Here is a 72,089-nt window from a genome sequence, read left to right as displayed (position 1 = left end):
CGCTCGGCCATTCAACTGGGCAACTACAGGAAGAAATAGAGCGTCCAATCAGACGGCTCAGTCACTGTTTTCATCCCGCCCCTTCCTGTCTGACCTAATCCTTTCAAGCACATAACTTAGTCTGAATGTCATATCTCAGTTAACTCCAAGTAAACTACAATTCCATTTTCAACATGCACTTTACTGGACAGATATCACATGATACTTTCAAATAGCCAAATGCATATCAGTATTGTACTGAACATACATATTGCAGTTTATGCAAAGGAGAACAGAAATTGTACGTTTGAAAATGAAATAAAGCAAAGCCATGACCACTTAGAATATCCAATAGCCCAAATCGCCCAGACGAAATGATTCGTTTTGGATCTTCTGGACCTAAGCCATGTTCTTCTATGTTTTTCGCTGGCCTGCGGAGCGGGCAGCAAGGGGTTAACAATTAACAAAAGCTTGTACGCTAGAATGTACTCAGTTATTACTTTCCGTGTAGCGCTACTTCAGATTGTGCTGTTCAAATTATCGTTTCTCTCGTAATCAATTGAAATGGGAGGAAACAGGAAGCTGGGCTGTACGAGTTTCTCTTCTTCTCAATGTTTTAGTGACATTTGTGTCTGGTAGTTTCCTTGGATCCCGTCTGCTCTGCCCAGGTGAACATAGCGCTTCGAGATGTAGAATACACTATTGTCAGTTCGACGAAAACGTTTCCCCCGACATATACGCATGCCTTTTCTACTCAGCTTCTCGATGACTGTGGTGTTATGTGCGAGTGTGTATGTGTGTTTCTTTCTTGTTTGTGTTTGTTGATCGTCTGTGTTTCAGTCTGGAAGGATCGGGAGGGAGACGGCGGACATGGACATCTCCTGCTTTCATGAGAGTCATGAATGTCTCTTGTATAGACGCTGTATATAAATGCTGTATAAAAGAATCCTATCAATGCTTTGAAGCACAAGCACTTACAGTAGTTTGGACTTTAATATATCGGCAATAAAGGTAATCCCTTTCTCTCTCTCTCTTTCTCTCTCTCTGTCCAATGAGGGCTCCGACACAGGTGTCTTTTGAACCAAATAAACAGTCAAATCTCTCACGTGCTTTCTGGGAACTTTCACTGGATGGTTTAATGGGCTTTTTTTATGCACAGGGTTGGTTTTCAGGTAAATGAATTTGAATGATACCGCAAAATAACACAGGGCAAACTTTCTTGGATGGATGCTACAGTCGCAGAAGACCTTGAAAAGCTACGGTAAAAATGTCACGTTTGGGTGCTAGTTCTGGTTTCTTTCTCCACCAAAACTGTTTAAACTGATGTGTTTGTGTCATTTATATGAATTATACAGCCTTTGCTCAAGTTGAAACACTAAACTAAATTATCCTATAATTTCAATATTATACTTTTCAGGGATCCATTCCAAAGTCAATCCAAGGAACAAAGGTTTCCAGAGCCTTTTATGTGGCTGTAAAAGACATAAAATACAAAAGAAATGTAGTTTTATGTAGGGGGAAAAAACAAAGTATGAAAAAAAGTGTTTGTTCTGAATCCTTTTAATTGTGCGGTTTAATTTCCCAATGTTCCATTTTTAATTGAAATATTATGTTTCTCTTATTTAGAAATAGCAGCTTTTAAAAATATCAGTTCTAATTGTGTGTGATCTCAGATAGCATAAACTACCGCAGAAGAAAAAACTGTTTCTGGGTTGACCATAAACAGACTTTATGAAAAATTTAAAAATAGTCATCAGTCTCTCTAAACACAGGGATTAGTTGTTAGGATGTTAGTTAATGGTAGCCTTTGTGGAGATGAAAAAAATATTATATAATTTCCTGATTGGATAATGATAGTCTCTAGCCAATACAGAACATTAATCTAAAAGCACAAAAAGTATCTAGGTAATATACTATTATACGTTAAAGCTGAGATCGTTTTCATACAGCAGAGGTGTTGTAAATGTATTATAACACTAACACACAGGTGTCTTTCCATTCATCAATTTCATAACAAAGCCACCAGATTCTCTCTTGTTTCTCTCTGATGCCCCCTTGTGGGTTATTTTATGCTGCACTATTTTAACTCATATGGGCTTTAATAATTAAAGCCCCTCCTCCAGAACTCTGCGATGTGTGTGTGTGTGTGTGTGTGTGTGTGTGTGTGTGTGTGTGTGTGTGTGTGTGTGTGTGTGTGTGTGTGTGTGTGTGTGTGTGTGTGTGTGTGTGTGTGTGTGTGTGTGTGTGTGTGAGAGAGAGAGAGAGAGAGAGAGAGAGAGAGAGAGAGAGAGAGAGAGAGAGAGAGAGAGGACACAGTATGGGATTGTGTATGTGTAAATATATGAATGTGTGAGTGTGCACGCGGCTGAGAGCTAAGTGTGTGAAAGGTGGTATATTTAACAACTGGCAGTTTAAACCGTGTCTTCTGTCTACTGAGAAAATCTGCGTTTTTTTATCATTTAAAAAAGTAATACAAATGCTCGAAAAGCACATACTAAAAATAAATAAAAATGAAAGCTAATTAAAACTTAATAAATACACTCTAAAAAAAAAGTCTCGTAATCATAAGGGAACCTTTTTTAGTGCTATATAGCACCAATTTTGGTGCTTCAGGGGTTCTTCAGAGGTGCTATATAGCACCTTAGTCAAAGAACCGGTGAAGAACCTCTGAAGAACCGGTGAAGAACCTCTGAAGAACCTCTGAAGAACCACTGAAGCACCAAAAATGGTGCTATATAGCACTAAAAAAGGTTCCCCTATGATTACGAGCCAAGAACTATTTTTGGTGCCATATAGAACCTTTTTTTTTTTAGAGTGTAGGTAGCCTAGTAGCTATGTAAAAATGTTAAAATAACCCTGATAAAAAGTCACATTGTGATATATATATATATACTATGCTCTTCATTTTTGAGAAAAACAATGATAAAACATTTTTTTTTTTACCTAAGCCATAAATGATCTTCACTTATGATATATTTTCAGCATTTCCATTCCATCTTTTGAAGTGCCTGGTTTCATAAGCAAATATTGGCTAGAGACTATCAATATCCAATCAGGAAATTATATAATATATATATATTTATATATATATATATATATATATACATGGCAACAAAAATGGTTCTTCGTTGTAATCATAGAGGAACCACTTTTGGTGCTATATAGCACCATATCTTAACATGTTCTGTATGGTAGCGGTGCTATATAGCACCTTAGAAAAAGAACCGCTGAAGAACCACTGAAGCACCAAAATTGGTGCTATATAGCACTTAAAAAGGTTCCCCTATGATTACGAGCCAAGAACCATTTTTGGTGACATATAGAACCTTTTTTTTAGAGTGTATATATATATATATATATATAAACAAAGTTATGAGGCATATAATCATAATGATCAGACATCTACTGAAAGCAATACAATAAGTAATAATTTATGTTAGATATGGGAATCGTGCATTCCTGTCTCAGTTAGAGCTGATGCATCGACAGAAGTGACGTCATTCTCAGAATGGGACACGTTTATCCCGTAGTAGTAGGCCTACTAGGCACTGGTGAAGCCCTGTGTGAGAGCTTTGATGAGCTCTCTGTCTCACATGCTTCCACAACATGCAAGTGTGTGAACTGTGACATCTTAACTAGCTTGCTGGTATTATATTAAGTGGATGTGCTGAAGTCTTTCTTACCCTCACAGCCTCCCCGTGGCACATGCGCTACCATGTGGGTGAGTGAGTGTGTGTTTGCCAATGTGAGGCTCAGCGCTGAGTCTGTTTGTGGCAGTACTGAGGTGTCTGAGGTGCATTTGTTCACCTCAAGATCACCTAACACTTGACTATTTGTGTCTAAACTGCGACTGAATGCCTCTAGCTAATTAAGAGGAGAGGTGATAGGAGGGATTTCACAAGGTTAACTTATTGTTCAACAGCACCTGACATTTTAGTAACTGCAATTTGCCCCAAACACCCAACCGGTGTGACATAGAGCTAAATTATATAACTTTAAAAACCAAAATTGTGTGTGTAGAGTTATATATACTAACCCTAACCCTTCTGGCCTACTCGCACACACAAAATATATTAATCTATTCTACTTCAGACTGGGTTCATAATGTATATATTATTATGTATTAATAGGCCTATATGTTATATATTATGGTTGGGAACCATTATTCTTCTGCTGCTCCTGTAAATTACAGGGTACCTCAGGACTCTATTTTAGGGCCGTTGCTTTTTTCCTTTTACATGATTCCGCTGGGCTCTATATTTAACCAATATGGCATTTCATATCATAGTTATGCTGATGATACTTAAATAAATAAAAAATGTAAATGCTAAATGATAAAAAGTCAGAAATTGTATTTTTTGGGACGAAAAGCATGTCGTTTACTCCAGTAAAGAGCCTGGGGCCGTTTTCATTCGGTATAAAAAAATCATGGCACTAACACAGGCATAGTTTTTGCTTCTGATCTTAAATTAACATACTCACAGGCGTTTCATATATGTACTCACTTATTTTTATATTTTTTTAACTTTTATTCTTTGTGGATGAAATCATGTACACCACTTTGGTATGCTTTTATCGTTTTGAAAGAGCTTTATAAATAAATGATTCATTGATTGATTGATATTATATATTAATATTTATTAATTAATATTTTAATATATTATTTGTTTATTCAGACCTTTTCAACATTTGAAAATATTATATTGTATTATCCCCTTTTAATGTATTTAAAAGCAAATATACATGAAGCCAAGTATAGATTCAAATGTGTTAAACAAAAGTAAAATGTAAAATCATCAAGACATGCTTTATGCACTTTTCACTAAATGATCACACATTTATCTTTGTTACATTTATATTAATTTGTATACATCTATAAAATGCACATTAGTAATCAGCAGTATGATTACCTACATATATTTTTACTAAAACATTATATATTTATATAGCCTATTATATATCAAATCAGTCCGATTTCATAGAAAATCAGCTTGGAATTGATTTGTTCTAAATGGATAGTTTAAACTTATTAATATAAATGTATCAAACTTACCACCAGTGTTGAGTGTAATGCATTACAAGTAATGTGAGTTATGTAATCAGATTACTTTTTTTTCAAGTAACTTGTAAAGTAATGCATTACTTTTAAATTTACAACAAAATATCTGAGTTACAAATAAGTAACGCAAGTTACTTGACTCACACCTCTCCTGTCCACATGTTGAGAAAAATCATGAGTAAGTGCAGAGGCGTTGTGTGTGCTGTGTGAACATGATGGTTATTGTATTTCAAGACTAAATGTGAGCATGCATTTACTCATCTCACTTGCACAAAAATAGATTAAATATTCCTCAAAATGAACAAAACAGTGAAATGCAAACTCAGAATATTACGCAAACTTGCATTAATTAAATGTTAAATTGTATAAAATGTAAAATAAAATGTAAAATGTATTTAATCTCACTTTATTGACCAATGCATTTGCTGCTGTTCTTTGATGATCCAATTAAACCATACTAATAAGCAAAATGACTTTAGAAAAACATCCCATTTATGTTAAATTTTTTTGTTGTTATTGCTGAAGACTTTCTTCCCCCTTGTCCTACTCTTCTGCGATTCAAAATATCAGGTTTGTTTTTTTGCATTTCCTTGCGTATGAGGCTTATTCGTTTCCCTTTTGGTGTGAAAGGGCCTTTACATTTGCCAAAAATAGAACTTTTTTTTTTTTTTTTTGGTTATTAAAAAACAAACAAGCAAGCCCAGCCCAGCTGAGAAAAAGTAATGCTAAAGTAACGTAACCCATTACTTTCCATAAAAAGTAACTAACGCTATTATATACTTTTTTCGGGAGTAACGCAATATTGCAATGCATTACTTTTAAAAGTATCTTTACCCAACACTGCTTACCAATGCCAAAGTGATTTTTCTTTCCTAACACAAAGAGAAGTATCTTCAAATTAGTCTAAAAACCTCACTGAATCATTGCTAGATTCACAAAATTATTTTTTCCAGACAAACCATCACAAATGTATAGTGAATATTTAATATATAGTGCACTGTAAACGGTTTGAGTAGAGCCAACTCAAACTAAACAAATTAGTTCAATCAAATTCACTTTTATGAGTATCTAAAACTTTATTTTTCTTTTGAGTTCACAAAACTGACACACTAACCTGAATTGTTTAATTGTTTTGAATTGTATGAACTTGTTTCTTTTAATTTAAACAAACTTATATTTATACTGAAACTGGGCTAGGATTTATATTTTCCAGCATGCTTTGCCATAACACTCAGTAAACAGTAAACGCCAAAATTAAGTGCAAAAAATTGTGTGCAAGATTAATGGTAACGTGGATATTTAGTAGTGTTTAATGTTTTGCTATGTTAGTTTAGAAGAGTTTCTGTTAGGTTGGTTTTACCATCATGGTGACAAGTGGAGCATGAGCTTATATAAAGCTGCAGTTCGTAACTTTTTGCGCTCTAGCGGTTAATAAACAGAACTGCATGCGTTTTGCGGAAGAACATTGCAGCCGGAGCTACTTCTCTCTGTTTATGTCAATGGCGAGTCACACAGGGACTGTGCTCCTCCACAGCGGTTCCTACCAGTCTGGCCTGAAATAGTCCCAATATAAACACTTATTATAAGTGTACCATAATGATTCAGGGTAAGACAAAAACACGGGTTGGAAAATTGATTCATGTTGTACATTCTCATTATATAATTTTTGTAAATCTTGAACACAAAAAAAGTTACGGACAGCAGCTTTAAGGACAGATATATACAGTATGTTAAATGTTATGTATTGCCGTACTCATTCATTAAGTGCTATGATATGCTAATGATATCAAAACGTGTTACCAATTAACAAGGTAGCATTTATTGAATTAGCTAACCAAGTTTCTACTACTAAAAATATTTAAGTTGATCATTTTAATTTAAATGTATGAATTACTCAAATATTTGAAGTTAAGAGAAATTGGAATGTATGAGTACAAAATAAAAATCAGCAAGTTCTGCTTACGTAAACTTTGAATTTCTTAAAGGTCCCATGGCATGGGTTTTTTAAATTATTTTATAATGTTTCCTGAGGTGTACTTATATTGTTAGTATTAATTTTACATCACAAAATGTCATAATTTTCTATCCTGATATTAGCCCTCTGGCTTGAATGCTCTGTTTCAAGGGGCGTGTCTGCTGTGAGACTTCAGTGAAAACGCCCACTGTTGTGATTCGCTGACATCTTTGCATTTGAAATGAGTATTGGATTATGTGGTGGAAGGGGCGTGGTTTAGCGGCACTCGTGGACCAGAGGGACGGAGAGCTGGAGAACGAGAAAGTTATATTGTACTGAGTTGTTGAGAGCGCTGTGAGCGCGAGTTTATTTTGTTTGTATCTGAGAGTTCTGAATTAATACGAGTCCAAGTCACGCCGTCCTGTCTTCTTCCTCCTTTTTCTTTGAACTTTGTTACACATGTGGAACCCCTCTCGAATACTTTTACTAAGTTTTTTTTTTACCATTACAGCTGTCGAGATGAACGATTCGTGAAAGTGTTGATTATAGCATTATTTATAGATCTTTTCCCATCACATGAAAGGCTGCAGTGATGAGCATTTAGTACACAGGCAGTCTGTTGATCGCTTGAATGCAGTGATCTTCTCATTGCAACGATATTTCTCTCACAAAATGCTTTCGCCACAACTAACAGCAAACACGACATCGATATGAATACAGTAAGAACTTCGTTGTGCAGCATAACAGCGTCATTCATTATAACGGCAGTTTGGGCAAGTGTGCAGATATACTCGCGTTGTGTGATTGACAAATCCGAACATTATAAAGAGAGTGTTCTTTGATTGCTCTCTGTAATCATTTAAATAACAGATTTGTTTCATGTTACTAACAGAAACGATGTGAAGTTGATCGTTTAACGTTAGTCACTGGCTTGATTCACTGATGCATTTCAGTATTAAACGATTTAGAAAGAAAGTCTGTGTGAACTTGAATGATTAGCTACACATCAGAAATCACTGATCACAGATCAGGCATTAATGAACACTGTTACTCACTGTTTGTCGCAGTGCTGTCGAATCCATATTGTAAAGTCTGTTTGTAAAGCCTGTGCTGACATTGCGAAACGGAATCCATTTTCTCCAAATTCGGCGGGCAAAGCAGAGGAAGGGGAGGTAACCTTTCCCCGTATGACGACATACAGGGAAGATTTCAGATCGGCTGTCTTCTCAAAGGCAGAGAAAGACACCCAGAACTCGGTTTACACCTATTGAAATTTCTAGCCATTTGCGGACCATATATAGGCTAGGGGAACTCGTTAAAAAACCTCATAAAATGATTTCATGCCATGGGACCTTTAACTTAAACATTTGATGTAGCTGATTGCAACTCAATTTTTTTTAGTTTTGCCAATTTATTTGGGTTTACAGTGTGCTGATTGTGACTTCAGTGTTAGATAGCATGACTGGTTAATTGAGCATAATCTCAAAGACATAGTGTGTAGTTAAGGTCTTAACTGTTCATAAAACCGTTAAAAATGAAGCTGACTGACTATCACTGTCTTTTACTGGTTGACCAAGGTTTGTGAACTCACAGTTTTGCTACTCTGGGTTTCACTGTAAACATAAGCCACCCTGCAAAGTTTTACAGAGTTTTCATTTGTTTTCTTTAGTCAGCTTTCTCTGCATTTTTTAAACCAATGTGAATTGTGTGTGGCTAAATCAGTGCATTGCTGACAAAGACATTGCATTGTAATGGGAACCATATGAGGTACTCCTCAGATATAATTAAACGAGTAACATGACTCAGCTCGATAAGCAGCCTGCAAAAAAAATGTTGGTTAACCTGACAGCATTAGGTTTTGCCAGTAAGTCATTTTCAAATGTCAGATCAGGTAGAAATAACACCTTAAGCCAAGAAGAGGAAACCCTGCAAGCTGTTGACAAGATCAGATCATTTTGTTAGGTTCATAATTTGTGGTTTAATTAACTCAGTTGGATTACAATATTATCCTTGTCTACAACCAGAATTGTCTGTCTACAAAGCATCCAGGCCAGGAAAATGGCTGGAAATTACGAACCTTGACTGGAAGTGTCTGGCGCTGTTAGAAACCAAGGCCCAGACGCAGTTGAGGTTGTAGACTTTCCTGTGCGCAGACAGAGGGAATATATCCACTAACGTCATTGTAAACTCATGTAGGTGAGATGAAAATAGGAAATGATTCTCAACAGAAATCCTCAAGGAGACAAATCTCCCAGTAAACACTTAAAAATGGGTCAATGCTGGAGCTGTTCATGGAATTGATGTTGAGAATCTTTCCAGTGATCTTCAGGAGGCTGAGGTTCTCATTTTCCATGTGTGTCTGCATGTGTCCAGACAGGAAAGACAGAGAGAACACAGCTGGACAACAGAATACTTACTGTATTATAGGAAATACTAACGCCATTGCTCAAGTCGGGCTGGCATTAGTCATGCTTAAAGGGTTAGTTCACCCAAAAATGAAAATTAGCCCATTATTTACTCACCCTCAAGCCATCCTAGGTGTATATGACATTCTTCCTTCAGACGAACACAATCAGAGTAATATTAAACCGAGGTCCTGACTCTCTGTGGTCATTAAAAATCCCAGGATGTCCTTCGATAAAGAGTAGGGGTGTAACCCCGGCATCCTGGCCAAATTTGCCCATTGGCCCCTGTCCATCATGGCCTCCTAATCATCCCCATATACCGATTGGCTTCATCATTCTGTCTCCTCTCCACCAATAAGCTGGTGTGTGGTGAGCGTCGCGGCGCAATATGGCTGCCATTGCATCATCCAGGTGGATGCTGCACATTGGTGGTGGTTGAGGAGATTCCCTCCTTCTATGTAAAGCGCTTTGAGTGCAGAGAAAAGCGCTATATAAATGTAACAAATTATTATTATTATTATTATTATTATAATATTAAAAAATGTCCTGGCTCTTCCAAGCTTTATAATGGCAGTGAATGTTGCTCTGTTTTTGAAGTCCATAAAAGTGCATCTATATCCATCATAACTGCTCCACACGGCTCCGGGGGGTTAATAAAGGCCTTCTGAAGCGACACGATGCATTTGTGTAAGGAAAATCTTTAAAAACTTTATAAAGTAAAATGTCTAACTTCCGGCGGACCGTCTTTTGTATTCAACTTACGGAAAAAGTGTAGCGCCAACCGCCTCTCGCAGTTCAAAATGCTTACGCTACGTCTGACGAGCATAACTGGTGTGCAATGTTGTCAGATATAGCGTAAGCATTTTGAACTGCGAGAGGCACTACACTTTTTCCGTAAGGTGAATACAGAAGACGGTATTCCCCAGTACTTAGTTTAACCTGTACAAAGATAATACACACTACACTCTAAAAAATGCTGGATTAAAAATAACCCAAGTTGGGTTGAAAATGGACTAACCCAGCAATTGGGTTGTTTTAAGCAAACATTTAACCCAACCGCTGGGTTAAAACAACCCAATTGCTGGGTTAGTCCATTTTCAACCCAACTTGGGTTATTTTTAACCCAGCATTTTTTAGAGTGTATATAGACATTAAAAATAAATAATAAATGAAAACAACAAAAACTTACACCAAAATTACCAAAACGTAAAAAAAAAAAAAAAAAATACAAATTCAAAGTATTAATAAAAAATATATTATATTATCTCAATGATACTAACATAACAAGATAAACACTTAAAAAACAAAGATAATTACCACCAGTTAACTGAGCATTTAAAGTTTAATAAATTACCTGGCACATAACTGTGACCATAGGGGTGTGTTCGAAATGGCATTCCAGAATGCGGTAAGCAAAATAAAAGTGCTTCTGTGCTTCTGCAGCAGATTTTTTGGAGCATTTTTTACATGGTTTGAGAGCAATTGCAAGTCCTGCATACCTGCATCAGGTACAGCTGCACAGGTTTGCCCTGACCTGCCCCTGCTACATAACTTCATACATGATGTCCAAACATGAGCTCAACTCCATGCTCTTGCCCTGGAGGCCTGACAGATGAGTGGAGAGAGTGAGAGTGGAGCGATGACCTCCAGGGGACATGACAGATGGGGAACAGGTGAAAAGGTTATAGTGCTGTTGACAGGCAGTCAGAAAAATCTAGAGCAATTTAAGACCATTCAACGGCATCTGATCTGTGGCCTAGCAGTTAGCGCACATACTATAACATGCCATGGTGCCCATCTTATCGTATTTATTTATTTTTTAGTAAAATTATGACCATTATGATGACCTACATTTTTATAATTGTTTATAATAATTGTATAATTTTCATTCATTTTGTTCACTTAATTTAATGTATTTAGGCATTGTTTTGAATTAAGACACTGAGTAACCCCTCACCTTTTTTTAAATGATGGCTACATGATTTATGTGTTGAAATTGTATTTAATTTAGTTTATTTTTACTTTGTTTTAAATCAACACACTCAATGAACCCCTAATTTATTTATTTTTATTTTAGTAATGTGATGACCATAGAAGTCAGTTTACAAACTTATTGCAATTCTAATTTATTCATTTAACTTTTTTTGAATTAATTTGACTTTATTAATGTATATTTTATTTTTGGAGTACAAATTCATTGTTTCATCATTCTTTCTTTTTTTTAAGTAAAATGATTACCATGGACCCTACATGATTTTTTATTTATTTGTTTGTTTGTTTGTTTGACTGTAGACAAATATATTGCTATCGTGATTTATTTATTTAATGTTTTATTATGATTTTATATTTTAATTTTGCGTACGTATTCCTTGTTACGCATTACTGTTTTGAATCAACACATTTTTGAATCAATACCATTTTTTTTGGTAGTAAAATGACCATGTAGAGCTTCGTGTCCTGTATGATTTATTAATTTAATATGTATTAATTATAATATATAGAATTGCAATCCTTTCATTTTATTACATTTAATCTAATTTATTATTTTATTTTACATTTGGTGTGCTGATTTTATCTCTATATTCTTTGTTGACTTTACTGTAATCTGACAGTACATAATCTCAGCTCCTCTGATAAAGGCTTACAGAGCCAACCTCTCATATGGTTTTCTGGATTTACTGCATTCCTAAGAGCCAGTGTGTGCTATTAAAGCCAAACTGACCTGCAATCAGCTCCGTCTTTCCTGGATCCCTCGTGAGTTCCAGCCCACCGCTGTGTGCGAGCTGCCCATCACAGAGGTCCATGACTACAGCCAGACAGAAGCCGTCTGGCTTTTATGAGGCTTAAGGTTTAAAAGATGGCACACTGTTTGATGATATACAATCTACCAGCTGTTAAGAATTGGATACACTCTCCGTTCAGATAGACAACACACTTATGTAAGGTTGGTTTGGCCCACTACCGTCTTATTTGGTCAATTTTTCCAAGTCTTATTTACAGCCTAGTAGTCTAATAGCAGACAGCTGTCATTGCAAGTATAGCCAATTTTTTTCTAGGCAATTTTCCAAATAGTTTCGTTAACCTTTGTTTTTATCAAGAATATTTATTTTTTATGAGAAATGCTTAGCATTGGCTATGACGGAACCGGTGGTCGAGGTGTTTGTTGGCTTGTTTGCGGCTCTCACAATAGTTGAATTGTTTTGTGGTATTGTTTGGAAAGGATGGGTTGGAAAAATGTGTGCGTGTGTGTGGCAGCTATACAGGTATATATATTTTGCAAACCCTCCCCAGTGAGTCTTTGCTCCCTTCTTTGTCCCACGAAGGACTACATGTCCCAAACTGCTTTGCTACACCTGAACCTTGTTAGAATCCATATGTATCACGGTGAACAACTGCCGACATCTACACACTAGAACCGCCTGACTTCTGTTTTCTATCAATCTTGGGCGACTAAGGTCTGGCTTGAGTGTCTCTCTCTCTTTTTCTCTCTCTCTCTCTCTTGCTGTCTGCTCTCTCCCTCCCTTACTCTTTCTCTCCAGAGTCCTCGGGCCGCACACAACTCTACCTGAAGTCGTACACAGAGAGAGAAGCAGGAAGGTAAGGATATCTAGCATCTGAAAGCTCATGCTCGCTTTTGTTCTGTCTGGATGAGATTATCAGAAAATCTGCTTGGCAGATTTTTGGGGTGGACTGAAGAAACAGCATGATCCTATTGCGGATATTCGGCTTGGTAATGTTTGAGATGCTTCCAGTTCTATCAAGTACATTTTTGGTCTAATCATTGTATTAAGTTTTTATACATAATTCAATTTGATAATTTATGAATGCATGAGTAGAAAATAATTATGAAGCATGCATGAATTTCTATGTTGTGCTTAAACAGAGAGATTTTGCAGTATTGGATTTAATTTGGCACAACACAAATACTGTGTTGCACAATTCCGTGAAATATTAATTTATTAGCCCATATTACAAAAGTACACTTGCATTATCATTATTCATTTGCAATTCAATATTAATTCAGCATAGCGCTCAAAGACAGAGGAGGCATAGGTATGAAGTAACATTAATGTAACTTGAGATGATCTTGGATCTGTACTTAAGCAATGTGGGTCTAATTTGTGTGGGGAGGAATGTCTGTCTGGGCCTTTTTACGCTCTTGAGGATGAAGTCATCAATTTCCATTAGAAGAATGTCTCTGGATTTTGTTTATGTCTGAGGTCCACAGTAGAAAGTTCTGTTATTCTTACACTTTTTTTTTTCACGTAATATTATATAACCAAAGAAGCCTCTTCTCTTCTCTTCTCTTCTCTTCTCTTCTCTTCTCTTCTCTTCTCTTCTCTTCTCTTCTCTTCTCTTCTCTTCTCTTCTCTTCTCTTCTCTTCTCTTCTCTTCTCTTCTCTTCTCTTCAGGTTCGATTCGTCCGAGTTGTGCAGACATGTTTGCTCTGGGCTCCTTCCTATTGGCAGGGCTGGTATGTCAGAGTTTGGGTCAGTATGAGTACGATGACGAATACTACATGCCCTACTCACAACTGGAGGCAGCATCATCTCCCAATTGTGCCCAGGAGTGCGAATGTCCCCACAGCTTCCCCACAGCTATGTACTGCAACGACCGCAACATGAAATTTGTTCCCATTGTGCCAACTGGAATCAAATACCTCTACCTACAGAACAACGTCATTGAGGAGATCAAGGCCGGCGTGTTCGATAACGTCACCGACCTTCGCTGGCTCGTCCTCGACAACAACAACATCACCAGCGACAAGATCCAGGCTGGTACCCTTGATAAACTGGGCAGCTTGGAGAAGCTCCTCTTCAGTAATAATAAGCTGACCAAACCCCCTGGTCTTAGTTCGAAGTCTCTGGATGAGTTGAAGCTGGTTGGTAACCAGCTAAGCTCGTTCCCTGCTAACACCTTGTCTGGGATGGAAAACCTGACCACCCTTCACCTGTCCAAGAACAAGCTGACTACTGAAAGCATCACAGGTGCCTTCAAAAGCCTGAAGTCCCTCGTTCTGCTGGACGTGAGCGAGAACAAGCTCAAGAAACTGCCCTCGGGAGTTCCAGCTTCGCTTTTGATGCTCTACGCCGACACCAACGACATCGATAGCATCCCTAGTGGCTACCTGGCCAAGCTACCGCTCCTGCAGTACCTGCGTGTCTCCCACAACAAGCTGGTGGACTCTGGAATCCCGGCAGGTGTGTTCAACGTGTCCTCTCTCCTTGAGCTTGACCTGTCTTTCAACAAGCTGAAGACCATTCCAGAGATCAACGAATCGCTTGAGCACCTGTACCTGCAAGCCAACGAGATAAGCAGTAAGTCTTTCTCTGTGTCCGTCTGATCAAGCAACATATTTTGCATGGTTTTTACTCCCTTTCGACTTCTGTTTCTTCAGAGTTTGACCTGACGAATATCTGCAAGTTCAGCTCCCCGGTCAACTACTCTAGACTGAGGACCCTGCGCTTGGATGGAAACAACATCACGCACAGCAGTATGCCAGATGATACAGCTAACTGCCTACGCCAGGCCTCAGAGATCATCTTTGAATAGGGTCACATCCCACCAGTAGTTCATCAAACAAATTAAGGCTGTTGCTCTTATTAGACACGCTGATTGACATCTGCACGTCTTTACTCATGATCCTGGCAACAACATCTGGTAACTTGCACGTTGACGACAATATCTACTCTCTAAAATGTTGATGAACGCATTTGTATGAAAAATGGGCAGCAATAGTCTGGAATCTTGAAAATCTTGCACATAAAATATCAGTCTTGTATGATATTGTATGAAGAGTAGTAGTTGAATTTGACAATATAGTCACATCTAAAGAGAGACATATTTGTGCAAATTGTGAATATCCCAGTGTGCACTCTATAAGAAGTTGCACTGTATGTCATCTAACTGCATCTTAATATTTCCGCATGTTAAACACCTTAATCACTCAAAATTGTAATCATGTTATTAACAAGCCTGCCGGTAAGGAAAATAGATTGTTTAGAGTAAAAGTTATGAAAAATAGCTACTTGTATATAAAATGGCTAAATGCGCAGCAATGTTGAAATCTATCTAGAACTGAAATATATTGCTGGACACTGAGTGAATTTGCTGAGGTTTAGCTAACTGTTACCTAAATTGTACGTTTTTTTTTTTTTATTTAACTGAGGAATTGCAGTGCCAAAATGTTGTATGACTAGCAAACTAGTAGCAGCTTGAATTTCTGAACACTGCCAACATTTATACCATATTCTACTGTATCTGCATGCAGTTCATCTTTAATTTTGTAACTGTAATTGCTTTCACTTCAATGGTAAACAGCATTGCATTTTTGTTGATGTATTCAATACAACATTTCACATCATCACAATGTTAGTCAAATCATTGAACCACAAGATTACAGTAACCTTGGCAGACTATTGTAAAAGTTGTACGTTCCCTGATTCGTTGTTGTTCTGTTTTGTCTTTCAAAAATACCAAAGCAGTTTGTTCATCTTTAATTGAATAAACCAGATTTCTTACATGTGTGGGGGGATATTGATGGAATCAATCTTGATAACAAAGTCACATGTAGAAATAAATATATTAATATTATACACAATATTCTAATAATTTTGCCAAAAACATTTTTAAATTGGGATTGTTGTATTGATCCTGACCTCAACAATGTTTTCAGATATGAACACAAGCTTATTAGTCATTTACGCTACATTTTATCATGGGGAATTCTTTGAAGCATCATCACAGGAAATCTTAAGATATCATGGTCACACTTTAGATCAGGGTTTTGCCTGCTTTTGCCTCAATAAACTCCTAATTACTGCGTATTAATAGTTGATAGGTAGTTTTTAAGTTAAGGTATTGGGTTGGGTAGGATTAGGAGTGTAGAATATGGTCATGCAGAGGCATTACTATGTGCTTAATAAGTAATAAACAGCCAATAACCAAGTAATATGCATGCTAATAAGCAACAATAATAGTGAGAATTGGACCCCTAAACTAAAGTGTTACCGATATTCTAAATCTAGAATCTAAGTCATTAGTATCTTATGATGCATAAACATAAGGGCATCAATTTTGATTTGTCTAAATGTAATTAGGCTTGATTCTAGCCTCTACAGATACTAAACACAAAATAGTTCCCTTTACGCACATGCGAGATACTCAATATTTTATTATTTTTGACTTGGATGTTGATCTTCTAGCTTGACTCATGTGGATTTCCTTTTCTCTGCCCTGCTGTCTGGGATGGAAAGAAACTTCTGGTATGAATCTGTCCTCCATTCTTCTCCTTTCTGGCCAGTCAACCAGACTCATGGATGGACAAAGTTCTATGAGTTTTGTTCTTTTTGAAGCAGAGTCATGATGACAGAACTACTTCTTGTAGGAAACGTGTTCTCTTGATGTCTCTATCTGAAGTATAGGCTGTGAATATAAATATAGTGATTGTAAGATGAAAAGGCTTTGGCATATCCCCTGGCAGTACACAAACATTTAAGTTAATACTGCTTTCGAACATATCAAATCATTCTATTAAGGGCTTTAGTAGGGATTATTGAAGTAGTTTTACGATATATGTTCTATTTTTGTCCATAAATCCCAGACTATGATCAAATTATCGAAAAATTCAGTATACTGAATTTGATGACAAACTTGATGAAGTATGCAGGTGTGTAAATACTACACTCTAAAAAATGCTGGGTTAAAAACAACCCAAGTTGGGTTGAAAATGGACAAACCTAGCGATTGGGTTATTTTAAGCAAACATTTAACCCAACCGCTGGGTTAAAACAACCCAATTGCTGGGTTTGTCCATTTTCAACCCAACTTGGGTTGTTTTTAACCCAGCATTTTTTAGAGTGTACATGGCCAACTACATCTGCTAATGCCATGTTGACATTATCTGTTGACCTGTGATGAAGGCCTAATAAAAAACAATTTACTTCGGTGTTAAACAAGTACAATTTAGCCCTAAGGAACTTGTGCTTAGAACCCTTGTACTTCAAAAGAGCTGCTCAATTTGCAGTTCTACACCAGTTTTGGTCACATGTAGCTGGTATGTTCGCATATTCAGACTGAGGGCTAGTATTTGGGTGAGCTGTAAACATTCATTCCCTTCCTCAGCTCAGGACATACCTTGGATGGATCGAAAAACAGCCCAACATTTGGTCCATTCTTTCCCTTTTCCAACCATCTGCTCCCATCTGTCTCTCCATCCTGAACCACACCTTCATGACAGGCACTTCAAAAGTTGCATTTAACGTAACTACACATCTCTCTGCACAAGTCTGAGCTAGCACTAAAAATGAGTGTTTTATTTAAAACGGTAGAGTTGCAGGCAGACAACCCAGCATTCCAGAGGAATGGAGGGTCTGGGGTGACCATCTGATAGTTATACTGAGAGGCATTGTGGGAGTTCTTTTGTCCATGTGTTAGAAACAGATGATGGATAGGCAGTTCTGGATTTTCGTTTGAAATATCTTTGCAGCAGCCTGAGCATTTAAGTTCACCACAAGCTGATGTTGCAGGACCAACCACAAAAAAACTTTTTATTGCTTTTGTTGTTCCAGATGTTGATGATGAAATGCAGTTTTCTAGTGTCCTCACCCTCAGTCTTTCGAAAACCCATATGACTTTCTTCTGTGGAACATAAAAATAGTTAATTATGCACAAATAAATAATTCAGAATAAGATCAATGAATTTTAAATGTCTTGTAACGTTTGATAGAAGAAAGCAAGTCGAAATGTGAAATTTACATTTTTAGGTGAATTATTCCATAACCGACAGTCAAAGTGCTTTGCAAATATACCTTTGCTAGGGCACCGCAAAGATGATAAAAATGTAATGTTGCTGTGTCATATGTTTTATGTGAATGGGCTTGTCGGCTGTGCAATTGAGGTCTTGCTAGAAACTCACAGCCTGTTATTCAGAGTCTACTGAACACTGGAGAGACTTTGTGGGGGAAGAGACCATTGTGATGTTTCTTAGCTCTCCCTCCTACAGTTGATCTCTTGAGAAAGAGGACACAAGAGTTTCTCGACTGTTGTGTTGCACTGTCATGCTATGTGAGAACATTAAAAAAAACTTGTAAAGTAAACACAGGTTCCCTGATGGTATGAAATCGGTTTATTTGCAACATGTGAAATTGTTGTCAGAGAGTCATAAACTGTGGCTCTGGACAGCTAAATGTATCTTTAAAGTTGGCATACAAGGTAAATTCACCCTGTCTTTTTTCCATATTGTAAGCTATTTTCTGTGAATGTGCGAGATTTCCGAATAACAAAGTACAGTAAATGGTAAACCTATTTCCGCATATAACTATATGTTAAAATAATTACGTAAGAAATGCCAGTTTGCAATATCAAGCAGCATAACGAGTTGATTTGTTTTGTTCAGCTAAAAATAACTGGAAGCAGATGACACAGGAAGCCAGATACATTCAATTTACAAATTGCCGCACCCACTCTTACATTTGAAATACAATAATTTATTCATATATTTTTCAAGCTTGCATTCAGATTTGCCAACATACAATCAATAACCGATGGATAGAACCAAGACTCTGCCTTTTTTCTTCTTCGGTAATCGTGAATTTAAATAAGAATATTGAGAAGCTGCATAATATCTGTAAATTGTGATGGTAAGTCTGGCTTATTTCTGTGAATTGGTTCTTTCAAACAGTTTGTTTAGAGAAATATGTTGAGTCACCAAACCTAAATCAAGTTGTTTTAATGACACATTGGCTTAAGAATTGTTCTCGGCTACATTTCAGCATTGTAAACCTGAGATCTTAAAGACCATTGGTACCAATGGTTTCTACAATGGCTTGCATGCTTTTGGGAAAAGCAGCCCTAAACAGGTAAAGCCGCTTTGTGATTGAATCATTCAGATTGATTTTGTGAAATGGTTGAACCAATTAATTGAAAAGATGTGACTCAAAAGAATTTAATCATGAATTAAACATTGCTGGTGTAAAGAGAAAAATTGCTTTTGTGGAGCTTTTTGGGCATGGCCTAACATCTGGAGATCTGAAAGTGCATGTGTGCTTTGATTGTGTGAGATCTGATGGTACCAAATATTTAAAGACAGAAATCACGAATCATCTTTTATTCCAGACAATAGCATCCTTTCAATAGGACAACATTTTACTTCTTTTTCAATGGGATTTGTGCATTGGTGACTTTAATCAGTGTCCTACCCAAATCAAAGACCTCCTATATTCCACTTTCCTCTTCTCAATCTTGAAATGTCTACAACAGGATCCAGATGTTGAAACAGATGTCGCCTGGTTACTACACACTGCCCTTTCATTCATTGTGAAGATAAGCACAACTCAAAGAGAGAGAGAGAGACCTACTGGGAAATGGTAAGAGTGCTGGATTAACCCTCTAACATCATTGTAATTTCACCAGTTTTTGCATTCCAGCTTAATTCCACCTTTCACAGGTTGGGACGAGTCTCCATCAGTGCAAAATGACAGCCTGATGATGTGCATTGCTCTAGGGCGGCCTAGTTTAATGGGGTAAATGATCCCTCAAAGTTGTCAGTGATGGAGATGAGATATGTCTGTTGAAAACAAAGGGTTAAATGTCTCGAAGCCACCCGCGAGTGTCATATTTGACAAGGGCCCCCACATCCTCCACAGACCCTTACTGCACAAAGAGTAGAGAGTAAGAAAAGAGAAAAAAAATGCTGTGCTAGCAATAAGTACCCAATGCATGCTTGCAGAAAGACAGTTCCACGTGTATTTTTCAAACATTCACACACACCCATATTCAACCTCACCAGCTGATGTCAAAGGTTTGGCCTTGGGGAAGTTACACTGCTAACAATAGTAATCTAATAAGGTTTTCTGATGCATGTCCGGGCCAGAAAGAAAGTGGGAGAAACTGCAGACCGGACTCAAACTTTGAGGAGGAAAAGCAGGCGGACCAAGAGATTGACTACATCCCCAAAACCAGAAAGAGATATTTTGTTTGCCTCCACCTGCGCAAACCAAAATCAGCTCTATGACTGAGATGAGCAGGTAATGTTTTCTTTTTTTTTGTTCTTATATGTGGTGTTGATGCAATAAGGAAGTGGGTGGTGGGTGTAGGGGATTCATGGTTTGTTTGTTATGGAGTATTGAGGTATTTTAAACTCCATTTTGTTATATTTTCCTTATTTTTATGTTTCTCTGCATATGTGCTGCATGATAAATTTCGTATTTTAATTGGGTAACACTTTTTATTTTGATGGTCACCTTTAGACATTCTGATGACTATAAAGATTCACCTACATGTCAACTCACTCTCATTAGAGTATTAGTAGACTGTCTCCTTAATATCTGATAACTCTTAATGTTATGGTCCGCCCTTCTACTGACTATAAGTAACTTTGCAACTACATGTCAACTTATTCTACTAACCCGAACCCTACCCTTAACAGTCTGAACTAATACTCTGACAGTCAGTTGACATGTAGGTGCAATGTTACTTATAGTCAACATAATGTCAAAATAAAATAAAGTAACCTTTAATTTTAACTGAATTTTTTTTACTTTTTTTTTTTAAATTTTATTAGCCATCATCTACAGGCTCATGAACTTGAGTTTTTATATGTATTTCTCATGTAGTGGTATTCGGTGAGTTTGGATTGAAATGGTGTGTGCAATACTAATAAAAAAAAGGGTCAAAAAGTAACCATGATAGTACCTTGGTATTTTTGAAATATGGTATACATCAAAATACTATTGTATGACCATGATAGTACCTTGTGTACCAGCACAGCACAGTATGTTTTTTTAAGTAAAGTCTCAGATTTGGCTTTAGCAAGCAGCAGAGAGGGTGTTACAATGTGCAATTAATTATTTCAACTTTAATTAGCTCTAGATCTTTCTTTTTTTTATATATATATATATAAAGCTTGAGTTAGCTTTTTTAAATATAATTTATATCAAAGAAGTACCAGTGCAGAATTTTGAGACACAATGCCCCAAACAGGAAATTAAATCTATTTGAGAGCATGTGTTTCTTTTTACGTGAAGCATAAATATCCCACAGTTGTCTTGACCATTTTATCATTTCTCAGACATCATTTATTTTTACCATCTATGATGGATTTGACCATTGTTCCAGTATAATATTCTAGTCAATTATTTTACTAAGGATAATAATTAAACACAAAGGTGTTCAAATATTGTTGAACAGTCTCAGATTTCAAAAAGTATCAAGTGAGAAGTCATGAAGATATTCTCAAATATTAGCATTAGCACCATTTACAAATAGCATAAGCACAAAGGAGTTTAGACTGTTTTGATAAGCAATGGATGTGATTACTATCCCTACTCAAGACAGAACAAGACAGACAGTTTCCCTGTGCACATTTAAGGGGTCTTTAAAGCATCGTCTTTCACATCTCAGTTTTGAAAAAGGCTCAAAAATAGGGGTGGAAACTAACATGACTTCATTGGCTGTTGCTCATTGCTTCTCTCGCACGAGTCGAGACAGTGCACCTACCTGAAGACTGGTTGACTAGAAAATCCAGTCTGAAATTTGTAAGCTGTGTCTAGTCTCACAGGTGCAGACACTAAGAGTTGGCACCAGCTATGATCTGGGGCTTTTGTCGCAGACTAGTCGCAAACATGAAAGGGTGACAAGGAATTATCTTGTAATGTGATCTTGGATTCAGAGACTGATAGAGTAGCAAGTTTTAAAAATATCCCTATTGATATTAGATGTATATTGATATTGCAAAGTTTGTCTGCTTGTATTGAAATAAATAGATATCCAACATACAGAGACTTAAACATCCTGCGGCTAGATACAAATCGCTGCCCCGAGAATGACCTCTGTCCTGTATTTTGCAGCCTAACACTCTTAGGGACAGATTACTAACAGCTTGCGCCAGCGCAAACCCTCTTTTGGCGTTAAAAAATACTGTCAAGATTTATTAAAGACACACAGTAAAAAATTTGCGCTGAAAGGGCGTGGACAGGGTTATTTTTGCGGCTGACCTTATTGCATATGCATTTATAGGAGTTTCCATTTCAGAAGCAAAATTTATGGGAGGAGAGTATTTAAATAAATAATGCAAGATCATTTACTAAGGTTTGCGCTAGTCAATTGCTCCATTATTAGGGTGACCAGACGTCCCGTATTTCCCGAAACTGTATTTCAGTTCTATTTTTAGTGTCCTGACTTATTATGAAAAAAAAACAAATAATTTTGTCCCGTATTTCTAACTAACTAAATTGTCTTTGCTAGGTGTTCATATAAAATTGAGTAGCAGTCTTCATTCACGCGCAAATAGCCTTATCAAAGGTAGCCAATCTTGTCATAGTATATTATGAAAATTACCATCCAATCACAATTCGTTATCGATTAACTTGCAGTTAGTAAAGGGAGGATATTAGAGAGTGCGGGGGAGATCAAATAAGACGCGAAGATGTCAACAAAACGCGTGTGTACATTTAACGAGGATCTCCAAAAAGAGTTTATCAAGTTATAATGCGCAGTAAGTTGTGAAAAAAACAACTCAATGTAGTATCGCGCTGAATGACACGCACCAGAAGTGCTCTCTCAGACAACGCACAATCTCGAAATCACTTCTCTTTGGGCCTGAATGGTCAAATACAGACACAGTTGTCAAAGTACCATTATGTGGAGTATCTCACGTAAATACAGTCGGCTATGGCCTAGAGCTACACTATGTAAGTTTTCCGTCCACTAGAGGTCACCTGTTCAAAACAAAGGCGTAGTTTGATGACACCACGTTTGAGCGCAGAATCTTGGGACATGTGGTATTCACCTGACAGCCGGTGGAAAAGAGTCTGGATAGGACTCGGACAGAAATCATGTTCATGGATGCGATTATTAACATTACTGTAGTCTGAAGCAGAGCAGGGGCGAGTGTTGTAGAGCTGAGCAAGGCCGCAGGAGCGATTGAAGAGCGGGACTGTTATTATGGCATAGTCACCGGCGGGACTTTTATTATGACACGGTCGCCGGCGCCACTTCCTCTTTTCCAGTCATGAGTATGAGGTAGCGCAACTCTGTTTATCGTATTAGACACATCTGAATGTGTTGAAAAGGAAGTTATGACGTTCGCTCGGTGGCTGCTATGACACTTGTTCACACTGCAGTGAGAGTACAGCGTTTCTGCAAAATAAAACCGGAAACCGAGGGTAACGCAGATATGACGCAATCAACAGGCGACTCCCTCAAACGCATAGCTCACACGTCCCGGTTCCTTGGTTAAAATAGCAATTTCTCACGATTTACAAATAGTTGGAAACATTTGGGATATTCTAAGTACTCAACTGAACAAAATATATAACACTGGCCTAGTGGTTTTTGGATAGTTTACTGCAAAAATCTTACATAGTTCACCTTTAAGCGAATGTAAAACAGCTGTTTGAAAACTCTGTGTCTCAGTATATTAGATCTAAGCAATGCATCTTAAAGTGATAGTAGCCTAAAATGCCTGTCTGGGAATGCCAAAAAAAGCATGTCTTAAACCTGACGCTAGTTTGCGGAGCTCTTGGTAGATTGCATTGGTCATTACGGAAATTATCCGGCTGTGTCTGTGTTCTTTCATTTGCGCATCGTCAGTAGATCACACACAGAACTTTACACTCCCATTGGCACTTTTTTGGATTTGCGCTCTAACGCTAATTTGCCCTGTTTAGTAAATCTGGCCCTTAGACGTCTTCTGTGTTTAGAGCTCTTTACGTTCCAGTGAATAATAGGTTTTAAATTCTGTAATTGGATTAGGTTGGTGTTTGTACTCTTTGCCCTTTAGACCCCTGGTTCTAACATAGAGCTGCACCATCCTTGACACGAGATGCTGGATAATAGACTATATTACTAATGGTCTCAACTAGAGGAGCCAATTACAGAGGATTACGATGACACAGAAAGGTGTTGTTGTCGTCAGTGGAATTGAGAACAAGTAATCTGCACTTGGCAGTCAAACAATGAGACCATATGTGGCTACCTGTGCCAACTTCAAATCAGCCTCTAAATCCAGACTAGAGCTCCCGTGGGGACAAAAATTTCAGCACATGAGGTTTGGTGAACATGCACATTAAATAACAGACTTTTTTCATTACTGATTTTGCAATTGTAGGCAATAAAGTGGGCCATTTGTCATTTACCAATCAAACTGGGAGTCCTTATGAAGGAAATGGGGATGCCAAAAAAGCATAGATAGATAGATAGATAGATAGATAGATAGATAGATAGATAGATAGATAGATAGATAGATAGATAGATAGATAGATAGATAGATAGATAGATAGATAGATAGATAGATAGATAGATAGATAGATAGATAGATAGACTCTAAAAAAAAAAAGGTTCTATATGGCACCAAAAAATGGTTCTTGGCTCGTAATCATAGGGGAACCTTTTTTAGTGCTACATAGCACCAATTTTGGTGCTTCAGTGGTTCTTCAGCGGTTCTTCAGAGGTTCTTCAGCGGTTCTTCAGAGGTTCTTCAGCGGTTCTTTGACTAAGGTGCTATATAGCACCTCTGAAGAACCGCTGAAGAACCACTGAAGCACCAAAATTGGTGCTATATAGCACTAAAAAAGGTTCCCCTATGATTACGAGCCTTTTTTTTAGAGTGTAGATAGATAGATAGATAGATAGATAGATAGATAGATAGATAGATAGATAGATAGATAGATAGATAGATAGATAGATAGATAGATAGATAGATAGATAGATAGATAGATAGATAGATAGATAGATAGATAGATAGATAGATAGATAGATAGATAGATAGATAGATAGATAGATAGATAGATAGATCCTGCAGTCTGATCGAGACATTTGTTTACTCAAAAGACCGGAGGCAGGTGGTGTTGCGAGGGGCAATGAAGAAAAGGATGAAGGCTCCAACGTAATATTTAGGCCTGTATTAGCCTAATTATAACTGGGCCAAGGCCCATGTCTTCCTTTGACCAACATGCCAGTTTAAGCACTGTCCATCCCCAAAGGATTATGACTCTTGATCTCGAGAGGCTATGATTGGCTAAGGTTGTGTCCAGTGTGTCTGTCTATGAAGGGATCATGAGATACCATTGACACTACAAATAGGGGCAGGAGATGGCAAAATAGTTCAGAGTTGAGACATCTGTACCCACAGCAAGAGATACAGTCAAAGAGTCCCAAGAAGACACAGGTAGGTCTCTAGCATTTGTGCAATCATTCTGTGCAAATATTTTGGGGAGGATATTGTCAGTTTCTTCTACACTATAGTAGAAAACCTCTGTCCTACAGAAATGCATACTATGAGCTATGAGTCATTTCTACATCTGCTTTAATCTTCATGGCTTTGTCTTTATTTTGTCTTGGTTTAACGCAGACGTGTACTGCTTAATTTAGGGCACTACACAGATCAGCTGTTTCTCTGCAAAGCCAGTTTGGAGGTCATGATTTAAAAGTATTTTCTTTCTTTTTAGAGATTTTTACAGGTGAAGCTGGTTCCACCTGACCTGATCACTAGATATCCAGGGCTTCCATTTGATCCCCTCTGGTTTAGTGTGAGAGTGCTGCCCATTGAAAATGATCTCCAGACATTGGAGTTTGCTCAGGACCAAAAATTTAAACCAATTCCAGATGAGAGGGAAAGCTCAGCTATGAATATGTGTTAACATATTATTTCTTGAGCTTTCTCTCTCTCTCTGTTTGCTGTTTCTTTTATCCTTACAGGATCAATTTAAGCCAAGAGAAAAATATGGATGTCAGCAAAGAAACTTCTGAGGGAAAAAACATTATAATTGATTGATTGGGTGGATCAGGGCACATACACATTAGACAAAGCTCAGACGTGCATTTGACTGATACATATTTAAAGGTCTGTTTTAAAGGTGTGAAAAGAGCTGGGTCAATTTAAAACCAAATGGAAATACAACAAATTGAACCACCTTGGTCAATGGATGCCTAATGTTTAGTTGTCCTTATTGCGAAGTGAGGGCCAGGTGTTGTTAAATTGATGTGATTGTTATACCTTGTGGTTTCTAGAAGTAGTCAGACATGCACATACCCGAAGTTTGTTTGCCAGAGTCTGTGAACTGTCTTCTGAATGGAGATGAGTAGCACTACGCCAGGCTTAAGTCAATTAAGGTTGACCTGGCAGCATATTCTGAGTTTAAGAGGATTGCTACTTAGAAGATGAAGACACAGGGAATGGTAATCTTAACTAGAGGATGTTCCTAATTTTTTGTCAATGAGTTTATACACTTAGAGAGAACCTGGGGTAATGAAGGGTGGATGTATAGCGGGGGACAGGAACATTGTTCCAAGCCATTTGACAAGGGGGCGAAGTCCTGTGAACTTTAGTGACAATTAGGTCTCTAATTTGATCTGTAAATGTTATATAGTTTTAATATTGTTAACAGCTAATTTTGCTATTTCTTTTCTGTCTCTATGTTTTTCTAGATTACACTTAACCATGGAGTGGCTCATGGTTGCATTTGTGGCCGTACTTTTGGCCAACCAAGTCCGCTCTGATGAAATGCCCTATGAGCACATGATCTCTCAGCTCCAGACATGTCCTAAAGAGTGCCACTGCCCTCCAAACTTCCCTAATGCTGTTTACTGTGACAACAAGGGCCTGAAACGCATTCCTGTCATCCCTCCCTATACTTGGTACCTGTACCTCCAGAACAATCTCATTGATGTCCTCTCAACCGATGCTCTGCGCAATGCCACACAGCTTAGGTGGATCAACCTCAACCGCAACAAAATCACAAGCGAAGGCTTGGAGGTTGACGCTCTTAAGGCTATGTCTAACCTTGTACACCTCTACATGGAAGACAACTTGCTGGCTTCCATTCCATCTCCTCTGCCTGCCAAATTAGAGCAGTTACGCCTGTCCCGAAACAGAATCTCAAAGATCCCAGCCGGTGTCTTCTCTGGAATGGACCATCTCACCTTGCTGGATCTGCAAGGCAACAAGCTACAGGATGATGCAGTGACTGAGGTCAGTCTGAAAGGCCTCAACAACTTGATCCAGATCAATTTAGCAAAGAATCAGCTAAATAGCATGCCCCTCGGCCTACCACCCACAACCACTCAGATCTTTTTGGATGGCAACAACATTGAGAAGATTCCGACTGAGTACTTCAAGGGTCTTCCGAAAGTGGTGTCTCTCAGGCTCAACCGCAATAAGCTGGCTAATGGAGGAATCCCCAAAAATGTGTTTAACCTTTCCAGCATCCTGGATCTACAGCTTTCTTACAACCAGCTCACAGAAGTGCCCGTTATCTCTTCTGGCCTGGAGCACCTGCATCTGGATCACAATAAGATCAAGAGTAAGTCCATAACTGAAGTTCTGTCACTGTTTTCCATATTGAAATATAGCCTCTACTTTTGCACAAGGATTGTATCTGAAACATGACTTAATTTCGACCATGACATACTGTAGTCTATACTTGCTTGGTTATCTGTAAAGCTCTAAAGACTTTGTTATGCCTTTGGAACTAAACTGCCTTAGAGTTTGTATGCACCCTTATTTGTGACTTTATTTGTCATTTTCATAGGTGTGAATAGCTCTGACATCTGTCCACCTGGTGCACTTGATGATTACCTTGATGAAAACGGTCCACGTCTCCGTTACCTTCGCCTTGATGGTAATGAGATCAAACCCCCCATCCCACGAGAGCTGATGATGTGTTTCCGTCTCCTCAGGGCTATTGTCATATGAAGGTGCCACACCATCTAGATACTCCTGTCCATTTCATCTACCAGAAATGAAAATGTATGTAAACTAAAACACTTGAAAAGGGTCCGATACAGGACAATCTTTTTGGAAAATAAACATAGAAAACTATACACTGCTGAAAAGATCAGCCAAGACTGGAATGAATTTCCATGCTGGTTAAGATTGACTTTTGCTGGTTTGTACTGAACTGGTGCTGGTCTAGCTAGTGGGCCAGTGAAACTAAGCTGATAAACCAGTTTAACTAGATCTTTCTGGTGGAGCTTTTGGCCAAGAAAGCACACCTAGTTAAGCTATTTAAAAAGCTAGGTGGCGACACCAGTTTTCAAAATATGACATTCTGGGGGTCTCCTGTTCTGGTCTTTTCAGCAGGGTTGAGATCCATAAGACTGGTTCATATGTTTCTCATGGCTGTATTGTAAAACCACTGTGCCTTCCTTAAATCCATACATATGGGAAACTAGCAGGCCTGCTTTGCGGGAAACACCATTATCTGTTAAAAGTAATGTATCATGAAGAAAGCTCCAAAATAGAATTTTCCTCATTTGAAAGTAATGCAATTTTAATGTCATTGTAGCATTACACAAAAACCTTTTTTTGAAAAAGTTTTACCTCACCACACAATTCTGGGGTGTTTTTGGACAGAAGAGTTGTGGTCTGATTATGGAGCCAAATTTTCTGGTAGTAAACTTAGTACATAGCGGTGGTTTATTGGATTTTATTGAATGCATGGTAACTCTCAGTAACAGCACCAACAGAAGTTTGACATTAGAAAAACTTTAGAAATCACAATTGTTTATCGCCTCTGTTGTAGTAATTGACATGTACTATGTATACTTTTTTTAAAGTAAGTTTACTTCTACTTTTGTAATATTTCTTTACATCTTTGTACAATCAATATTTCAATATTCAATCAGTACTTAGTGTGAAATATTAATTTCATAGATCGAGCACTTCAACTTTATTCACTGTCATTTATTGTACCGTGACATACTGATAACTAATATATAAATACAGTTTAAATTTAGCAGTTGACAATGGTACTACCAGTGAACCTTCTATTGATCTTAAGATTTATTTTCCTGTAGGGTATAAAATAATGTGAATATTCTTTTTCAACGCACAAATGTGACGATTATTTTTCATGTTTTCATTTATCAATCTTTGCAGAAAAATGACATAAATTAATGTCACTAACCCTGAGAACCATTAGGATTGTTAAAAGGGAAAATATGAGATAACTTTTGTTTGATTTTCCTGATTAAACTGGTTTCAATGGTCCAGCATTGTCTCTGCACTGATTCATTTTACACATAAAAACATTCAGAATGCTTTGAGTACAATCCATACAATTTTGCTAAACATTAAGTTCTAGAAAAAAAGCAATTTCAGTCTTTTAAGGCAGTTTGTTTAAGAAGATTTTTTAGACGTATTGCAAAACTTCTCAAGAGAATATGGCGTATGAGAACTACTATACCAGCACATATTTATTTTTCAAGAGCTTTGCGGTTAGAAAACCCTTTTAATGTACAACAAAACACTTTCTTTTAAATATTTATATCTGACAGGGAGAAAGAGCAACAGTGAGAGCACAGTATACCTGGGTATCAGTTGAAACAATGGCAGCATTTATACTCCAAGCCTAATGCATATATTTTTGGTCGCATCTGTTACATTGACTTTAGACATAACTGACTGTGTTACATTAAATCCCCTACACAGTGCAGGCCTGTGCTGCCCAAATTGATCGTGCAAGTAAATGGATTTGCTTGGCGCAGTTCAGTGGGTTTGCATGGATACTGGTGCATGCTGTATGGTTCAGCTAAGCACTTTTTGGGTGTCTTAAAGCTCAACTATATAAAACAGGCTGCAAATAGTAGACATGAATCACACAAAGTGAGATTAGTGGTTAAACGTGTCAGTGAGACTGAAACAAAATGCAGCATGTGCCATTTGTCATTAAGTCCTTAATAGACTGATAATGGATTTTTATTTCATGTGACTCAGCAGAAATATGATCACCAAGCCGCAGAGAAAGAGAATTAGTATGGAAAAAGAGTTTGAGGCCTGTAATAACATCCCACCTAACATGAAGCACTTCCTAATAGGTTTGCAGGTTTTCTGCAGTGCGCTGCATCTCTGCACATAGGTAGCGAGCAGAGGTCTGAGATTTAGCACCGAGTCCTGGCGCAGAGCAGAATGAAGGCCTTTTCTCCTCTCAGCATTGCACTAACAGAGGAGCCTTACAGAGGGCCCATTGTGAGCTGGGGCCCTGCAGATCCCTACATGAAAGCAGAGTATGCCTTACGCTCACCTCAGGAAAAGGAAGACAAATATCTCATACTTAGGACTGAATAACTTATGTGTCTCTTTGGGAAACAAAAAAAGAAAGATGGTTGTAAGGGATTAAAGGATTTTCGCAGTTGGGGGTCTGTCAGTGTGCAAATTGTGTGTCTGTTCAGTGTGTGTGTGTGAGATGCAGTGTGGTATGGGGTGGGCGCTGCTGTAGATGTGACCAAAACTCAATTTCTCCCTTAGCTCCGTCTCACTTCTTACCTTCACACACACAGGCAGGTAGGGCACACAGGTCTGGGAGTGTGTGCACACGTACACGTCACACACCCAGAAGCATCCACACTTGTGAGTGACCTGTTGCCATTGGCCAGGCCCACCAACCCTCTGCCTGTCCGATCTGAAGAACAGGACCATTTGGGAAAGGAAGGAGAAAGAGGTAAGGGTTCTTCTGTATGTTCTTCTAAATGCTGGTGCTGTGCTTTAGAGCAGGGAACGGACCCAAGGGCTTCCCCTTCTGCTTCTTAGCCTCAGTGATACTTGGCCACTACTTGGCCACTTAGGCTAAGCTAAAAAAGCTAAAATGCACCTCAGTGACTCTACTGAGGCTTTCATTGATTTAATTTAATTTATTTATTTGTATATAACTGACTTCATGATATAACATATGGGTGCACTCCATGGTATTAATCAATCTTTTTGTAATTCTTGTAACAACAATGCACATTTGCAAAGTCAAAAAAGTCCAAATACACACAACCAACTTTATTGAGACTTGGATTTCTGGCTTGATCACATGAAACTTCTATTCTCCATGATGTTCTTGTAATATTGACAGTGATTTACGACAGCTTTAAGTGACCTTAAAACAGGTGACCTGTGTGGTAATGATGGCAATTCATACGTGTTCTTTATATTGGTTTTCCATTCCTTGTTTTTTTGAGGGTTCATTTTGGGTGTGATTTTTAAGAGGACAGTTATTTTGTTAACCTTTACAAATAAAAGTATAAAGAGTATTTGCAGAAAATGTGATGGAAGAGCTGTAAATACTGTCAGACTTTTGATGTCTTATACAGCATTGTTAATGTGTTCCAGGTCAAAGGCCGTTTTAAACTTCTAGTTTTAAATCTTAAAATCCGATAAGTTATAATGGAAATTGCCAGGGTTACTAAACAGATAAGATATATTTGTAATATGTGTTTAATTAAGATACAGTGCTTGTATATTTTTGCATTTTGACTACGACAAGACATAAATTTGTCGATATTGGCTGCACTACTAGATGAAGAAATAGTAGAATCAATGAGCATGTGGAATGCTGTTGGGTAGAGCCAAAAACAACATTGGGACAGTTAGTTCTCACACACATACTCACACGGGGTCTACACACTGCAAACACTGCCGGGAGTTTGTAAAAGCCGAGCTCTGTGTTCAGTATAGTCCCTTCTTTGAGCATTTCCCTGCTGAAGCTGTCAGGCATTGGTACACTAAAGTTTTACTGAGAGACGTTTTTTCATTCATAGACACAGACTGAACTAGGATGCGTCTCTAATCGATATCACCATTAAATATTCTCTATTCATGATGTGATGTGACGGCATGTGTTGATTGGCTGTCAGAAATCCACAGGGAACTGATTTATGTTTAAAAATGCAGCGGTTTCTAGAGAGCAGCTATGCCCCAAAATAGCCTTTCACTGAGTTACGTGAATGTGTGTATGAAAGAGAGAGAGATAGAGAGAGATCTTAACTCACTGCCATGCTGTCCACAAACCTCGGTGGAATTTCGAACTTGAGTGTAGAGACAGACAGACACTCATAAAGGAGCTCTGTAAGAGTTCTCCCTCTCTTTCTCTCTCTTGCTTCGTTCTCTCCGTCTCACCCTGAGGACCAGAACTTGGTCTGCCCATCAAGTGCACCCTTCTCTTCTTCCACTCCAGTTGGTCATTGCTTTCCTCTGTGCCTCTTATTGTTTATAAGACATGTATATATCTCTACTGTTAGAGAAAAAATAAAAACTAACATTATGATTTATATATTAAACATGAGAAAGAACATTAAGAAAACGAGAAAGTGTATGAGAACTGATACTTCAGTTAAAATATTTCACAAATCTTTATCATAGACATCATTTGGACATTATTTATAAATAAGAATTATGGGGCCATGTAGAACTCAGCTGAAAGATCCAAAGGATCCAATCAGCTGAATTTTTCACCAAAATCAGCACAGAAGACGGAAAAAAAATGTCAGCAAATTCTCTCTGGGCAAGCCGATGACTAGCTGGATATTGAACAATGTGAAAATAAAAATGTTTCATTTTCTTTCCATTATGGCATGAATTAATTAACCCACATTCTTAAAGGTTTCAGGGGATTCTTCATCGAATTATATAGAACCTTTATTCAAAGATATTAAAAAAAACTTTTATGAGTGAACTTTTTTTCACAATGTGTGCTTTTTTAAAACAAAAATGCTATGTGTGTCATAATTATATATTTTTTAAAAACCTTTTCTGATGTCAGCCACCTCACCTCTGACCTTTCAACTTTAACACACAAAGCAGTCACTGAGTGGATTCAAGATGGCCGCCGGGTTAGGTGATGGCTTCTTGGCCCTTGTAAGTGAGCTAAAGACTTTAGAGGCTTATATTTCAGTATTACGGGCTGTCTACCCCATGTTAACGGGCACTTCTCCAACCTTACAAAACTCAAATGCCTTTATCCCTATGGCCACAGAACTATGCAGAGACTGTAAATGCAATGAAGGTAACAATAAACGTCTGATTGGATTTCTGCTATTTATTCATCTTTGCTGTCACATCAACTAATCACATCACCCAACTAAATATTTATATATACATCCCAACTTTTAAATGGATACGCATGGGGCACACCCACCACATTAAGCAAAATGTCTCTAAACTCTTAAAACCTTTAACTTTTGGTTTACTTCTGTGGGAAAGAGACCTTTGTACCAGTCGCACTGAGACGTTTCAAATGACAGCAAACGGTATGGTACTAGTTCACATTAACCCATATAGATTTTGGGTGAATTTCAATCTCAACATGTGGAGAGGAGAGATGTGGGAAGAGGGGGTAAAGATGAGATGAGATGTACATTAAGACAGTACTTAGGTGTGATTGTGTCTCGGGAGGGGATGCTAATTTCGCAAGAGAGAGTTCGAAAATGTTAATTTCCTTTGTCTTCTCAGAGGGTAGCCCTTTTTTCCAGTTGTTCCAGTTTCTCCAGTCTTACATGAGACAGAAATAGTTGATTTTTAATAAGCATACCATTCAAACTTCCTCTCTGTCCTGTTAACTACTCTATTGTCGCTCCTCTAAAGCATTTTAAGATCTCACTAGACATTAATCCATCTGACTCATATGTGTAGCAGGAAGATGGTAACGCTGAGGTTGACGTGGGGACTCCTGGTCCTGTGTGTGGTGGCAGCCTCTCCCCCCAGATACGCCCGACAAGCAGAACTAGACAACTATGATAACAACAACGTGGATTTAAACCTAAATGAGGATGCCGACGATGCCTATGACTATTACGATGGAATTGATGAACCACAGGTAAGAGAGTCATTAAAGAGTTTTAATAAATTATCCTGATATGTTATTATGGACAGCCATATGTCAATGACAGTGATGTGCTGTGTTTTAAAATGAGGCAAAGTCATCACATTTATATACAGTGAGGAAAATAAGTATTTGAACACCCTGCTATTTTGCAAGTTCTCCCGCTTAGAAATCATGGAGGGGTCTGAAATTGTCATCGCAGGTGCATGTCCACTGTGAAAGACATAATCTAAAAAAAAAAAAATCCAGAAATCACAATGTATGATTTTTTAACTATTTATTTGTATGATACAGCTGCAAATAAGTATTTGAACACCTGTCTGTCAGCTAGAATTCTGACCCTCAAAGACCTGTTAGTCTGCCTTTAAAATATCCACCTCCACTCCATTTATTATCCTACATTAGATGCACCTGTTTGAGGTCGTTAGCTGCAAAAAGACACCTGTCCACCCCATACAATCAGTAAGAATCCAACTACTTAACATGGCCAAGACCAAAGAGGTGTCCAAAGACACTAGAGACAAAATTGTACACCTCCACAAGGCTGGAAAGGGCTACAGGGAAATTGCCAAGCAGCTTGGTGAAAAAAGGTCCACTGTTAGAGCAATCATTAGAAAATGGAAGAAGTTAAACATGACTGTCAATCTCCCTTGGACTGAGGCTCCATGCAAGATCTCACCTCGTGGGGTCTCAATGATCCTAAGAAAGGTGAGAAATCAGCCCAGAACTACACGGGAGGAGCTGGTCAATGACCTGAAAAGAGCTGGGACCACCGTTTCCAAGGTTACTGTTGGTAATACACTAAGACGTCATGGTTTGAGATCATGCATGGCACGGAAGGTTCCCCTGCTTAAACCAGCACATGTCCAGGCCCGTCTTAAGTTTGCCAATGACAATCGTGGCAAAAGAGTCATGGGAGAAAGTCATATGGTCAGATGAGACCAAAATATAACTTTTTGGTCATAATTCCACTAAACGTGTTTGGAGGAAGAAGAATGATGAGTACCATCCCAAGAACACCATCCCTACTGTGAAGCATGAGGGTGGTAGCATCATGCTTTGGGGGTGTTTTTCTGCACATGGGACAGGGCGACTGCACTGTATTAAGGAGAGGATGACCGGGGCCATGCATTGCGGGATTTTGGGGAACAACCTCCTTCCCTCAGTTAGAGCATTGAAGATGGGTCGAGGCTGGGTCTTCCAACATGACAATGACCCGAGGCACACAGCCAGGATAACCAAGGAGTGGCTCTGTAAGAAGCATATCAAGGTTCTGGCATGGCCTAGCCAGTCTCCAGACCTAAACCCAATAGAGAATCTTTGGAGGGAGCTCAAACTCCGTGTTTCTCAGCGACAGGCCAGAAACCTGACTGATCTACAGAAGATCTGTGTGGGGGAGTGGGCCAAAAGGCTACAGTACCAAATATTAACATTGATTTTCTCAGGTGTTCAAATACTTATTTGCAGCTGTATAATACAAATAAATAGTTAAAAAATCATACATTGTGATTTCTGGATTTTTTTTTTTTAGATTATGTCTCTCACAGTGGACATGCACCTAAGATGACAATTTCCGACCCCTCAATGATTTCTAAGTGGGAGAACTTGCAAAATAGCAGGGTGTTCAAATACTTATTTTCCTCACTGTATATATATATATATATATATATATATATATATATATATATATATATATATATATATATATATATATATCAAATGTATATTTATGTCCCTGTTACACTTAATTTTTCTGGTTAAATAAGCATTAAGTAAAAAAAAAGAAAAAAGAGAGAGACCAAATGCAATTCTAGTTTGTATTTTTACACTAAGTAATGTTCTATTTATTAAAACCAAGTATAAATTTCATCAAGTTAGTGTTTTTATGCATATTTACATTTATTCCAAAATAATAATTAAAGGCAGTAACAATTTAAACAATATACACTGATCAGGCATAACATTATGACCACTGACAGGTGAAGTGAATAACACTGATTATCTCTTCATCACAGCACCTGTTAATGGGTGGGATATATTAGGCAGCAAGTGAACATTTTGTCCTAAAAGTTGATGTGTTAGAAGCAGGAACAATGATTTGAGCGAGTTTGACAAGGGCCAAATTGTGATGGCTAGACGACATGCTAGATGCTGGGTCAGAGCATCTCCAAAACTGCAGATCGTATGGGGTGTTTCTGATCTGCAGTGGTCAGTTTCTATCAAAAGTGGTCCAAGGAAGGAACAGTGGGGAACTGGCGACAGGGTCATGGGTGCCCAAGGCTCATTGATGCACGTGGGGAGCGAAGGCTCGCTTAACTGGGGAACACATGGCACCAGGAGGCACTATGGGAAGAAGGCAAGCCGGCGGAGCCAGTGTGATGCTTTGGGCAATGTTCTGCTGGGAAACCTTGGGTCTTGCCATCCATGTGGATGTTACTTTGACACGTACCACCTACCTAAGCGTTGTTGCAGACCATGTACACCCTTTCATGGAAACGGTATTCCCTGGTGGCTGTGCCTCTTTGAGCAGGATAATGCACCCTGCCACAAAGCAAGAATGGTTCAGGAATGGTTTGAGGAGCACAACGAGTTTAAGGTGTTGACTTGGCCTCCAAATACCCCAGATCTCAATCCAATCGAGCATCTGTGGGATGTGCTGAACAAACAAGTCCAATCCATGGAGGCCCCACCTCACAACTTACAGGAATTAAAGGATCTGCTGCTAACATCTTGGTGCCAGATACCACAGCACACCTTCAGGGGTCTAGTGGAGTCCATGCCTTGATGGGTCAGGGCTGTTTTGGCAGCAAAAGAGGGACCTCCACAATATGTTATGCCTGATCGGTGTATATTATTTGTGAACTAGCTTTTCTTTTTAATAGTCAACTTATTTTCACCAATCATCAAGCTTGTACACACTGGTCGCAGACACGAAGATGTACTTTTAATTTCCCCAAGCTGATTGATCACCAAAAACCCCCATTTTCAAGCCATTTCAAGTTTGATTGTGATGTGACATAAAGCGCTGATCTAAGTTGCTGAGTTGTTTACTTACTTTTTAATTAGTCTTCCCATTAACACAATTCAGGCTGATTCCAGAGTTTTATTAGTTTTATTTTTGCAAAAATCGATTATTTTCTCATCTAGTTTTTTTGTTTTGGTGATAAGACACTGCTTCCCTTGCCTTCTACGCTCAATAACAGAGATTTTGGATTGACCCGATTTTGCAGCTCCGTTTCCAGAATTAGTTTTTGCTTTAGCACCCGAAATCTTTCATTTCAAATAAATTTAACGTCGTAGGGTTTTTGATCAAGCCTTATTTATATCTGGACTCTGATAACGATTCGTCTCTTTGCATGTTCATTAGTTTCCTCCAGCCTGTTGAGATGGCTAATGCTCAAGCATTGGACTCAGTTCTAATTGCCACGCAGGAATGTATTGCAGTAGTTTTGCTTCAGGGTGTTTGACAACTTTTCATTTGCTCTGCTGATCCAAATGTTCCTGGGGATAATCGTATCCAGCTATGTCAGTCTTTGGTTTATGATTTCATTTAGAAACTGGTTTTAACCCAGCTGCTGTGCTTCAGGGTCGGTCACCGAGGGCATGTGGGCCTGTATTTACTCATCCTCTCTGATTGCAGAGTTTTCAGTTTTTGGCTGTGCATGCTATTGTTAGTCCATTCTCATGATAATAACCATCATTTTCAATAAAATGCCTTTTTAACGATACAAAGCTGTCAAAGTCAATTTGTGACGCATCATTTGCGTTCAAAGATTGTTTTTGTTATTGTACTTCAATGTATTTTTTTTTTAAAGAACTGCTTGTGGAGGCATACTGGTGCAGCAAAGTTCAGTGTGTCAGACTGATTTATATTTCTTTCTTTAATATAACAAATACTTCTCTTGGATAACATATCATCTGTATGATGGACAGACCAGATGTTGTTGAAATGTTCTCAACTGAATTTTCCACTGGCACAACCTTATTGAATGAGAGGCAGACACTGGCATTTTTTACTGTACTGAAGTTCACTTATAAACAGTAGTTGTACAACACAAGCATGTCATGCCTATACTTGAATGTCAGATTATTTAACTTAAGTGACATTTTTATGGCTGGATGCACATTTACATCACTAATAGTTGCTCAAAGCATCTAAATTTGCTAATGTTTACTGACTTGGTTGTCATTTCCTAAATTACTTTTACATCAACATCCACAGAGAAAATACTACCATTTTAAAGGGATGTTTTAATTAAGAACATTTATTGTCTGGCAATAAAATACTTAATTTTACCCATCTTTACATGCTTTATTAAATTAAATGTTGGTGTTACAATATTTCTGGCCAATAAATAAGTCAATGCACTGAGGTTTGATGGCCAGAAGTTAAGCTGCAGATATGAAGAAATTTATTCTGTAATAACTATGATATAACAACGACCAGTTTATCATCCTTGGCATGGAAAAAAGATGGCTAAAACTATGTTTGACTGGCACAAAAAATATGGGTTTTTAGAAGAATCACATCAAAGCCAAACAATTTAACTTAATCCTGATGTGAATCTTATGTAGTTAAACCCACAACCAAAAGCACACTTGTGAGTTACAACACATTTTCCTTGTAATGTGCTTAGTTCTCAGCTCTTCGGGATGTTACACATGTTTAATAATTTAGGGGAATATTTGTTGTATCTCACCATGTGGAAATTATTATTATTAATAAGAAATACAGTTTTAGAACTGTAGTTGATTTAGATTGCTGGTACTACTTTTTTAATGTACATAAACTGATAAGAAAAATTAGCTTACATTACTTGAGTGCATATTAAGACTCAATAGTTTGGCTCTTGGGGTAAGTTTGTTATTTTTGTTTGTTCATAGTTTTAAGTTGAAATTATTAATACATGCAAGAGTGTTTGTAGGTTTCTGTGGTGCATTATTTTCTGCATTTGTCTGTGTAAGTGCATTTATGAACAAGGACAAGATGTATTTTACGCTATCACTAGAGTTGCTGTCGAAAAGTTCCTGATGAATCTATGTGAATCTTGGGCTCTAAAGGTCAAACTTACAGAAATACAGATCTTGACTGTTTTACAGGTTTCTGAAAAACCATTTAGGCATATAATGCATAGTTGCAGTCACATCTATGCCTAATAAATGCTTACTTTTTCCTATATTGCACCATCATCTTCAGTCCCAGCTGATGAAAATATAAAATTAGCTTTCAGTTGAACCTAATGACCCCTTAGTGAGCTGTAACAGTATAAAACAAACTGTTGCATTGCTAAAATTCACAACAGAAAGATAAAAACAAAATACTTTCAAACTAACACAACACTCACACAATGTAAATTCCCTCATAAATCATCTGTATCTACCATTTTCTTTATTTTTTGAGAAAAGAACAAAATGCTGACCACTTGTGAGTCACTGTTGTAGAAAAGCTTTTGGTGGGGGTTCCAGAAAACTCTCATGCATCCTGGTATCTGAAATGAGTCATTGTCAATGTTTATTTCTCGAAACATTGTTGATTTATTTTAGCCATCTCTTTAGCTTTTGGCTTTGCATGCTTGAGTAGTTTAGGGTGTGAAAAGCAAGCGTATACTAAGCCTCTTGAAGACTTGTTGTTTTACAGGTTCTCATCATTAGTAGGTTTTGGCCTTTTGTCTTCACACATGCTGACAGAATTAATAGTGTAATGTATTTTAATAAAGTTAGTGTTCTACAGCTGAATACTGTTTTTTTTTTGTTAGTTTTAGTGAGACAAATGAGATGTCATCTCTGGAGTTCATACAACACTCTGGAAAGAAAATGTGCAGAAATATGGATTTTTCTGCTACCATGAATGTCTTGGTTCCACAAGGACCATTTCTAGAGAATAGCAGCTGCTTGCAGATGAGACTGTGAATGGTTTCACAGCTCCACACTCTGGATTGTAGTGGAATCGAATACAAAAAGCTGAGCGAACTGGTCAACATCACAACATATGCAGGTTTAGATAGAATAGGTTTTAAAAATCCGCACATCAATATGATCTGTAATTTGTCTCACACCTTACAACAATTAGCAATTTTAAGGAAGAGGGCGAATTTGAAAGCTTTGATTGAATAGGCTGATACCCAGTGAAAAACCCATTACTCTTTCTAAGGGACAGTCTTATGCTGAGTCACACCTCTTATTGAACCTCGGGATTGTTTCTGTTACAAAGAAATTTGTCTGCAAGACTTTATGCTTTAGGACACACAGATGTCTTATGTACAGTATAATGGTTTGTACTTGGGATATCAGTACATAGCTCATGGAGGGCCAACGTCCTGCAGACTTCAGCTTCTTAAGACATTGATTAGCACATTCATTCACATTTAATCAGAGTTAGCGCATTACTCCTCATAAAGGTGGCTCCACAAGAGCAGTATTGTGTACCTTAATTGATTGAGATAATTATGTTCTACTTGTCTTAACCCAGCACTTTCTGTCAGTTCTTTAAATCATCGGCAGTCTGAGAAAGCCATGTTTTGGTTTGTTATATGACAAAAATGAGAACAGTGTACTGACCTGAACACTTCTTGCAGATAGAGATTGGTACCTTGGGCCCTGATGAGGACATTGATCCTTCAAATGGTGCCTCATTGGAAGAGGAAGAAGAGGAGAGAAATGTGGAGCACACAGAGCATGAAGAACAAGAAGAACGGGGTACAGCTGAGGGGAGAGACCACAAGGAATTACCCATAAAGCCTCAGCTTATTCCATCAGGCGCTGTGTCAGGGACTCTGATGGGCCCTAGTGCTCAGGGAGGTTTGTACTATGCATGTACAAAAGCACACACTACTAATTGTCATGACTAGCCATTGAACCAACCATTCCATCATGCTGTTGTTCCATTTAACTGGCAATCCGATTGGTTAAATGAGTTTTAATAATTCTTGAACTTTTTATGTGCATAATTCTTATGCTTTTTATGTGCATCATATCCAGTTAATCAATCATAGTCTTTACTGAACCAGTCTATATGGTTCTACGTGTATTTCTAATTCTAACAACTGTTCTAACACCTAACCTTGTCTTGAACAAGAGGAGGAGCTTCGTCTGACGCCCATTGACATCCTTCAGATATCTGGGGACATTTCGGGTTCTGGTGACTTGGGCTCTGGAGCCTCTGGAGACTTGCTCGATGACAAAGCTTCTGGTTCTGGAGAGCCTTTGGGCTCTGGAGGTTCTGGGGCCTCTGGTGACATTTCAGGTTCTGTGGACTCAGGGGACCTTGGTTCTGGAGAGTCTGGGCTTTCTGGTTCAGGCATAATATTGATCTCAGGTGGAGGTCAGTACTCAGGACTTTAGTTTGTTTGATATATTAATGCTGTCAGAAAGAAATGTGCAAGAATTATACCTTTGGGGGTACAACAGGTTGTCACTGGGGTAGTACCTTTAAGGTATAACCTTTGAAAACTGTTAACCTTATCTATGCAGAGAAGGTGCATATTAGTACCTTAGGAATAGTAATGTGTACCCTCAAGGTACTACTATGAATCTTTTAAGTCGTCAAGTCAAGTCAACTTTATTTATATAGCGCTTTTAACAATGCAGATTGTTTCAAAGCAGCTTCACAGTGTTAAACAGGAAAATAATGCAACAGAATTTTATTCAGCCTTATAGCCGTTCCAGAGAATAAGAGGATGTCATCAGTTAATTTCAATTATCCTACAGTGACAATGTGGGTTTTAGATCAGTAATTAGATCAGTAATTTAGTTGATATGGTTAATTTAGTTTAATAATTAGATTTATTTGGATATTTGTCCCCAACTGAGCAAGCCAAGCCAGAGGCGACAGTGGCAAGGAAACCAAAACCCCATCAGGTGACCTAATGGAGAAAAACAAACCTTGGGAGAAACCAGGCTCAGTTGGGGTGCCAGTTCTCCTCTGGCCAATTAACAAACAGCGTATGATTATTATTCTGGCAACTTTACAGGTCAGAGGTCATAATAGATCGGAATATTGGAAAGATCGGAGGCAGCACGCCGGAGACGGGTTTATTGAGGATGATGTGTTGAATAAATCATTATTAAATAGGAATAATCAAAATATCGGAGTCATCACGCCGGAGACTGTTTTATGGGTAAATAAGGTACAAATATGTCCCTTCAGTGGTACTTCACTTGTGACAAGCTATTGTACCTCTAAAGGTACAGTTATTGCACACAAGTATAGCTTAGTTCTTGATTACTTCAATTCTTCAAGTTGTGTCCAATGCAAAGTCTATACCTGTTAGACCTCAGTGGGGAGGGGTTTCCTAAATGTTTTAAAGGAAGTAACCATGATCTGTAATTTTTGTATTGGTTAAACTCTTGCTCCAAAATGGTTACCTCATTACATTGCCAGCATTGCTTTAATGCTGTTATCTCTCATCTGCTGTTGAGGAGGCTAATTTCTTTTTTGCCACCCTATCTTGTCTCTCACAAGAGGAGGAGCTCCACCTGGTTCATGAAACCCTTCCACATGAGGCCTCTGGGGATTTTGGGGAGTCTGGAATCTCTTGGGTGTCTGGAGCCTCCGGGGTACCTGAGGTATCAGGAGAGCCTGTGGCCTCTGGGGTACCTGAGTTATCAGGAGAGCCTGTGGCCTCTGGGATACCTGAGGTATCAGGAGAGCCTGTGACCTCTGGGGTACCTGAGGAGTCAGGAGAGCCTTGGGCCTCAGGAGAACCTGAGGTATCAGGAGAGCCTGTGGCCTCTGGGGTACCTGAGGTGTCAGGAGAATCTGGGGTCTCTGGGGTACCTGAAGAGTCAGGAGAATCTGGGATCTCTGGGGTACCTGAGGAGTCAGGAGAATCTGGGGTCTCTGGGTTACCTGAGGTATCAGGAGATCCTGGGGCCTCTGGGGTGCTTGAGGAGTCAGGAGAATCTGAACAGTCTGGGGTACCTGAGGAGTCAGGAGAGTCTGAGGTACCTGAGGTAATCGAAGAGTCTGGCACCTCTGGGGTGACTGAAGGGTCTGAAGATCCTGAGCCCATTGAATGGGTCGAAGAGTCTGGCGTGCCTGAAGAGAGTGGAGAGCATGTGGTCTCTTTGGAGTCAGGAGAGTCAGGAGAGTCTGGGGTGACTGAGGCCCCAGACGTCACCACTGACATAATACTTCTTGACCTAGATGAAGGTCAGTACCATGATATCAATATCTTGCACTTCTATGACTTATATTTATGACAGAAATCTGACAGAGTTTGTTATTTTTTTTAGATCATGGATAGTTTAGACTAGATTAACAAGAATTATGATCACTACTGTAATTGTTGCACTCATCAATGCTAGACTTCAAGCATTTTCTACAAATTTTATTCCACTGGGAAACCCATTTAACTGGCTGATATTGGTTAACTGAGTGTTCATTTGCTTTGGTGTGCATTATAACAATAATAATACATTATAACTTCTCAATGTCTATATTACTCACTGTCTGTCCTGTTCCATTGTCCATCTGTCCATGTGCTAATCTGTCTCCTAACACCTTAATGTTATTGTGTTTAACAAGAGAAGGGGATATTCCCAACAACCCCGACCACTCCCCAGGAGGGGACTGGGGGTGATATAGAGTCAGGGTCAGAACCTGATATTGACACAGATATTGACACAGATACAACAGGTCAGTATTTCACTTGTATAATGTGTTAACTGGTGAAGTACTATTGTTTACCAGAGATACCTACATATCACTATTTATTTATGTCATATATTATACTGCATGAGTATCCAATCCTGCTCCTGGAAGGCCACTGCAGAGTTTAGCTCCAACATACTTGCCTGGAAGTTTCTAGTGATCCTGAAGACCTTGATTAGTTCCGATGTGGTTAATTGAGGATGGAGCTAATATCTGCACTAAGGTGGCTCTTCAGGAGAAGGATCCCAGCATACTGAATATGCAGCACGTGTTCATGTGGCTTTGTCAGACATTGTGGCTTTCCAGTCTCTTAATGACTGATACAAAAGGGCAAAAACTCTTTGCCTTGTGTAGCCAAACAGGCTGCTGGCATATGCATCAATACAGTTTATGTGCTTTAATATGTGTTTGTGTTTGTCTCCTGAATGCCACCTGCTGGTTTGGTGGTAAGGTATGACTACCTGTATACTGTGCGTCTGTCTGGTCGGATCTGTGTACTGTGATGACCTTAAGCTGGACCGTGTTCCTCCCCTCTCCAAAGAAACCACTCATTTCTATGCCCGCTACAATAAAATTGCCAGGATCAGCAAGTCTGACTTCGCCAACTTGAGTATGTGTTTCTTCAATGGGAAAACCAAACAGTTTTAATGATGTCAAAAATGTATAACATTAAGCCCTGTCCTGCATTTTTGTTTCTAGTTGAATATCTAGTATAATTCAAATATGCTTCAAATTACAGAAGTAAATAGGTTGCGAATAACAATTCAACCCTCTACATTGCGAGTAAATCACTAACATATGTGCCTAAATCTTCACTCTGGTCAACTAAATAATGTCTAACATTTGCCATAGGGCTAATAAATTCTTAGATTTTACTAGCCAGTGTGTGTGTTAGAGGCTGAGTATAAGTGTAGCATAGACATATTTTTGCTTGCTAAACATTTGAAACACTTTTTTCGCTCTCCGTCAAGCGATCTGTACTATTTCAATTCAGCTCAATGGATGTGCGATATTCACAATATTCTTTGTTGTATTTTCCTGTCAACACTCTCAGAAAAAAAAGTACAGTGGAGGTACAATTTTTGTTCCTTGGGGAAAAAAAACAACGTATAACTGTACCTTTAAAGGTACACAATTGGTCCTTAGGGTACAATTAACCATTGGCAGGCAGGTTCGGTCCTAGTGAGTCGCTGTCCTGCAGAGTTTGGCTCAGACCCTGAAAGACCTCTATAGAAGCTCTTATTGAGAATTAACAGAGGTTTAGATGTTGATGCTTTATTGAAAATATTTGGTCAACATTATGGTGATTAGTGTTTAATTTAGTTGGGCAATTTGACTCTTGGCTTTAGTTTGTGGTTTTTGTTACAAATCAAAAGAAGCCATAAACAAAAATTGTTATGAAGAACTCACTGACTAAAACTATTAATAAATAATATTCACCAACAATACTTCCTTGCCACAGATCAGGCAATCTGAATTTAGATTTTTAAATACATTCTGGGGGGGGGGGGGGTTAGACGCACACAGATATCAAGAATCAGCATATGAATCTCAACATTGGTGAAATACTTAATGCTGCAATGCATGCTGGGAGCCATGAGTTTTATACTATGGTGGCTTAGTAGGGTTGGAGCTAAACTCTGCAGGACATCAGCTCTCTAGGACCGAACTTGCCTACCCCTGACTTAGAGGAACAAAAATGTACCCTTAAGGGTACAGCCCCAGTGACAAGCCTTTGTACCCCTAAAGGTACAATTATGTACTTTATTTTCTGAGAGTGAAAATAGCAGGAGTTCATTTGGAATTATTCAGATTTTAAGAATAAGCTGAAGATATGCCAGTTTCTAGTGGGCGGAACTAACGTGCAAATAGAAATCTCATTGGCTGGTGCTCATCTATTACAATTACTATTATTATTTTCAGCAAATCAGTTTGAGCGAACACTGACAATGTGATTAATATTCATGAACCCAGCAGCTCATCAATCCTTAGTGCGTTGTACATTGTTATTGGTAGTAGAATTAGTAGTAGTAGTAGTAGTAGTAGTAGTAGTAGTATCTTTTAATAATAATTACTATTATCTATTACTATTATCAATTTTTTTTACTGAAACATTGAATGACAAACAGTATTTTAAGCACCACCACCAGTCCTAAATTCAGTTTAAAAAATGACAAATATGCGTTCATACATAGTTACCAAGTTTTAGTTCTAATTACTAAAGTTCCATCATTAAATAGTGCTTAATTAGCATAATATAATGCTTGATTGACTGATGTTAAGAGTGTACATTCAGATGTTTAAAAAGCTGTCCCATTTTACAAAGATAAGCTGATTTGGTGGAATCATATATATAAAATCGTATATCAGTCTGGCGAGTAAACTACAAAATTGACTAGCCAATGCCGATTCTATTGCCAAAGTGTGTGTAGAGGGTTGCAATTCCTGTTTATTTGAGGCCTACAGTTAATATAGACAGCATTTTGTCTAAAAATCTACAAAGTAATAATATTTCATAGCCTTATCTGATAGCATCAGCAAAGTTGAATCTTTAGCTTAATGCTAAAAAATGAATTTGATGTTTTCATGAATTTTACTGAATGGCCTTTTGTCTTTTGTTGTCATAAAGATAAATTAAAGAGGATCGATCTGACTAGCAATGGCATTTCCAGGATTGATGATGATGCTTTCTTTGGCCTTCCTGCTCTGGAAGAGTTGATATTACGAGAGAACAGTATTAGACAACTTCCGGCTCTGCCACCCTCTATGACTCTTATTGATGCCTGTCACAACCAGTTGGGCAACACTGGCATCCAGAGAGAAGCTTTCAAGGTGAGAGAAGCAATAAAAATGTGATTTTCTTTTTTAATAAAGCATAGCCTTTAGCACATTCTTTGCTGAGCTTTCTTGCATACGGTGTTCCTTGAACCTGTGATAGCCTCCTGTTGTGCAAGTAGACCTGAGGGAACAGTTTACAGTCTGTTTAAATTAGACAAAAACCAGACAGCAGAGAAGCTGATGATGGTCCGGTCCCTATGGGAATTGCTGCTACTGCTCACACCGAGAGGTGTTGAACGTACCTTAGCTAATTTTGTTTGACAAGACTGTCATCAAACCATGTTTTCTGTTTTCAGGACATGCCAGGGCTACTTTACCTTTACTTGACTGACAACAACATAGACCACATCCCAGTTCCTTTGCCTGAGAGTCTGCGCTCCCTGCACCTACAGGTACCTGTACTCCCACCTCACTAGTGCCACACTGTGGACATCTATGGCACTTGCCACCTAACTGAAATATTAACATTTTTGTATAGATTTTAATTTAAAGGAGGCAGTTTACATTTAGAAATGTTTATTTGAGAACATCATGCAATTTTCTAAAGTTATTATGAATTAAAATAATAACCTAAACCTTTATTGTCAATCTTTCTGGTGATCCGCATAGTGCTCTTTAATATTGACATATTTACTCAAGTAAAATGATGAAGTATCACTCATAATGTAATACAAATGTACATCTAAAACATTCTCCGTTTTATCATTCAGAATAACAATATCCAGATGATGCACGAGGACACTTTCTGCAATCCGCATGACTTAAATTACATCCGCAATGCTCTGGAGGACGTTCGCCTGGACGGTAATCCCATCAACCTCAGCAGAACCCCACAGGCCTACATATGTTTGCCACGTATCCCCATTGGCACCCTTATTTAAGCCGAAAAAAACGCACACTCGAATGCACACGTACAAAACTCACACGTATGCACATGCATCAAAACTCCTCTGTGCGTACCTTTTTTTTTTTTACTGTGGGCTCAAGCAAACACTTGGATATGAATGGCTGTCTTTAAAGGAGGTTGGCATAAATACATAAACTCCCACTCTCACAGGAGTTCTGGTGGACACTTCCAACTCTACGCTGCTTGTGTTTCTACCTTTTTACACAGTACATACTTTTCCTAATGTAGGTTTGTAATCGTATCTGGATTAATGGCGTCTCAAACACCCATACATGTCTAGCCTCATAATCTGTTTTAGAGAAACAGAGAACCATGCATAACTCTGAAAGTTTTTTTATTTATCAAATACTGATGAACCTATCAGGAAAACAAGATGTCACTAATTTACAAATGCAAATCTGAACATGACAAAACCCTTCATTTTGTGTGCTGTACTGGTTGCCTGTTTGGGGCTAGCTGCAATAGCCAGCCCAAATTGTTGAAATATGTTTGTTTTGTAAATGAAATATTGTTAATATTCATTAACAAATGTTTATCATAATTAGCATAAACTAATTGAAGCTGGCGCTCACTGAACTTCTTGAAAGGTAAATTTGACTAATGCAATAAAAGCATTCTATCAATGAATTTGTTGTAAAGTCTGTACTGTAATATAAATATATATAAGCTGATTTTTATTTTATTTTACAAGAACTGCAATATTTTGGTATATCACATCTCAAGCTGTTGTTATGACCAGTGGCCTTCAAAATGAAAACTGTTGTATTGGCTGAGGGGTTTTAGAATGATTGGGGGGGAATGGAGGGTAAATATTAGCTCAGCATTGTGTGTTTTGTATGGAAATAATCACATCTGAATAAAGATTTCTGATGACCTCTCCAAAACAGAGGTGGCTCAACGTTTTCATTGTTAGCTTGTAATGTCTTCAAAGGCATGAAACCAACACTTAGCGCTTCAAAGTGCTCTTTTAAACAATAGCTACTAACATTACAAAATCAATCACTGTAACACAGAACAATCAATTTTCCGGCAACAGTAAACAGTTTTACTTCAAACAGAAGGTGTAGAAAAATAATGACATATACATAACGGGTCCCTTTCAGAACAGCTAGTTCTGTTTTAGAAGTTCTCAATGAGCTTTTCAAACAGGTTGAGGAATTTCTGCCTCCTCTCTAGGGAGGCCGGTTCCATCTCTAAGGGAATAGAGGTGTCAGTTCCTTCAGAGTTGTCGTTCAGATTGGCCGGCTGCTCCCCCTTTACCATCCCACGCTGCTGCTCTAGGATGGCCCGCTCTCGTTCCAGCTTTGCCCTTTCTCTGTCAAGAATCGCTCTTTCCTTTTCTAGCTGAGCTCGGATGTACTCCACAGAGGCCCTATCTCTCTCCACAGCGGCTTTCTCTCTCTCTAGGGAGGCCCTGTCTCGGTCCAATGATGCAAGTTCTCGCTCCACTCCTGCTCTTTCTCTGTCTAAAACCATCTTCTCCCGCTCTAGGACCATCCTCTCGTATTCAATAGCGGCTTTGTCGCTCTCCAGGATGGCCCTCTCGTGCTCCATCTCATCCCTGTCTCTGTCCAGATCTGTCCTGTCTCGTCCCATTTCTTCAGACATCATGTCATCCTCTTCGACAAACAGCTCGATCTCGCTTCTGTTCGGCTCACGCGCCCTCTTGCTCCTCCTGCGCGTGGTGTTGTTCGGCCGATACTCGCTGTCATCGCCCACAGAAGAAGTGTCTAGGGTGACCTCGCTTCCCGCGAGTCTACCCTCCATGGCGTCATCCATGAGGGAGAACCACGGCCAGTTAGTGGGATTCACCGAGACGCCAGGTGGGGGATTCTTCATTTCCTGATGCACACCAAATACACAGACACAGTTTGTGCGCATGTAGAGGGCAAAATCATGCAGATTAGGGGTGTAGTGTGCGATGATCATGTATGTGCGTAAATAATTCTTGAACATAATATGAATCTATACATTAATGTTCTGATGTTTATATTTAATAAAATGTTGTTTAGTTAATTTTGTGTGTAACTTTAATTCTTCATTCATACCTTATACTTCATCTTTAGGTTTTCCCATTTCCTCCTTGCCTGGCTGGCAGAAATTTCCCTTTGCAGACCCAGTTCTTTCAAGATGGCCCTATAGCACAGATTACAAATGCAGATTTAAAAAAAAAAAAAAACGAATTGCAGCTGGCATAAACATCAAGTGTATGCTTATTTATTGGTGCAAAGACTTGAAATGGGGTTTGCATGTGTGTTGGTTTATTGCTTTACCTATAAGCCAGAGTTGAAGAATTTCTCTTTCCAGTGAAAAGTGAGTCGTTGGTCACACGTAACTTCACGAATCTAACAAATTCTTCATTTGACACTTGATGCACATACACATTAAGACACATGCAGATATTAATATAGGTAAGACACGTGATTTGTATTATACATGCATCCAATTTACGTGGCCAGCTCAATGCTAAACTGCTAAAATTGGACAGTTAATTAAATGCAATGGGACTTTAAATGCATACAATGAATCGCTACTCACTCTTATAAATGAATTCTGCATGATCTGGGCCATCCTTAATGTCCTCGGAGGGACTCTGTACAGTGTAAAGTTCGTGGTCCATACTTGCGTCTGTTGTCTTTGAGTCATCAAGTGCGCTACTCATGGCGCTAGTGCACAAGCGAAGGGCACTTGAAGAGAAAATGGAGGGTTACGTTTATTCCTTCTGCTGTTAATTCATGGCGGCCCGTGTCTACATACCGCCACCTATTGGAATGCTGTGATATTACAATGTACAAAGACACGGGAAAGTGAGATCGCCTTGAACAGGAAAAAATTGTATAAACCTTTAAAAATGTGGAATTGATGATGAAAACCTATATATATATTTTTTTTTTGCAGATATAAATCACACACACACACTATGCAGCTACTATATATTATTTATGCAGCTACTATATATTATTTTATTACAGAAATAAATATAGCCTACTTTATCTCAACGAAAGCATTCTATCTTTGAGGGTGTGCTTGTTTACAAACAATTAAATGACTTTCAAAATAGTCAAACTGTAGTTTCGCAGTATTTATGATAATGTAGTGATGGTCGACAGTCAAATCCACATATGAAACCTACAGTATAAAAATGGTATATTATTAAAATATGTATATATTTATATAGGCTATTTAGGGTACGCGTGTACCCTCGTGGAAACCTCGTGTCTAAAAGAAAAACAAGACTACAAATCCTCGAGGAACTTTGATTCCCAGTCAACATTTCACTCGAGTTCAATATATAGGGGTTCAGGAAATGTTTATTCAGAGTTATTTCAGAAAATGTGTTCGCTAATGACAATTATATGCACTACGACACTTCCAATGTCCTCATTTGAAATATACATCCACTTTTTGAGTTGAGAAACACCATTATATGCATCTGTAACCTTGTCAGTTCTGCTGCCTCTGTTCGAGTGCGATAAAAATTAACTTGTATTATTGGCCTTTGGTAACTAAAGCACCACAATGTGTTTATTTATGAATTAATTGATAAGCACAACCATTCTATCACTGTGAATGCAAAAAGCATCCCATTTTGTGTCAGCTGTCGTGGTCTCAAACCCGCCTATGTCTACTCGATGAGCAGCTTAGTGTCGTGATCTGATGTTGCACATTTTCCCATTAATGTCGCATATACTGTACAATTAAAAAACCGCAATAAGCTCGATACTCACTAAGATAGGACCCGATGTGCTGTCTTTCATTTTTACATTGTCACTTGTCATATTTACAAACAAACTCGCGTCCCGAAACTGTTGGAGTAAAACTGCTGGCGGTGCTGTATTGTAAATGGCGGTGCATTAATGCAAATACGCCCTTCGATACGGGCAATCCTGAGAAGTCACTCTACTTAAAAAGGAATAGTTTTTGTGTTTATGGCCATAGGAACAAACACCTCGGACACTTCCTGAAGAAAAGATTGATGCAAGTAAAGATGTATTTCACAAATAAATTCATCTTATTTTTTTGAAAGTCTCTCCAATGCAGCAGGTAGCAGCAGAGAGCTTCAAAATGCCGGCTCAAGCAGAGAGAGAGAGAGATGTGGCATTTGCGTGGTCTGGGACCGCCGACATTTTGGTGAGGTCAACAAGGTACCTCGCGAATTAAACTGCGTTTGTTTTTGAAAAAATAAATGTTTGGGCAATGTTCTTAGAGTTGTTTGCTACAACATATGCATTTTTTTCATTACTTGACCAGTTAAATACGCGCTCCGAACCACTGATTCGGAACAAATGATTCGAAAAAGGTTTCGAAGCTCCAGAAGCAGTGCTTCGAAAGCGGCCATCACTATTTTGTAGACAACTTTAGTCAGAGTTTACCACTAAAAGATAGCCTTTTGTTTTAGTTACTGATTGTCGCAGAACATGAGCACAGTAGAAATACTCAGACCGAGTAACCTACTGTAAATGATTAACAGAACAAGTGATCTCAGTTAACTTACAAGCTTATCTCACAAAACGCATTTTTTTGCGTTTAGAAACGCGAAACGCAGGGTAGTGGAACGGGGGAAAACAAGGTCATTATGTTATAAAATTAACGTGCGTGTGTTGGATGTTTGTATACGTATTTTTGTTTTGTTTGTGTGTTTACAACGTTCCCGGTGGCTTTTCTTCGTGTTTGAAAAATATGTTGCAATGTTTTATCGCCGATGCACCTTTTTGTGGAATGTAAGATGAGTCTGTTTGTTTGTACCATGGTTTGTACGTGCTTCTTTCTTAGACAAAATTTCTTTGGTGTTAATTGATGTCTTATTTAGATTTTATAACTCTATTTATAAATCTATTTACCTTTCTAGCCACATTTTTATTCATATGTGCAAACCTCTTTTTATTATATTTTTTTCTGTAAAGACATGAAATGTTATTTGGGTACTATCTCTTCTTCCAGCAACGTCAACGCCTTTTTTTTTAATTCCTTCTCTCTCGAATTTAATTCCTTTTAAATTGTTACCCCTGGCTCAATGTTTTGTTTGTTTTACTGGCTCTTTGTGTACTGTTTATAATTGTATTAATGTTGTTAAATTCTGTTTTTAGTTGTAAAAAAACAAACAATGTTGCAATGTTTTGCTAAGAAGTTCCTAGCGGGGCACTATGATATGTTCTCATCACCGCCGAATAAGACGAGATGAACGCTGATTCGTTGAAAACGAAAAACGTCACTTCCGCTAGTGCTTTAAGTACGTAAGTCACACGTTCCTTGGCCACGTTTGTCATTCGTTTTCGACCGTTGAAGAGTCAACAGCAGTTGAGCGCTGCGTCTGGCTTTGGAAGCTTTTATTTTGGTTCAGTTTTACTATTAAATTTCAATCACTCGATGAGTTTTGTGACTCACATTTGTGTAATCAAAGACAGTTTTTTGGTAATGTGTCCTGAAGTTATGACAATGAAAGCGAACTACCAGAAGGACACCGAGACCGCGCCTGTTCACAAGAAGAAATGGTCAAAATCCAAGAGGAAAACATTTCTGCGTGCAAAAATCAACGAAAAGAGACGACGGGCACGCGCCTGGCCAACAAAGAGACCGCAGCTGTGTCTGGACCGTGTCGACGGTACAGCTACGAGGAATCAAAGTTCCGTACCAGCGGTTGCAATGGCACCAAATAACACGACACAGTATTTAATGGACCTGGTGTACGCTGAACGATTAGATGTTCAATTGGACACATGTGATGTAAGCCATGATTTCTCAATGCAGAGTCATGTGCCATTTGATGGGAGCGTTTTCTCATTGTCGGACTCTGATTACGACAGATCGTTGGACTTTCAGCAGCGAGACTTCGAGGACGTGTTCTTCAGGAATGAAATCTGACTTGCTTTCGTCGGAACGAGACGACTCCTGACTTGATTTTCGTCGGAACGAGACGACAGGGCCGCTGTGAAACCATAGACAGTAATATGTGCGTGAAATGCCAATGGTTTTGTTGTTAGCCCTATATAAATGTGTGGTAGTATCGAACAATGTTTTATTGAAGCCAAGGCGTTCAACAGAATTCTTTGAGTTACATGTTACGAGTTGAATTTGGTTTCATTTGTCGGCTCTCCTTGTCTCACAGCATTGCGCAGACTCCAACTCAGGGAGGCGGAACGCTCTGCGTCACAGCTGCGTGATGACGTGTTCGCCACGCCCCGCCTCCAGTACGGCCACCACCACGTGGCCAGCAGGTAAACCCGCTCCACCCTTAATGTACGCGGTGAAAGAGCGTTGCAGTAACCTGATGTCGCAATGTAATATCTGAGCAAATGTGCATGCATTGTTCTGCCAACGGATGCATGTGTTTTGAGAGACTTTTACAGGTTGCTGATCCTCCTCGACGGATCTCAGCTGCCTGTGCATCCCACCCAGAGCCTTGGGACAAAGCCACATGTCTGCCTGGTCGTCACTACTGGGTCACTGTGGTAAATGTTTGAATGTGAGATTACACAAGTGCACTCAGATCTTCATCTCATGTGATATGATCTTATTTTGTGAGAACTTTTGTAAATATTGATTGTATTAATTATTAAAACACATCTGACTTCCATGTTGACTTTGTTTCGTGTTTATTATACATTGTGTGAGCCTCATTCAAATATAAGGGACAGGAAAATGATGACGCATGCACACGTGCTTGAAAACATGTCTATATAGCAAACTCCTTGCCATAAGGGTTTTAGTTGTATTAAAATGTTAGCGCACAAAGGCCTTTGACCAGGTGTTCATGAACCCAAAATGCATGTTGAACTGTTATTATCAGCTAGGGTACTGCAAGAGACTAAATATTATACTGGCAAATGTGTTGAACATTCCACTTTACTTTTTAAAGTGTTTTATTTCTGGAAGTACAAAGTGATTGTTTTAAAATATAGGACACTTTAGTTAATATTTGGCATGTGTTGCACCCTATAAATGTTTTGCGCAAATGACCCCCATGAAGCTTGAGGACTGCTGCTGAAGAGAATGGATATTAAGGTGAGAAGGATGTTCACAAAATGTGAGTTTCTTGTATAATGGACTCAGAATTTAGCTTATGACCCTTTTATACCTACCGGTACTTGAATTTGGTGTATGTTAAACCATTTACACTGCATGAGCACGATTAAAATCATTGCTGATAAGGTAATGTAAGATCAAAATTTGAACATTTACTCAACCTCAAGATGTTCCAAACCGGTATACATTTCTTCTGTTAAACTAAGAAATTAATACAGGTTTGGAACATCTCGAGGGTAGGGTTTAGTTGCATGTAGTAATGCATAATTTACTGTACATGTAACAAGGACACTGTAAAATGAAGTGTTGCCTATAATTTTAATTTGTGGGTGAACTATCCCTTTAATGTGACTTTTTAGTGGATAGTGTTTGCTTACAATAAAACCCTAAATCAACTTAAATGTATCGGATCAAATACCCACTTTGTAACCGAATGAGTGTTGAACCCAGGACATTCCTGTGATCGTATGACGGTGTCTTCTGCTTACACCTATTACACACCCAATAAGGGCATAGACTAGAATGAGGAAGCATTGAATAGGCTACGTGTTGGAAATCTTAATGTTTTCATTTTTGGATTCATGTTGGGCAAAATTCGTCGTGTTCTAGGAATAAGTGTTTTCTGTGTATCTTTTCTCTAAATACACAATTCTACATAGCAATATCTGGATTTAAAATAGGTGCACAAAGCACTTTATCAAATGAAATGTAAACAAGCTGTGGATCAGCACGTTTGCTGATCGTCTCTATTGGTATATGATTGTTTTGAGCACAGGAACACTTTGTTCCTTTTCCTTACCGCATAGCGCTGTTTTTGGCACATGGCGGTTAAAAAAAAAAACGTGGAAAACAGGTGCACTTGCCAAACTGGTTTACACCACCAGGTGGCCCTAAATTGCCACAGTAGAGCAAAGCCCACAACCAGTACTCTGACAAGAGCAATGTGTTAATCCAAGTGCTACATTTAGATTATAGTGCATCATGGCATCTGTTTGTGAGGGGCGTGAAGCAACGGAGGAGAGCAGGACAGGACAAACCTCTCAAATTACATTAGACAACGAGGACACAAACCACAAATGAAGGAACTCGCACAAGGTAAAGCCTGTCTCTATATCTCCATGGTTCTCAACTCACACTTTACTCTAATAGGCCAAACTTTACGTTTCCAATCTTTTTATGGTGAGTGTTTCGCCAACTCTGACAATGCTTTGTGTCAGCTCAGTTGCCCCGTGGTCCATCTGCCAAGAGTAATAGATGAAACAACTCATCCCTGGCCTACTGTGTGCTGTCAATGAGATGACAAGGCTTGTGCATTATGATTGATATGGAGCCCTCAAGCCAGGCTGCACTGCCAGTCTATTGATTAGTCGCCAGCCTGGCCTCATGGGAGGGCCTGTCCCTCGGTCATCCATCATACACATTTTCTCCCATTTTACACAGACAAGGAAAGTTACCAGCACAAGCTCCTACTTGAAGGAGCGGGCTCACCCATTCAGAACATATCTCTAATCTTATCTGAAGATTTGAGTAAATGGTTGACTTAATTTAGGTGAGATAAGGTTTATAGGTAATTCATGTTGCTCTGGGTTTAAAGCTAAATCTAAAATGGGCCATTATCTGTTATCTTTCTTTAATGTGATTCCAGTCCATTTCCTTCACATAGCCTACAACTTGTGTGTTTATTAATATTTTTATTTTTCAATTACAGAATTTTTTTTAAGCAAAGGGGCATTCAATTTTATAAATTGTTTTCCTTGAGATGCCAATCTTGAGGCTAATTTTAACCTTTTGGTATCATTAATGGACTAAAGTAAAGTCTGCTTCCATTAAAGACTGGCCTTGATGAAACAGGCAGTGAATCAGAGTGTATTTGCACCTGATTACGTAAAATGTTATAAACCAACAGGGTTTATGTGAAGGAAATGGATTGGAATAATTAAGATCAAGAAAGATAACACATGATGGACTATTTAGTTTAAATAGCTTAAAATCTCATGAAGCCCTGGCCGGCAATTACCTAAAATACATAACATATAAAAAAGGAACTGTTGTGGAATTAGTGGATTATTGCAATAACATATTTCAAACAAAACTATATATATATGTATATATATATATATGTATATGTAATTACATTTTTTTATATTTATCTAGAAAATTATTTAGATATTTAAATGTATATACATGCAAATATTTCTTAAATATATACCTAATTGAGTGTGTATTTATACATAATAGTTACTCACAGTACACACACATAATATGTAAACAAAATTTTATTTTGGCTGCAGTTAATCAATTTGACAGCACTCATACACGCACACACACACACACACACATACATACATACATACATACATATATACATATATACATATATATATATATATATATATATATATATATATATATATATATATATATATATATATATATATATATATATATATATGATGTGATTACCTGCTTAACTAAATCAGATGTACATAATTACACCGTTTTATTGTCTGTTCTCCCATGTTGTATTTCTCGCCTCAGGTTATCTGTTTATCGTACTACACTGGCAAATGTTATGGAGAAAATTGTGTGAATCAGCTGTTTGGTGATGGATGAATGGACCGACCTTTTGGCCTCAGGCAAAGCACTAGTCCAGTACAAGAAGATAAAGGTAAAACCCCAGGAAGCAATTTGCTTGCTTTTCTTTCTTTTTGTGCAATCAAAACAAAAGTGTTTTTTTTTTTTTCCTGCTGCTTGCTCATTGTATTTGAAAACTGCAACAATTCTTAAGCAGTTTTCAGGCTACTCCATTTCATTTTCCGCAGTTTCTTAAAATGGCAGAGTAGATTAATTTAATTAATTTGCACACAAAAAAAACACTCAAACTGAATTCTCATTGTTGAAACTGGGTATTGTATTTCTATATTGAATTTTTATAAATGAAAGTAGTTTAAATAATGCCCGATATTCATAAAACATGCATGTCTTTAGACAGAGAAAAACAGCCCTTTGACCTTCACAGAGACAGGAAGAGACAGGTGCCTGTGGCGTTGTGGTTGGACACACCCACGGAGTGGACTCTGTTCAGCCGAAAGAAAAGGTCACAGAAATGTCGTGCAGTCATGTCCTTGTAAGTTTGATCGGACTTGATAAAAGCAAACCTGCAGCGTGGTTTACTTCCTGCTGCACTTTTCATCATCCATAATAACTCCACACTAACCAATTGTCTATGTTGTGATGACTCCGCTAACAACCGTTGTTAAATTTGCATTGTTCATTATACATTATGTGACAGATGCAGCTAAAAAGAAGCTCTGTTCCTCATGTAAGTTTGTAGAAGGCAGGAAATACAAGAGTAAACTGGACAATCGTTGATATGATCATTTCCACAATATGCAAAGTAAACTGAAGTATTTATTTTACATTTATTATCTGGTGTCGTGTCTGGCAAGATTTTGGCTGAATTTGGCCATTGGCTGAATTAGAATAGCATTCTAGCATGCAACTCTTACTAATCCCTCCCCTGAGTACCCAAGTGTTTTCAGTCAGGTATTATTATAGCCGTTTTCTATCTAAATATTCTAATTTAAATAATCTTATTTATTCCTGAATTTTCAGCGTCATTACTCCAGTCTCAGTTCATTGCACATGATCCTTCAGAAATCACTCTAATATTCTGATTTGTTGCTCCGTTATTAATAATGGTTCTTATTATCAATATTGAAAACATTTTGCTGCATCGTATTGGAAATTGATGCGTTTTTTTTTTTTCATGATTCCTTGATGAATTCAAACTCTATAGAACCGAACAGGCCCTTTTTTGTAACATTTCTTTACTGTCACTTTTGATCAATTTAATGCATCCTTCTTGAATAAAAGTCTTCTTTTGAATGGTAGTTTATCATGGTTTCCAAAGAAACATTAATTTGTTAAGTAGCACAACGGTTCTGTATCATTGATAACAATAATACATTTCATTCTTGAGCATCACATTAGCATATTAAAATGACTGAATTATCATGTGTCAACAAAGACTGGAGTAATGATGCTGAAAATTCAGCCGTACCATCCCAGGAATAAATTACATTTTAAAATATATTCCAATAGAAAATAGTAATTTTAAATGGTAATAATATTTCACAATATTACATTTTAATTTGTATAAAAAGTAAATTAAGCCTTGGTGAGCATAGGAGACATCTTTCAGAAACATTCATATTTTGTAATTATTTCAAATGTTTCGATACATATATTTAAAGGTGCACTGTGTAAATTTTAGCGGCATCTAGAGGTGAGGTTGCGAATTGCAACCACCCACCACTCGCCCCTCCCTTTCAAAGCACATAGAGAAGCTACGGTGGCCGACACAGGACAAAGATGTCGTCGTCTGAGACAGCAGAGAGTAGCTAGCGCTCAGTAGAGCAGTTTGTCCATTTAGAGCTACTGTGGAAACATGTCAAAAAAATGCAGACTTCACTGTAAGGGGACCCCGCGGTGTATGTAGATAGAAATGGCTCATTCTAAGGTAATAAAAACATAACGGTACATTATGTAAGGTCTTTATACACCACTGAAAACATAGTTATGTATATTATATTGCATTTCTGTCAATAGATCATCATACATACTACACACTAGGGCTGAACGATATGGACAAAATTTCATATCTCGATTTTCATGCCAGATATCTCGATATCGATACAATACGATATGACTACGTGTTCGGTGAAAACCAGAATCTGAATTAAAATGTTTGATTTAAGCCTACATTTCAAAAATTTGTGTCAGAAAATGTATTGTTTTTAAGCCTTTCGCACGTACGATCACACAGGTGTAATCAGTCTAGGCTGGTCCCTGGAGCGCATGATCAAGTGCATCACATGATCAACTGCTAAATTCAAATGTTGCATTTAGCCAGAGACAGGCGTGCTCAGAGCTGTCATATATCACAACTTTTCAGTGTTTTCAAACACATACTGTTTATTTTAGGTTTCAAACTTATAAATTCACATAAGTACTAAAAAACAATACATTTAGAGTTTGAAAATACACACTGATGTCTATGGAAGAGGTAATAATAATCCTTTCTTTTATAATTCGACACGTTTTATTCATATCAGATACACATTGTGTAAGTAACTTCAATGTCTACTCTATTCTATTCCCAGTTCACCAGCCACTGACTTTTAAGTATTTTAAGTATTTCGGGAGAAGTGGATGAATTCACGTGTTGTAAACATAGAGGTTGTAAATCCAACAGATCCGATTCTCTGAACTGTGTCCGCGGCACAAACTAACACGGCGGCGCCCATCGCGCATACAGCTCAACTAACGCGATCGTTATAGAGGTGTTTAAACAACAATATACTTCCACTTGCATGTATTTGACAATCGGAATATCAGATATTTCATGCCATAGCTAACACATTTGTGAATATTCTGAATAAAAAAGGAAAAAATGACAAAAGCAGATCATCATTCATTCAGCGCTGTTGCTGCTGCGGTGTGTCACGTGCCAAGCAATGACGCGTCACTATGGAAACGCCGCCCCCCCTCTCACAATATAGTTCCCACGTCCCTGGTAGTGTGTGCGCGCTGGCTTTAGCGGTGCATTCAAGGGCACTCGTAAAACTGATGTTTGTTATGACTGCCAGAGTTGTATGCAGGTCGAGCGCGGAGAGGGGTAATCTATATCGTCTATATCGTTGCTTTTTCCGATAGTAATATCTTGAAAGTTCATATCTAGATATAGATACGATAACGATATATCGTTCAGCCCTACTACACACTGCACCTTTAAGTATCACATATACCAGATAATATGTGTGGAGCGGGGTGAGGTGTGTGGGCACCAAAAACCAGGACTGTGGTGCCTTCTACTCTGAGATGCAGGTGTGAAAAATGACTAATCTATTCTGTCAAATGACAAATTGATAGAGTTGAATGCTTTGAGCTTACTATTTTGCCTTGACCCAGTTGAGGCCCTAAAGCCTGCTCGCTGGGGCCATTTTAATGAATTTCTGTACCGGAAATAGGCCACGGGTGAGGGGGGCAGGGGCTTTGACGTGAGCGTGTGCACCTCCGGGAGCATCCCTCTCCTTCAACCTCGCCTCATTAGTCTAACTGGGCAGTTGCAGAGCTGTTGTGTGACACATCTATTTCGGTCCCCCTAAACTCCAAAGTGCTCCCTCAACTTATCTTCCTGTATTCTCCATTTCCTCTCTCATCACCCAAGAGACGAGGTGGAAGAGATGCGATTGGCCCCTGCTCCGTCATCATCAAGGAGACCGTTTGGCAAGGAGGAATCGGACACTGATGCGGTCGCTAACTGTGTCAAGGACGCAGAAGCCAAACATGGTACACCTGTAAAAGACCTGAGAGCATCTCTAGACTCGGCACTCTTCCTTATATGAATGGTATAGTTCACCCCAAAATCAAAACTTTGCCATTATTTACTTTTATTTTTGTTTAAGTGGAACAACCTAAATGAATTTTAATGTATCTTGTTTACAGTGACATTTCATAACCAGGGCTGTCAAGCTCCAAAAAAGCACTATACACTTTTTGGTATTGTTTTCTATATTTCAAGCCTGAAGTCATATGATGTATTTCTGTGAGAAAAGTGCATCGTGAGAAAAATTTAATTTTAATGATAATTTTTTTAATGATATGTATTCAGCAAGTATGCATTAAATTGATCAAAAGTGACAGGAAATGCATAACATTGCAAAATATTAATTTTTTTCTTCTTCAAATAATTGATGTTCTTTTGAACTTTCTATTCATCAAACAGCCCTGAAATAATTTATCTGTTTCCACAAAATATTAAGCTAAATATTAAACTTGTTTTCAGTGTTTTCATCATTGATGATAATAATAATAGAAAAATGTTTCTTGAGCATCAAATCTGCATATTAGAAGGATTTCTGAAAGATCATGTGACACTGAAGACTGGAGTAATGATGCTGAAAGTTCAGCTTTGCCATCACAGGAATAAATTAATAAAATAAAAATATATTAAATAAGAAATGTAATAATCTTAGTAAAGCACATTTTTATACAGCATTATTTAATCAAATAAATTGGTGAGCAACCATGGTGAGCATATAAGATTTTTTTTCCAAAGCATAAAAACATTGAAACTAAAACTTCAAGCTTTTGAATGGTAGTCATAAATGATTTAATTTCAGTCCGTTTTCTTACACGAAGATATTGCAAGACTTTAAAAAAGCGCAGAAGTTGTATGGGCTACTTTTATAGTGCTTTAAGGAGCTTGACCGCTCAGAAAACAATAAACGTAGACGTGTTTGTAAAGACATGAGACAGAATTTTCAGTTTTGGGCGAACTATTCCTTTTAAATGTGACAGTTTCATAGCTGATAAATCTAGGGAATGTCCAAAACTCAAGGTTTGTGCTATCTAGGTTTTTGCATGCACACATCACATCACCCTCATTGACTTGTCCTTGTGTCGTGTAGCCTGGCCCAAACCTGGAATGTGCCTGTCATCCGATCGCTTAAAGCCTTTTGAAAGAGTTGAAAGAGCACAGACAAGGGTCCTACTGTTCAGTAGAAGACACTGCTCTGTTGATAAAATCAGACACGTAGACTCCAGCCCACTGATGCTGGTTGTTGAGCTGTTTTCTTCAGAATACTTTGTGTAGATGAAAGGGCCTGTGCAAGTGTGTCTACGCACCAGCCTGAAAAAGTGTGATTTGAGCTAAAGCGGCAGCAGTGATACCATTGTTGTCAATGTATAGCTGATATGAATTAGGTAATTGAATCGTAATCAGAGTTTTAGATATTTCAATTCTTTCCCTTTTCATGTAGGAGCTGTACTTATCTATAAAGATGTGTCCACTGGTTAGGCGCCCTCCACTCTGCTGATATTCTCCCATCTTGGGTTGGTGTTTATGTGCTATTTCAAGTCTATGACTATTTGTACCTCCCCTTAGTGTTATTATGCAATACTGTGAAAACCATGACACACTCGTCATATAAACATTCATCATCAATACTAATCAGAGTGAAAAGTTGCTCTTGACTCCAACACCTTATAAACACACTAATGTGATCCAAACACTGGCACATTTGTCTTCCACTATACTGCTGTCACCAACATGCACACTTGCACAGAATGATACCACTGCTGTTCCCTTCTGAAAAAATCAACTGTAGTCTTCCCAGAATCATCCCATCGCACACTCAGGAGTTTCCGTCAGGGGAGAATGAGAGAGATGCTGGCATGGAAGGTCTAAAAACAGCACTTTGTTGAGAGACAGACAGTAGCTGGCCGTTGATCAGGTCAAACCAGGTGACTCTGTAATGTGTATTCACGATTTGGCTCTGATGCCTCTTTGTACTTTGGCACATGCAAGAGTCGTAGTTTAGGAAGGGTAGCTTCAGGATTTAGTTTGATTTTCAGTGCAAGGATATGGACCTGCTTTTTGATATTTGATGGATAATGATGCAAACACGATCACTATTATTTTATTTATTTATAATTTCATTTGTGGTTTAGTTTATTTTTTATTTTATTACATTTTATTTTATTTAAATATGAGCTTTTTAACTTTAAATTCTATTGTAGTATTATTAGTTTTTATTTTATTTAAATGTGAGCTTTTTTTACTTTCAATTCTATTTTAGTATTATTTCTTTTTATTTTATTCAAATGTGAAATTTGTGTTTGAGTCGAATAGATTTCCTTTCCAGGGGCCTGTACCATGATGGTAGTTTAACAAACTCAGGGTTACAGGGTTAGTTTTGAGTTGACAAAACCAAATCAATCTATTCATGCTTTGTTGGTCCCATGATGCTGATCATCAGCTTTCTCTGTCAACTCAGGATTTGATCCTGAGTTTAGGAGTTTAGCTGTGACCAGCCAATCACATGCTGTGGATCAGTGAAACTGAGATTCACTTCTCTCTTCTGCAGAATTTTACATGATTGAAAAATATTTAGAATTTAAACAAATTTACACAGCAAGAAGAAAAGAGCTGCATCTATAAAAGAGGAACACTTAAAGAAAAATCGTATATGTCAATGCAAGTAAAAGTTATGAAGTTAGTTTAGTTGATATATAGAGAGAATTGAACATTTAAGCTCACGTTTAGTAATTTTTATAGCTTTATTTATTGATTTTAAAGCTTATTTGTATGACCTTTTATATAGGCTATTTATATTAATTTAACAAAGTGCCTTTTAATGATTGATGAACTAAAATATACATGTTTCATTGATTAAGGGTATAATAATTACATAAATTATATCTAAATCATTCAAAATTATTATTATTATTATAAATAAGCATTTTTATAAAAGCCAGACGCTTTAGTCTTTAAAAACCATTTAATTTGGAGTAGAAACAGGGGGAGTGACTATATTGCATCAGAGGTGTGTCACTTTGCTCACACCTGATTGGTCCAACTTCAGTTTGAGATCTCTTATCCAGAGCATAACCTGCCCTGGAGATGAACACTGCTAAAAGCCAAACCACTTTAATGCTACCTAAAACCGAGGATTGGCACAAACTAAGCTTAAACATATCTGGCTAGCCAGCTAAACCGGCTTCATGGTATAGTCCCCAGGTGATCATAGTTTTTTTTTTTTGTGTTTGTTTATTTATTTTTAATAATTTTTTGAAATATGCTATTTTATTTTATTCAAATGTGAGATTTGTATTTCAGCACTAGTATGGCTCTATTTCATTAGGGTGATTTAACTTAACTGTTGCATCATTCCTCATTTAAACGTAGCTTTGAATTAAAGGGTCTGCTAAATAAATAAATATAAATGTAAATGTCAAAAATAAATAGCCTTTTTATTTGTGCTCTAAATGCGCCTTGACTAAGAATTAGGAGAAATGTCAAAGTTTTCCAGATCACGACCTTAGAACGGACAAACTGGCTGTGTTTGTCTAATGTTCATTTTGAAAAGGAAAATAAAGTATAAATAGCCCTATCACAGACCTCTGAGTCTCTGTATGCGGTGTGATTCATATCTCGTTAGAGAAGTCAGCCTCGTTAACCTCTCCATAATTACCCAATGCGCAGCTCCGGCCCACAGCACACACAGCTTTGGCAAACTGAAGCCTGTGTGCGTCCGTCAGACTCCAGTCAGGCCTTAGTGAAAGTGACGGTTCAGTTCTCTCAGCTTATTACTCATTCCTGCGCTCCTGCTCAATATTATTAATTCGACATCTTAAGTTTAGTTCTGTACATGGCGTGGTTTTCTTAACTGACATATACAGCAACCCTGAAATTATCTGAAGCCTGTCCTTGCCAACTGCGCTACTTAAAATCTGCAGTCATTTGTCAAATAATGAAATATGAATCCCTGAATATGTGTGTTTCTGTGACCTTCTACGTTTTTTCCTCTGGTTTCTGGGATCTGTCTTTGTGATGTGCATAAGACTTTTTTTTCTGTCCCTCCCTACTGTTCTCTTTCCATTCGGGGACATTTCAGAGCCTTGGGAACGGTTTCCATAGCGACCGTAACTGCAGACAAGGAGAGTGTGCTGAGACAGGGATGTGAACGCACTAGCGCACTCGTCTCATGTGGAGCACTGGTTTGCCTCCTTCCTTCCATCTCATTTATAAAATGAGATGCAATGGCCTGGTTTCACAAACCGGGTTTAGATTAAGCCAGGATTAGGCCTTTTCAATTAGGATGTTTAAGTATAGCTTTTATAAACGTACCTAAGAAAAGAATATTGCTGGTGTGCATCTTTAGACAAAACTATGAGACTGACATATTTTAAGATATGTCAGTGTTGGTTGCTTTCAGTTAAGACAGCTCAAACATGCATTATAGTCTGGGACTAGGCTTAAGCCTTGTATGTGAAACCAAAGTAAATTTGTTTTTGTTTTTTTTAGTTTAATTTTAATTTTGTTCTTATTTAGTTAGTTGAGCTTATTTTTCTTGGTTCACATAAAACTCATCCATCCATCTACCCATCCATCCATCTATCCACCCAAGCATCCATCCATCCATCAATGCATTCACCCATCCATCCATCCATACATCTACCTTTCTAGCCATCCATCCATCCATCCATCCACCTTTCTACCCATCCATCCATCCATCCATCCATCCATCCATCCACCTATCTACCTTTCCATCCATCCACCTATCTACCTTTTTACCCATCCACCCAAGCATCGACCCAAGCGTTCGTCCATCCATCCATCCATCCATCCATCCATCCATCCATCCATCCATCCATCCATCCATCCATCCATCCATCCATCCATCCATCCATCCATCCATCCATCCATCCATCCATCCATCCATCCATCCATCCATCCATCCATCCATCCATCCATCCATCCATCCATCCATCCATCCATCCATCCATCCATCCATCCATCCATCCATCCATCCATCCATCCATCCATCCATCCATCCATCCATGTACATGCATATATACATACAAACATGCATGCATACATACATACATACATCTACCTTTCTACCCATCCATCCATCCACCTTTCTACCCAACCATCCACCTATCTACCTTTCTACCCATCCGTCTGTCCGTCCGTTTAGTATTTTTTTCTAAATAATAAGTGTAGTTCCTTATACATCTATAGAAGCTTGTTTCCACCACAGAATAAACAATACACAATTTATCTTTTTCCTCACAGTTGTGTTGTTTATATCTCACAATTCTGCCTTTCTTTTCACAGTTCTTTATATCTCACAATTCTAAGAAAAATGTCAGATTTTTGAGATATAAACTCACAATTCTGACTTTTTTATTGCAATTTTGAGTTTATCATGATTCTAGCAATTCTGCAGTTACAGCAATTCTGAATTGTTGGAGATAAACTTGTAATTGCGAGGGAAAAAAAGTAATTCATATTTTTTTTTTATTCCATGGCAATAAGCTCCCATATATATATATACACCGATCAGGCATAGCATTATGACCTAATATTGTGTTGGTCCCCCTTTTGCAGCCAAAAATGCCCTGACCCGTCGAGGCATGGACTCCACTAGACCCCTGAAGGTGTGCTGTGGTATCTAACACCAAGATGTTAGCAGCAGATCCTTTAAGTCCTGTAAGGTGCGAGGTGGGGCCTCCATGGATCGGACTTGTTTGTTCAGTACATCCCACAGATGCTTAATTGGATTGAGATCTGGGGAATTTGGAGGCCAAGTCAACACCTCAAACTCATTGTTGTGCTCCTTAAACCATTCCTGAACCATTTTTGCTTTGTGGCAGGGCGCATTATCCTGCTGAAAGAGGCCACAGCCATCAGGGAATACCGTTTGCATGAAAGGGTGTACATGGTCTACAACAATGCACGTAGGTGGTACGTGTCAAAGTAACATCCACATGGATGGCAGGACCCAAGGTTTCCCAGCAGAACATTGCCCAAAGCATCACACTGCCTCCGCCGGCTTGCCTTCTTCTCATAGTGCATCCTGGTGCCATGTGTTCCTCAGGTAAGCAACACACACATACCCGGCCATCCACGTGATATAAAAGAAAACGTGATACATCAGACCAGGCCACTTTCTTCCATTGCTCCGTGGTCCAGTTCTGATGCTCACGTGCCCACTGTTGGCGCTTTCGGCGGTGGACAGGGGTCAGCATGGGCACCCTGACTGGTCTGCTGCTATGCAGCCCCATACGCAACAAACTGCGATGCACTGTGTATTCTGACACCTTTCTATCAGAACCAGCATTAACTTCTTGAGCAATTTTATGCTACAGTAGCTCGTCTGTTTGATCGGACCACACGGGCCAGCCTTCGCTCCCCATGTGCATCAATGAGCCTTGGCCGCCCATGACCCTGTGCTCTGGGTCATCACGGTTTTCTTTTGGCCGTTCATTTACTCGACAATAGAGTCTTGGGGGCCTGAAAACACTAACTTTTGAAAACGGCTTTCAAAATGCACGTTTTTGAAAACGATACAGCTATTGTTCTCGTGTAAACTACAAAAGCGCAACTTTGTGAAAACGGTGACGTCATGCCCATATGTACAGTATTACGTGTTCAGTCTATAGCACGTAGTGTTTATTTACAAAGTGTCATTTCCAACTACTTCTTTTTGGCATTTTGTCTTTGCTAACTTAAAAACTGAGGATTTGTTATCAAACAAAATATGTTGTTATATATGTTCTGTTATATGTTCTAATATTGCAATGCATCAAGCAATAACCAAACAAAGAGTGTAAACGTGTGCTTATTTTCCTGTGTATCAGTCTTTGCAGAGGTCAAACCAGATAAATACAGTATGTCAGCTGCAGGGTTCATGTGAACAGAGACTCCAGCAAATTAAAGCAGAAAACAGCAACTGTCATCAGAGAGCTCATTCGCTTCCTCAGATGAATTTTGCCGAGCATTTTGCTCGCAAATGTCCAATCCTTGGAGAATAAGATGGACGATCTTAGAGCCAGGATAAGTTTTCAACGGGACATGAGAGACTGCAACATCTATTGTCTGTCCGAAACATGGCTCACGCCAGCGGTCCCGGATACAGCCGTGACGCCGTCCGAGAACTTCTCTGTTTTTCGGATGGACAGAACAGCCGAGGCCGGGAAATCTAAAGGCGGTGGAGTGTGTTTCATGATAAACAAGAAATGGTGCGATCCTAGGAACATCTCCATTCTTTCGCGATCCTGCTCGCCTCACTTGGAACATTTAACTCTCATGTGCCGGCCTTTCTACCTGCCGAGGGAGTTTTCCTCGGTCATCACCACTGCCGTTTATATTCCACCACAAGCAGACACGGGGCTGGCTTTATCTGCCCTCCATGATGTGACCAGCGGCTTCATAAACAAACACCCCGACGCTGCTTTCATCGTCGCGGGTGATTTTAACAAAGCAAACCTAAAGAAAGTATTGCCAAACTTTCACCAGCATGTCTCCTGTCCCACACGAGGAGCAAACACACTGGATCATTGCTACTCTCCGTTTAAGAACGCCTACAAAGCTCGTTCACAGCCAGCTTTTGGCAAATCGGACCATGCCGCCATTTTCCTCACACCGGAATATAAACAAAGGCTCGTTCAAGAGCCCCCGGTGAGGAGGGAAGTCAAACGCTGGTCATCCCATTCAGAGATCACGCTACAGGCAGCTCTTGATGACGTCGACTGGGACATGTTCCGCGCGAGTTCTGAAGACGTCAGCGAGTTCACAGAAGTGGCGCTCTGCTTTATTAACACACTGACAGAGCAAGCCACACAAACATTAACTATAACGTCCTTCCCTAATCAGAAACCGTGGGTGGACAGTTCAATTCGCACTGCAGTAAACTCGCGCACCACCGCTTACAATGCCGGTCTCCTAACGGGGGATATGAGGGAGTACAAAGCTTCATGTTACGCTCTCCGGCGCGCCGTTAAAGCCGCAAAACTCCGCTATAAAGACCGAGTGGAATCTCATTTCCAACTCAACGACTCCCGGCGGATGTGGCAGGGACTGAGAACCATCTGTGCTTTTGGAACTAAATCCTCTGCAGAGGTGAGAGCTGATCCGTTACTGGTGAACGAGTTAAACTCATTCTACGCTCGCTTTGATGGTAATCACGGCAGCGCGACTCCGGCGAGTGACGCGTCAGAGAGAGTCCCTCAGAGCAGCAACGGTCACGTGATCTCTGTCTCGGAGGACGAGGTTCGGAGGGCACTCAAACGTGTGGATGTCAGGAAAGCTGCTGGGCCGGATGGTATTTCAGGTCGTGTTCTGCGGTCCTGTGCTGATCAGCTCGCAGGGCTCTTTACATCCATATTCAACGAGTCCCTTGCTACATCTGTTGTCCCCACCTCCTTCAAACGATCCTCCATCATCCCTGTACCTAAGATCAGTAAACCCTCTTGCCTAAATGACTATCGTCCAGTGGCTCTCACATCTTTAGTCATGAAGGTCTTTGAGAGACTCATTAAAAACAACATTTGCTCCTCCATTCCTGACACTTTGGACCCTCTTCAGTTTGCCTATCGTCCCAATAGATCGACTGAAGATGCCATTTCTCACGTCCTTCACTCCTGCCTCACTCACATCGACAGCAAAAGTGGGAACTATGTCAGGCTGCTATTTATTGACTATAGCTCAGCCTTTAACACCATAGTTCCCATTAAGCTAACACACAAACTCCTGGATCTAGGCCTGAATTCTTCTCTCTGCCTCTGGATTGAAGATTTCCTCACTGGCAGACCCCAGGCGGTGAGAGTAGGCCAGTTCACCTCCACCTCCATCACCCTGAGTGTTGGAGCTCCACAGGGCTGTGTGCTGAGTCCCCTGCTCTACTCTCTCTACACCCATGACTGTTTGTCCACACACAGCTCCACCTCGATCATCAAGTTTGCTGATGATACTGTTGTCCTGGGTCTCATCTCCAACAACAATGAGACGGCATACTTGGACGAAGTGGAGCAACTGACATCATGGTGCCAGGACAACTGTCTCTCTCTGAATGTTAACAAGACCAAAGAACTGATTGTGGACTTCAGGAAGAGACAGCATCGGTCATACTCCCCTCTCATGATCAGCGGGACACCGGTAGAGAGAGTGAGCAGCTTCAAATACCTGGGTGTGAACATCTCCGAGGATCTGACCTGGACTACACACATCCAGACACAGGTGAAAAAAGCCAGGCAAAGACTGTACCACCTGCGCCAGCTGAGGAAATTCAGGGTTTCACCAGCCATCCTGAAAACTTTCTATCGAGGGGCGATAGAAAGTGTCCTGACTCAGTGCATCACAGCGTGGTACGGGAACAGCACCAGTCACGACTGCAAAGCCCTGCAAAGAGTGGTGCGCTTATCCGAGCGCATCTCAGGCTCAGCTCTCCCGTCTCTGCAGGACATCTTCACCAAACGCTGCAGAGGTAGAGCTACTAAAATCATCAGAGACATTAATCACCCTGCAAACTCTCACTTCACCCTGCTGCCATCTGGTAAGCGCTTCCGTAGCCTGATGGCAAAGACTGAAAGACTCAGGAGGAGTTTCTTCCCCCAGGCCATCAGACTCCTGAACTCAGTCACGTGACTCACTTCACCCCCGCACACGCATAAACATACGGTCTTTCAACATTAACATCCACATACTGCAATTGCACTGCACTTTACTTTACGTCCCTATTGTTACTGCGTAACAACCTGTAATAAACCTTGCACATTATACTTCTTTATATATACATATTATATATTTTATGTTAACCACTTATTTTTAAGTCTACAGTTTATCTCACTTATCATCCACATATTTTTTATATTTTTATTTTTATCTTATTTCCTATTTTTATCTTTTACTTGATTTATTTATAATTCTACTTATGTTAATACTTTTTATTCTAACTTTATTCTATTTCTATTTAATTTCTTGTAACTGTTATTTGCACTGTCCATGGAGCGGACCTGTTTACATTTCACTGCCAGTTGTATATTGTGTATATAACTGTGTATGTGACAAATAAAACTCTTGAATCTTGAATCTTGAATCTTGAATCTTGAAGTAAAGTTAGGATCAGAGAGCAATCGGTCACTCCACACCAGTAACCTAACAGCTTTGAGAGAGCTGGATTTAAGATGGCCTATGCAGCACCCTCAGGGGAGATGTATATTTAAAAAAGGTTAATGCAGGTCCAGACACCATTTGTATCTGAGGAAATGTTCCATTGCTTTTTAGAAATAAGAAAATTCTGATTTTATTTCTAGCTGCAGGAAAGAAAGGCTTTTATATACACACCCACATACACATACATATTCCTGCCTTGGTATTAATTGGTTTGTGCCTCTTCAGTAAACGTGACCATCAGCCTTTGGTAGGTTGTGACATTGCAAGGTTTCATAACTTTGAGCTGTTGTCGAGCGCTCAGTGAGTCTTTATTGTAAATCAATTTGTTTTGATATGTATGAGCAGAGAAATGTGGAGATGTCTTTGTGTACCTAGATGCTGTATGCCACTGCTATTTCATCCTGTTTGCAGCAGGTGAAGTGAGGAGTAATTGGCTTCTGTCAATACTGGCTTGTGTGTTTTAGCAGCATCTATACACGATGGAAAAGAGGTCGATGCAGAGAGAAAAAGAGAGACAAGAACAGAGCGGTTCACTCCTACACACCTTAAAGCTGCCATTTCTCACATCTGCAAATGGCCTCCTTTAGTCCCCCCAAATCATTCATTCATTGTCATTATATTATCATATTATTGCTTTTATTTTTATATTTGAATCTTTATTTTTTATATATTCAAGCTCTTTGAGTTAAATTATGTAAAATCAAAATACACATTATTTTTATTATATTTCACATTTTAAATGTGATCTAGTTACTTTGACTACATTCCTATTTCCACATTTAGAATAAAATTATTAATTGAATTAATTAATGTAAAACAATTACATTGTCAAAGATAAAGTCACACCGTGACATAAAGTTGCAATTACAAGAAATTCGAATTAAGAAAGTCATAATTGCGTGATTTGCGTCATAACATTTAAAAAAACAATTTACTCTGAGGCAAAATAGCCTTTCATATATATGTATACACACACACACACACACACACACACACACACACGTTTGTTTTTGTGAAATGTGAGGACATTCCATAGGCGTAATGGTTTTTATACCGTACAAACCATATTTTCTATCCCCTTACACTGCCCCTACCCCTAAACCTAACCCTCACAGGAGACTGTGCAGTTCACTTTCTGTGAAAAAAAAACTTGTTCTGTA

The 72,089-nt window shown here is 38.7% G+C and overlaps 5 protein-coding genes and 1 long non-coding RNA gene across 11 annotated transcripts in view; 5 read left to right on the top strand and 1 right to left on the bottom strand.

Annotated features, from left to right (window-relative positions):
• The window catches only part of dcn (decorin), a 20,695-nt gene extending 19,591 nt beyond the window's left edge, over positions 1-1,104 (top strand). For 3 of the 4 annotated variants that reach the window (XM_079818153.1, XM_079818154.1, XM_079818152.1), the window contains one exon: positions 1-1,098. This exon is cut by the window's left edge and continues 162 nt beyond it. In XM_079818153.1, coding sequence (XP_079674279.1) covers positions 1-39 — 39 coding nt within the window. In that variant the 3' untranslated portion in view covers positions 40-1,098. The other variant, XM_079818151.1, reaches the window with a different exon arrangement.
• Positions 1,105-12,532: 11,428 nt separating this feature from the next.
• lum (lumican) lies at positions 12,533-15,991 on the top strand. Of its 2 annotated transcripts, XM_079816699.1 has the most exons (4): positions 12,974-12,994; positions 13,074-13,127; positions 13,810-14,715; positions 14,796-15,991. In XM_079816699.1, the coding sequence occupies exons 3-4, from the start codon at positions 13,836-13,838 to the stop codon at positions 14,948-14,950; spliced, it is 1,035 nt and encodes a 344-aa protein (XP_079672825.1). In that variant the 5' UTR covers positions 12,974-12,994; positions 13,074-13,127; positions 13,810-13,835; the 3' UTR covers positions 14,951-15,991. The 2 variants fall into 2 exon arrangements, with proteins under 2 accessions (XP_079672824.1, XP_079672825.1); XM_079816698.1 differs by lacking the exon at positions 13,074-13,127 and having other exon boundaries at positions 12,533-12,994.
• A 4,058-nt stretch (positions 15,992-20,049) lies between these two features.
• Positions 20,050-29,433, top strand: kera (keratocan). Of its 2 annotated transcripts, none has more exons than XM_079817939.1 (3): positions 20,050-20,424; positions 26,825-27,699; positions 27,928-29,388. In XM_079817939.1, exons 1-3 carry the CDS (start codon positions 20,408-20,410, stop codon positions 28,089-28,091), a joined length of 1,056 nt encoding a protein of 351 aa, XP_079674065.1. In that variant the 5' UTR covers positions 20,050-20,407; the 3' UTR covers positions 28,092-29,388. The 2 variants fall into 2 exon arrangements, with proteins under 2 accessions (XP_079674065.1, XP_079674066.1); XM_079817940.1 differs by lacking the exon at positions 20,050-20,424 and adding an exon at positions 25,439-25,565 and having other exon boundaries at positions 27,928-29,433.
• A 1,217-nt stretch (positions 29,434-30,650) lies between these two features.
• On the top strand, positions 30,651-48,258 carry epyc (epiphycan). Its single transcript, XM_079817633.1, has 10 exons — positions 30,651-30,837; positions 33,792-33,975; positions 40,557-40,779; positions 41,057-41,302; positions 42,443-43,132; positions 43,508-43,618; positions 44,085-44,243; positions 46,263-46,465; positions 46,768-46,863; positions 47,182-48,258. Exons 2-10 carry the CDS (start codon positions 33,799-33,801, stop codon positions 47,350-47,352), a joined length of 2,076 nt encoding a protein of 691 aa, XP_079673759.1. The 5' UTR covers positions 30,651-30,837; positions 33,792-33,798; the 3' UTR covers positions 47,353-48,258.
• On the bottom strand, positions 46,974-51,257 carry LOC307126844 (uncharacterized protein). Its single transcript, XM_079817634.1, has 5 exons — positions 51,107-51,257; positions 49,917-50,065; positions 49,652-49,745; positions 49,427-49,514; positions 46,974-49,220 (listed from the first exon to the last, which is right to left on the bottom strand). The coding sequence occupies exons 2-5, from the start codon at positions 50,038-50,040 to the stop codon at positions 48,498-48,500; spliced, it is 1,029 nt and encodes a 342-aa protein (XP_079673760.1). The 5' UTR covers positions 50,041-50,065; positions 51,107-51,257; the 3' UTR covers positions 46,974-48,497.
• A 229-nt stretch (positions 51,258-51,486) lies between these two features.
• On the top strand, positions 51,487-53,952 carry LOC307126150. Its single transcript, XR_013816462.1, has 3 exons — positions 51,487-53,102; positions 53,183-53,328; positions 53,485-53,952. It is a non-coding gene; the product is annotated as an uncharacterized lncRNA (long non-coding RNA).
• Positions 53,953-72,089: the final 18,137 nt, after the last annotated feature.

Source organism: Gobio gobio (assembly GCF_949357685.1).
Source record: "Gobio gobio genome assembly, chromosome: 5".
Classification (NCBI taxonomy): domain Eukaryota; kingdom Metazoa; phylum Chordata; class Actinopteri; order Cypriniformes; family Gobionidae; genus Gobio; species Gobio gobio.
Note: the sequence above shows the minus strand (reverse complement) of the source record. Positions and strands in the feature narration are given on the sequence as shown.

Bases quoted from the DNA above. Each gene is read 5' to 3' on its own strand.
- lum (XM_079816698.1), top strand. From the start codon at position 13,836: ATGTTTGCTCTGGGCTCCTTCCTATTGGCAGGGCTGGTATGTCAGAGT. The intron at 14,716-14,795 runs GTAAGTCTTTCT...CTGTTTCTTCAG, and splicing joins GCAAGCCAACGAGATAAGCA to AGTTTGACCTGACGAATATC.
- kera (XM_079817939.1), top strand. The intron at 27,700-27,927 runs GTAAGTCCATAA...TCATTTTCATAG, and splicing joins GGATCACAATAAGATCAAGA to GTGTGAATAGCTCTGACATC.
- epyc (XM_079817633.1), top strand. From the start codon at position 33,799: ATGGTAACGCTGAGGTTGACGTGGGGACTCCTGGTCCTGTGTGTGGTG. The intron at 43,133-43,507 runs GTCAGTACCATG...GTGTTTAACAAG, and splicing joins ACTTCTTGACCTAGATGAAG to AGAAGGGGATATTCCCAACA. The intron at 44,244-46,262 runs GTATGTGTTTCT...GTTGTCATAAAG, and splicing joins GTCTGACTTCGCCAACTTGA to ATAAATTAAAGAGGATCGAT.
- LOC307126844 (XM_079817634.1), bottom strand. From the start codon at position 50,040: ATGAGTAGCGCACTTGATGACTCAAAGACAACAGACGCAAGTATGGAC. The intron at 49,515-49,651 runs GTAAAGCAATAA...TCTGTGCTATAG, and splicing joins TCTTCAACTCTGGCTTATAG to GGCCATCTTGAAAGAACTGG. The intron at 49,221-49,426 runs GTATGAATGAAG...GGTGTGCATCAG, and splicing joins ACCTAAAGATGAAGTATAAG to GAAATGAAGAATCCCCCACC.